Source organism: Peromyscus maniculatus, chromosome 1 (genome assembly GCF_049852395.1).
Source record: "Peromyscus maniculatus bairdii isolate BWxNUB_F1_BW_parent chromosome 1, HU_Pman_BW_mat_3.1, whole genome shotgun sequence".
NCBI lineage: Eukaryota > Metazoa > Chordata > Mammalia > Rodentia > Cricetidae > Peromyscus > Peromyscus maniculatus.
The window spans coordinates 114,290,901-114,362,989 of NC_134852.1; the positions used below are offsets into that span (position 1 = coordinate 114,290,901).

General features: G+C 35.9%; 5 protein-coding genes and 1 pseudogene across 5 annotated transcripts; 5 read left to right on the forward strand and 1 right to left on the reverse strand.

Annotated features, from left to right (window-relative positions):
* Positions 1 to 8,702: 8,702 nt before the first annotated feature.
* Positions 8,703 to 9,647, forward strand: LOC143272193 (olfactory receptor 52R1-like). The gene has a single exon (XM_076566078.1). It carries the CDS (start codon positions 8,703 to 8,705, stop codon positions 9,645 to 9,647), a length of 945 nt encoding a protein of 314 aa, XP_076422193.1.
* Positions 9,648 to 17,744: 8,097 nt separating this feature from the next.
* LOC143272195 (olfactory receptor 51F1-like) lies at positions 17,745 to 18,704 on the forward strand. Its single transcript, XM_076566082.1, has one exon. The coding sequence runs from the start codon at positions 17,745 to 17,747 to the stop codon at positions 18,702 to 18,704; it is 960 nt and encodes a 319-aa protein (XP_076422197.1).
* Positions 18,705 to 31,045: 12,341 nt separating this feature from the next.
* On the reverse strand, positions 31,046 to 32,171 carry LOC143272199 (olfactory receptor 51A4-like). The gene is made up of 2 exons (XM_076566084.1): positions 31,250 to 32,171; positions 31,046 to 31,071 (listed from the first exon to the last, which is right to left on the reverse strand). Exons 1-2 carry the CDS (start codon positions 32,169 to 32,171, stop codon positions 31,046 to 31,048), a joined length of 948 nt encoding a protein of 315 aa, XP_076422199.1.
* Positions 32,172 to 48,842: 16,671 nt separating this feature from the next.
* LOC102920414 (olfactory receptor 51L1) lies at positions 48,843 to 49,790 on the forward strand. The gene has a single exon (XM_006997806.1). The coding sequence runs from the start codon at positions 48,843 to 48,845 to the stop codon at positions 49,788 to 49,790; it is 948 nt and encodes a 315-aa protein (XP_006997868.1).
* Positions 49,791 to 56,111: 6,321 nt separating this feature from the next.
* On the forward strand, positions 56,112 to 57,053 carry LOC102920098 (olfactory receptor 51G2-like). Its single transcript, XM_006997805.1, has one exon. The coding sequence runs from the start codon at positions 56,112 to 56,114 to the stop codon at positions 57,051 to 57,053; it is 942 nt and encodes a 313-aa protein (XP_006997867.1).
* A 1,977-nt stretch (positions 57,054 to 59,030) lies between these two features.
* On the forward strand, positions 59,031 to 67,030 carry LOC102921622 (olfactory receptor 52J3-like; annotated as a pseudogene).
* The last annotated feature ends 5,059 nt before the right edge of the window (positions 67,031 to 72,089 follow it).

Consider the following 72,089-nt stretch of genomic DNA (forward strand, 5'->3'; position numbering starts at 1 on the left):
ATATCTATTTGAAAGTTTAAAAGGACTATTGGACCTCTTGTGGAATATCTACACCCCTCTCACCAGAACCACTAAGCACACAATGACAGACAATGTCAGAATGAAGAACATATATTCTCCACATGGTAATTGGAGGTGAAGCTTAGTAAGGACAGCATGGGTTCCATTGAAGAGTAGAGTAGATTTTGATTTAAGTTGGATATTGTATTCTGGAAGGTATCATATCATTCTTTCAGGAATCATGAAAGAATCAATGATTCTGCTTTAGCATCACATTCCATCACTCTGTCAGACCAGAGGCATCTAGGTCCCCATTGCTAAATTCTAGGACTCTGTCATGCTGCACAGCTACACGTGAGGACTAAAGAAAATGGCAATAGCAACGATTTCTGAACATTCAATAGTCAAATCATAATTTATAATAAAATTCAGAACGAACCTGTAGGCATTTCTGTAGTGATTACTGTGCTGCAACATGTGACTTCACTGTAGCCTTGATTCTGAACACTCAATGCTCACACTTTGCACTGGACATTCTGTTCTGCTGTACAATTCCAACAACACTGCAGGACCTCAGCTCAGATTTGAGCTCTATGTGTTTCTCCCTGTGTAAAGTTTTCTACTCTTAACGAAACACAGTGGTTTAATGATAGAAAATAAAGATTCTCATATTTTTCTAACGTTATTCTTCAGCATTATAAAGTGAGTATATATATATATGGATCACATTTTGTTAGACTAGAAAAATGCTGTTTGAATTTATGATGAGTTTCAAAATTTTCTCATTAATTTGGCTTTAGAGTAAGGCATAATTTTGAAATTTAAGAACCATTCCAAATATATTTCTTTTACTGTGTATGTAAAATATTATACTTAGCATTAATGATTATGAAATAAAGTACTCACCAACTATTAAAAATATTGAGTATTCTCCATGTCTTATAGCATCACTCATTCAAGAGTTAATTCTTTATATAAAATTAAATGAGCTCCTTGCATGTATATTTTCTTTCATTTTTAATACACAGTGAACTTGTATGTGTATATATATATATATATAATTAAAAATAAACTTTATGGTTTACTATTTAGTAAATTTTAATTTTTATATTTATTTTATATGCCTAGACACACAGCATCACATTAAAATTTCTCAGGTTAAATGAGGTTTCAAGTAGAATGTTTGAAGGCATTCTGTTCTAGGTAAGCAAGTTGGAAGCATCCATCCATTACACTTTCTTTGCTGAAACTTAGACACTTGGTCATATTTGATGCTGTGTGGAATACTATATTAGTTTCAGTTCTGCTTCATGGACAGATAGCTGAAAGTTAGGAATGAGTTACTTACAATTGCATAGCATATGTGAAACCCTTTCACTGCCTGGAGGGCAGCCTCCAGCAGTGCAGGGCTCAAAGGGAATCCACAGAGTTGGCATACTAAGACTTTTTATCTGAGAGGGTAAGGAAAAAGACACTCACACACTCTCTTGATGGTTTCCTTTTTTATTCTTTTGTATTCTCCCTTTGGTGTATTCTTCCTCTACAGCTTATACACCCCAACAAAATCTTTCAGGTGGTATATGAATACAATGTGGTTACATTCTGTTTTTCAAGTGAATGATTATAATGAATGTAGGTAAAAACATGTTTTTCATCTTCCTTACATAATTACAACAAAATCATCCCAAGAACCCATATACATTTACATCTAAGTAACTTGGTACAGATTAACAGAGTATGAGCAAGCAAGATATTCTTCTCAGCCATTTCTTTTGCTGGCAGGCTGCATATTATGGTTCCAAAGAAAGAACCAATCACTTACTATTTATCTTGAAAGGTAATCTTATAAGGAATCTTAAAGGGATCACAAACCTAAACTCTTATACATGAAAAATAATGAGTCAGCTATACTTGAAATCTTTAGGGTGCATATTCACTCATCAATAGTATTTTATATCAGGAGTCTGAGGGTAAAAATTGATACAAGGAATTAATTATCACCTTTGATCACCAGCCAATCCTAGCAAGGAAAGTAGGTCAGCTAGTAACAATTGAACTGCTTTGCAATTTTCACTCTAACCTAATGAATCTATAACTCAGCTATATGTTCTTGTGAACTTTAGATTGCTTTCTAGAGTTTTTCATCTCAAAGCTGTTATCAAACCATCTAATCTAACTTGAAGCTATTTTAAGGCTTTGTTTCAGCTATGATACATATCAAAACTAGTGAATCCATCTTTCAACATTTAGATTAAAAGAATTTGAGCCAGTCTCCTAGGACTTAATTGTTTTCCTTAGTTATTAACCTGAGTCACAGTCTATGTGGCTCCTCAATAGAAACTCATGTTTTCTGGCTGTGTGACACTTCCTTGTTTTACATTTTTTATCATCAAAACTCCATTTAAACTAACATTATTATTATCAACTAGACAGTACAGATTAGGAAGAAATCATCATAATAGTTCACAGGTAATAATGCCCAGTAGAATGGGATGTTTCCATGAGATAAACACAATGCATTATAGGGAGTGGGAATCTCCCCACACCCATTTACACAATACCAGATACCAGAGAAAGATGGCAGTGGCAAACATGTATAGGTACAGCAGAAGCAAAAGACATTCTGGAGTCTGTGGTCTTGGGGAACTGTCTATCTGAAATTTACCCATCAAGGATTTTTCTTTCTGGTGGACTGATACCTTGAATTTCAATAGCTACCTGCTGCTCCTCTGACATGTCCACTAGCAAAAGCTGATGTCTATTTGCAAATGCACACGCTCCCATTTCACCTCGGAGGCTAGAAATAGCTGATAACTAATCCCAGCTAATACCTTTATTGCCAGAGAGGTTGAATTGTAGGCATAGGTAAATGTTCAGGTAACACAAGTTTACTATGCTAAGATCAGGATGTCAGGAAGGAAAATCTGGGACTCAGATACATGAGAGAAAATCTTCTGTGGAAATATTTCATGTTCCCAAACTCATTAGTAGGAGTTAGTCCTTTTTTCCCTCAGTTCTGGGAAATGATACATGTTTCCCAGTGTATCAAGTCAGTATGTATTCTTCTTAGGGTTTCCTTCCTGAGGATTTCATGTTACAATTACTATAATTAGAAATAACTGTAGTGGTTAATAAAAAGACATGCAACTAGTCAAGGTATTGGGCATAAGTGTTTCTACAGTTCTTAGCCAAGAATAAGATGTCTTTCTCATGTATCCTCCCTCTGTGGGTTTAGAGAACACTGAAGAAGAGGAGGGCAGAAAGATTGTAAAAGACAGAAGTCTGGGAGGATGGGGTAAAGCTGAGTTTAAGACCTTTGTGCTCATGTGCTCATAAGAGCTGTGGTTGTCTGTCTAAGAAGATCTGTACCATAGGAATTCTGGCATGGAGGAAGAGGGGCTCATTAGCTTCCATTCCTAACCAAGGAGCTATTAACTTTTGATGGCTCATACAGATGAGCAGTCAGTTTTTTTCAGGGGTATGTCTCCTGTTATGTTGACAGCATTCCAAACCTGTGTGCATATAGGCAGCACTAATTAGACTTAATGTGTTATAAATAAAAATGACAAAACAAAACCAACATGAAGATGGAAGGGGACATGGGTAGATATGGGAGGATTTGGATGGGGGATGGCAAATGAATATGATCAAAATACATTATGGACATGAACAAAATTCTCAAGGTATATGTTTATAGAGAAAACGTATACAAAAAACCACTACTTGTATGGAAAAAGAAGATATCTTGATACCACTTTGGATAGTAAAATGTTCTGAGGGTACCAAATAAATACTAAAATGAATATACAAACATGTATTCCTGGACAATCAAGATTTAAATATAGGCAAGGTTATAAACTGAAAATCCAAATAGCTCTATGATGTTTACACTACCACCTTTAAATATATTTTTTTATAAATAGTTTGAAAACCAACAAAAAGGAAACCTGGCTTATGGATAATGATTAAATATCAAAGTTAGAATAAAGATATTTTAGATAGTTGTTTAATAAAGAAGCGACAAAAATATTGTAAAATATTGTGAGCTGGGGATACAAATGCCACTAAGTTATTTTGAGCTCAACGTGATTTAAAACAGAACAAGCAGGCTAGTGATACATTTGGTACTATCATTATCCTAGGACTCCTATGATAAAGACTCACAAACTTATTGGCTTAACCAGAGAAATCCCTCTGTCATATATCCAAGGGCCTCAGATCCATTATCAGTGTGTTAGTAGATGTAATTAATTTACTTGATATTGTGGGAAAATCTCTTGTGTCCTTCTAGCTTCTGATAATTTGATGGAAACGTGCATTTATAGGGGCAACACCTTGATCTCTGCCTCCTTGTTCATGGGCTCTCTCTCTCTCTCTCTCTCTCTCTCTCTCTCTCTCTCTCTCTCTCTCTCTCTCTCTCTCTATCTCTATCTCTATCTCTATCTCTATCTCTATCTCTATCTCAGTGTGTGTGTGTGTGTGTGTGTGTGTGTGTGTGTGTGTGTGTGCACTCATGTGCATGGTTTTGTGTTCAGATATGAACTTTAGTATTATTGGAGTAGGACTTTATCATTCTTTTCTAGGGTCTTACCTAATCACCATCATCATTTTGGCCCTAACTCAAAATACTGCCATATACTTAAGTCCATCATATGTATGCACCATTATATGCAATTTCACACTATTAGAAATGTAACCAGGCGTGTATTTTCACAAATTCTGTGCATTCTGTAACCATGAACACATAAAATGAGAGCATTCCATTAATTACACATATATTTAATACAAATAATTTTCAGCACTTTTACATGTATACATATATGCACACATACACCCAATGCCTTTAATGTTTATAGGCAACTTCTCACAGTCATACATAAGCAGATGTGAAATATCAATGAGCTGTCATGTTGTACATAATATGCTTTAAATGATAACTATAAATACTTTAACAGAAAATGTAAGCATAAGCATAAGCTCATTCACATAATCCCAACAACACACTTTCTGTGCATTCATTTAAAGTGTCTCTGTGTTCCTGTACACAGACAAGAGAATCAAGTTAGGGGTTAATGCTTCCACCTTTAGATTCTAGTCTCAGAGGGAGTCATTGTTAATATGAGGCAGTGGATATAGAAAGAGGGAAAGAACCAGCGCTTTGGGGAAGAGATAGACCACACAGCTCTTTAAATAGACACTGATCTGAGGTCTCTATCCAAAGCTGGATCCCAGGGGCTTGTCAGAACTTTTTAGTCACAGTAGGCTTGTTCAAAGATATAGCAGATCTCAGGAGGAGTTATTCTTTTTGCATCAGGCATCCATTCCTTCTCAAAAATCAGTGGGAAATGTGGACTTTTCAAGAATCTTGAAGGCAAAGTCATGTATTATATAGAAAGTCCTGACTTGTTGGGAACAACCCATCTAGAAACCCAAGTCCACTGAGCCACACCCTGAGATGGGGAGAAGAATCATGGCTTCCACTGTGTCAGACCTAGAAAGGTAGGAAGATGCCCTCCAGACAGAAGCTCTCCAGCAACAGACTGATTCTGAATCTCACATGCTCTACACTTAGGTTCAGATATTCCACAGTCAGAATCAAAATGCCATTACCCTTTCTGTAATGTTTGATAAGAAGTAACTTTATTTCACCTTCTATTGTGTAGTATTATATAGTATGCTAATACTAGTTACATCCTATAAAAATAAGCATAATACATGTTATAGATGAGTAGAAGAACATGGAGTATTGGTCAAGAGAGAAATTGTGTGTTCATTTCCTCTTGTCTAAGGACTGCACAGCTCCATCTTTCAAACCAAAGCAGCCAATAAAATGTTCTCTTCATAGTGAAATTCTTTCTCATGCATCAAAAAAAGAGTCAGCAAACTTCCTGTCCATTAAGCATAGCTTGTGCTCATAAATCTTCATGTGTTCAGTTGGTGAGAATGAAAGGGAAACAGAGGGGTATTTCTAAATGTGAGAACAATAGATTCCATAGAACATGAAGGAAAATTTCAGGGAGAAACAGACATCTGTTGAGGAACCCAGCTCCATCTCAAATGTAGCTCTCAGGTCATTTCTGTTATTCTGTTGTTTCTACACACAGTGAACACTGAGAATATAAAGTCAGGCCAAACAGAATAGAATGAGAAAGACCAAGACATGACTCTTATGAGTGTTCTGGGTCTGTAAAAAAAAATTCAGATAGAGGGGAAGAGGAAAACTGGATTTCCATTTAAACCATGCAAAATGGGGGGCGTTCTACTTCCTAACTGTGTAAAATAAGTGAGTCCTCTACTAAGACTTACAGGAAGAAACCAATAAGAATGTCATCTCAAGTTTTGCATGGTCGTATATTCCTAAACTCCCAATATTCTGGCATAGGAGGCAGCTATGCTATGTAGTATATATCAAGACCCTGCTAAGACAGACAGAAGGGAGAGTGGAGAGAGAGAGGAGATGAAGAGAAGGAAGAAAGGAAGGAAAGAAAGAAAGAAGGAAGGAAGGAAATGAAGGGCAGAAAGAATCTAGAGAAAGTAATACATTCCTAGAGACACTAAAAGCCCAACCTAGATCGTGCTCCAGAAAAATAGCAAGAATCCTGAGTCCCAGTTCTCTATTAAAGTATGTTGTCTAAGATCCCTGAATATCGTCCTGTCATAACAGGTCAATGATTTGCTTGACTCATCTGGAGCAGGATTCTCAATTACCAACAAAGACAGTACTGTGTGCCTCTAGAATCCCTGGTCCAAGAGTCATGTACTCTGACAATAATTTTACAATGTGACCATTGACAGATCATTTTGTTTAGTGACTCTGGGCTCTTATTGTTTGTCATGGTAAATAATGACACAGAAATTACATCAGTTAGAAAAAATAAATTTTAAGGGGTTTTAGTGAAAGGTCTCAAAATTCAATAATCTCTCCCCCACAGTTAATCAGAAGTAATTGTTCATGTTAGAAAGCTATGTCTTTAGCACCTAGTCCAGCATGTGGGGGTGAGAATAACAATTATATAAGAATGCTTCTTTAAATCACTCTTAATTTTGGTGACTGTCCACACAAAGCAAGAGTGACATACTGGGCAGGTAAGGCTGAAGCCTCTGGTTTAAACAGATTATATAATACTGTTTCAGGGGATTGAATCTGGTAAAAGGAAGCAAGTCAGAGGTCCTCAGTTCCAGACAATGTGAATATTTAAATTGTTACTGGAGATTTTATAGGAATATTAGTTTGGGCAATCTCATGATTATTGGCCAGGAAAGTTGGTACGCTTACTGGCATAGAGAAGACATCTAAAATCTGAGCACCACTGCTTTCAACCATTATACATGAATGGGACAAGGAATGTATGAGGTCCATCTGAAATTCTGAATAAACCTGTTTAGAATCCTAGAGACCTATAAAACGAAACATTTGTTAGTTTGCAAAGATTTGTTGAGGGAGCCTATAAGGATATTCTTTTCTCTTGAAGGTTTCTGTTATGAAAGAGATAAAAATTGAGGATCTCAAACCCAAGCACAAGGCAACAAAGACTTAGTGAAAAGATGTTTGCTAAGAACCAAGTCACCTGTCACACATCTCTTACAGTTTTGTTTTGTTTTTTATTGGAGTGGGGTGGGGCAAGTTACATTCTTCAGAGAGCTCAGACATCATAAAACAAGCAACATTAAAGCAAGTACAGATACGAGCTGCCACTCAGTAACATCCTCCATAACTTCTAGTATGAGAAATGACCATAACTCTAAGGAACATCCTTCAAGTAGGGTTTGGGGGATTCCATCAGGAAAGTTTCCAGTTGGGGATGTTGTTAGTCTGTTGTATCTGAATAATGGCCTTCACTAGATATTTCTTTCACCATACATTTACCCAGCTTCTCTTTATCAAGAACAGAGGAGCTAGTCTCAGTGTCAGATTCAAAGCCATCTTCATGAATAATTTACCATCCAGGACATCCCCAAATTAACTACAGTCTTACAACCAAACCCAGGTTGCAGTTTGTATTAGCAAGTCTGTGTTGGAATATAACTGCAGATGTGCACTAAGATGTGGCCTGTGCCTACTTTTACACTGTACCAGAGAAAGGCACTGATTTAAAGAGAGACTAAATCAATCACAAAGCATAAGCTATTCATGTTCTAAGATTTTCATTAAATATAATATGTATAATTGCAAACCCACAGATGGTTTATAGTTTTCTTTGGGCTAGAATCAAGAAAATAATTGTCTTCAATAACCAAATATAGTAGGAGAATAAATTACTATGTTCCTTTAATCCATGCTTCCTTCCTACTATGAGCTACTGCTGTTCAAATGATCTAATACAGAGATAAATGGACCTGTGTTAAAGGTAGACCAAGTAATTTGTTAAATAGAAAATGGCAAGGTTTAATGTAACTAATTTGTCACAGGAGTTTGCCCTTGGCATAGTCTACTTCCAAGAATATATTTTCTTTAGGAAGTAATTACCCCAGATCCTGACATGTTCTAATATCATTTTGAATGTTACAAATACTAATAAAATACTAAGTAACATCATTTTATATTACAAAATAATAGTTATTATAAAAGATGATTTTACAACAATTTATTATTGAATTCAATCATAATATTACACAGTGCAAATAATCATCCATGCCTTGTCTGTTATGATCCTCAGAAAGCCAATTAATTTCACTACACAGAAAATATAACCAATTCTTTCATGTTGGCTTCAAGGAACAGCTCTTCTCATTCTACGTTTTTCATCTTGCTTGGAATCCCAGGACTGGAGGATTATCAATTTTGGGTTGCCTTTCCATTCTGCATCATGTATATTGTGGCAGTGACTGGAAATATCATCATCCTACACATAATCCGGATTGACCACACACTGCATGAGCCAATGTACCTCTTTCTGGCTATGCTGGCTACCACTGACCTGGTCCTGTCCACCTCCACACAACCTAAAATGCTGGCCATACTCTGGTTTCACGATCACAAGATTGAATACCATGCCTGCCTCATCCAGGTGTTCTTTATACATGCCTTTTCTTCTGTGGAGTCTGGGGTGCTCATGGCTATGGCCTTGGACCGCTATGTGGCTATCTGCTTTCCACTCCGACATTCCAGCATCCTGACCACATCTGTAGTCATCAAACTTGGGGCAGCTGTGATGGTCAGAGGGCTGCTGTGGGTGAGCCCCTTCTGCTTCATGATCTCCAGGATGCCCTTCTGCCCCAACAAGGTCATTCCCCAGTCCTACTGTGAGCACATGGCTGTGCTCAAGTTGGTGTGTGCTGATACCAAGATCAATCGTGGATATGGGCTCTTTGTGGCTTTTTCTGTGGGTGGCTTTGATATAATTGTCATCAGTGTATCTTATGTGATGATTCTGAGAGCTGTGCTGAGGTTGCCCTCAGGTGAAGTCCGCCTCAAAGCTTTTGGTACATGTGCTTCTCATATTGGTGTCATTTTAGCCTTATATATTCCAGCCCTTTTCACCTTCCTCACCCACCGCTTTGGCCACCATGTGCCCCGTGTTGTACACATTATGTTTGCTAATGTCTATCTTCTAGTTCCTCCCATGCTCAACCCCATCATCTATGGAGTTAGAACCAAACAGATCAGGGACAGGGTTATCCAAGGATGTTGTGGAAAAGGCCCTTGAACCATGGATCACAGCATCCCATGCTTCAGTCACCCACACTGATGTATCCACACAGATGAGGAACAGTTCCCAGGCTCCTACCTACCATTGTAAAGTCATCACTATGACAAAAGCTAGCCTATAGGCTGGAAATCTTCCAGAACAAGGAAGAATGAATTTCATGGTATCCACAGCTAGAGATCTGAGAGATGTGGTGTATTATACAAAATTAGTTAATGTATATTCTTCATGAAAGAAAAAAAACTCTTTTTAAATGAAATTTATTTATTGGTGTCTTCAGTTCTGTTTTCAAGTTGATATTAAACCAAATATCTCAATGTTATTTGGAAAAGACAAAAGTCACTGTGGATTTTTACGGCAAAATTTAATTGTAGTTATTCTTATAATGATTTCTTTATCCAGATCTTCATTCATATAAAAACTTTTGCTTATTGAATTATGTTATTAACTTCAAAATCTAGAAAGTTTTCATCAGTAAATATTTTACTAGATTGTCGTGGATCAATTAGAAGAACCTAGACATTTCATCAGTCAAAAATATGCACCTTTTTCCATTTGGTAATTTCTTTATTAAAAATATCCTTTTAGAAACAGACATATGTTTAATTCCTGCCTGAATCCTGATATATAAAATAAATAGAAAACATACAACTCATCCTGTAGGAACTGAGTGAGGTGGTAAATGCCAATAATCACAGCATCAGGGAACCTGAGGCAGCAACATTGTGAGTTTGAGGCCAGTCTGGACTATACAGAAAAATTTTATCTCAATAAATTAAAACAGAAGAAGAGAGGAAGGTAAGGAAGGAGGAAAGGAGCAGGGGAGAAGAGAAGGAGGAAGTGGAAGAAAGGCAGACTGGGAAGGAAGGAGAGAAGAAAATGAGGGGAAGAGGGTAGGAAGGAGAGGGAAAAATAAATGAAGCCAAATGAAGAAATGTGATTGAATACTAGGTGATATTTTATTTGTAGTGAAGATGTGAAGAGTTATTGATATGCTATTAAGGTTTAGAGAAAATAACTTTAATTCCCATAATTCTCAATGCTAATTATAAAATGAATACACATGTATAGGAGCTTATTTAACAGACATCTAAATGCTAATAATACCCACTGTTGTTAATAAGGCTTAGGGCCTTCTTGTTTTCTTTTTCACAATAGTATTCAAAACTTACCTTTATTTGCTGGAGTTTAATTTTACTATTTAAATAATAATTAAGGTTTACATGACCCTGGTACATAGATATATAAAATAGGCATATAAAACAAACATTTCACTAAAAATCAATTACAAAAATATTTATTTTAAGACAGTTCTTTGGTACACATACAATTTTGCTACTGATTAAACAAAAGAGAATTTTGCAAACTAATGAAGAACACATGGTTTAAGGCTTTGGCAGTACTGGAAGGCAATGGAAACTGATGCGACCCACAAAAGAACACTATCTCATTGGGTGTAATATTTCAGGGGCATCAGGAATCCTAGTTCATTATTTCTCGTGGCCTTCAAGCTGGCATGAGGTAAACAGGCCTCCAGCAGACCCTCCTGCCATGATGAATTAGCTCAAAGCAACACAACCAAGTGAGCAGGACCTGAGCTCTGTATCCACTTGCCAAAGTAGGATATTCTTCCTTTTTAATTGTATCTCAGGTAACTTGTTACAATGATGAAAAACTAGGTGTGTATTATTTTTCTAATCCCCATTGCCTGAAGTCTAGGGGACAGGGATTCATTTACAAGTGGCTTGAAACACTTGAGTGACTATTCCAAAGCAAGGATATTATACCGAGCAGTGATAATGTATTGAACATCCATAGCCATGAGGGAATATAGACAATGCATTGGCTCAGATTTTATTTTCTAGTCAGGAGAAATAGATATGAAAAACAATACAAATGCAATACATGTGATCCAACTGATGTAGTGAGTGAATTTTTACCCCCTTGGACTCATCCCTCCTGTACCCATCCTTACCTGCCCCAGTCCACCTGCAAAATGTATTCTATTTCTTCTTTTAGGACAATGTATAGAAGAATGCACAATCTAGATTTTCCAATGACTGCATCAACATATTAAATTTAATATTTAATTGAATACGACAAAACTTAAAAGTACACTGCTATTTATTACTTTGAATCAATATACAAAAGACAGAAATATTAATTTGTATTAGAAAGAAAAAGCATTGCAAAGTTCATTTTGCTTCTGCATTTCACAGTGACGTTTACATCTGAGTGTCAGATAGTAAGCACACCACATAATTTCAATTGATACTACTAGTCAAGTAAGAAGATCTCACTTCAATACCGGTTTCTATAAAGTATGACATTTATAGCTGTATTAAAGAGTGATTGCAAAATTAAATGACATGATTTTTGTAAAAGTATGAATATAAGTAGTCCTATCCTGCATACTATCCCTACAAATTTTATGTTGGTTATCAGGAAGATTTATAATTTGAACATAGCTCTGTTTCATTTTGGAGAATTACTCCATTCCTGTTATTCTGTTCCTGAGGTGGCTAAGGCCAAAAGCACTAGGCCATGCCTTAAACAAACAAAGAGCTCTGACATGTACAGTAGTATCCTAACCTAGAGGACCCTGAAACTGGACAAGATGACCACTGCTGACATATGACCCAGAGCCAACCAGGAAACACCATGCAGCTGGAAGCAGAGCCTGCTAAAACCTACACACATAAATGCCTCAGTCCTTTGTTTAATAAACGAGATTACTTGAAGTCTAACAGAGCCTGTGCCATTGGTTCTGCGTCTATTCACCCACTGCCCCCAGGATTAGAGACAGCGGGATCCCAGCTGCAGGGCCAGCAACATATGCCATTGTTTCTACTGATATTAAAATAACACAATACACTAATTTTATAGTATTATAATGAAATGAAATACAAGTCAGTTGTCCCATAGCAGTCAGCAAGCAAATTTCCATAGGATAAACAACAACACAGATAATCTTCAAAATGATGCTTTTCTGTGCATAGTGAACTAAAAACCTAGAGTCCCAGCTTAGACAGTTAATGATCACCCATTCCAGATATGGTTTGAACATGAAATGTCTCCCATGGACTCATGGGTCCATGGCTTGTTCTCCATTAGTAGCACTACATTGGAGGCAGAACTGTTCTGGATGAAGTCAAGTCACTGGGATTGTGTCCTTGGAGCTAATGTCCTTCCATGATCCATTCCTGTCTTTCCCTGCTTGCTGCTCACCATTTGGTAAGATGCTATTCCCCACCAAATGCCACTTCCATATTTCAGCCTCACTCTAGGTCCTCAGCAATGGAACCAACTGAGCTTGAACCAAATAAATCCTTACTACCTTAAGGTGTTTTCTTTTCATAAAAACATTGTGTCACTGTTGTGGAAAATTAATGCTCATAGAGCTTGCTGGAATGTTAAACTACATTTCATTTTCATATGTTTCCTAATGCCCTGTGTTCTAGTGACAGGTAGACCACATTACTGAAGATTATTTTCTTATCATAACCATCTCTGACCACAAGGAGTGAGAGTGTTCATTTCTTCTTCATTCTTCCCTTAGGATAACAGATAAAATGTACAAATAGATCAGTTTCTATCCTCACCCCAAAATCAGTTAAGATTAGCCAACAAAGCATTGTAGAAACCAATTCTTCCTGGAAACTGACTGTGAAAATGTTTTAAAATAGTTTATCTTAATTATATGGCTGACAATTAATGAAGGACTAGAGGCTGAGCAGTAGGGTAGTGTTGTAACTTTATTACTCTTCCTTTCTTTATAACTTTATAACTATTTATAACTCTTCCCTTTTAACTCTTCCTATCTAAGAGAAAAACTGTCACTCCAGGACAAATTCCACAGTTATTTTTATTTGTTGTCTGTATTTTCTTTGTAAATTGTTTGTCTATGAAAACAAGATCCATTTGTGCTGTGGAATAATCCTTCTGGACACTGTGAATATGTATTGCTCTCACTGGTTAAAAAAAAAAAAAGCTGACAGGCCAGTTGCTGGGCAAGAAGCACAGGCTGGATAGCCAGACACAGAGGACTCTGGGAGTTGGAAGGGTGGAGTGAGGAGAGATGCCAGAAAACCACTGAGCAAGCAGGATGTGTGGAGAATGAGGTAACAACCCATAAGTCATTCAAGTCATGTGGCAAAGCATAGAGTTAGCCAGTTCTGATTTCCCATCCCATCCCCTCTATTGTACCCCTCACCCACAATTTACTGATTGATTTGGGGGAAAGGCTGAGGAGGGAGTGGGAGGAGGGAAAAGAGATGGATCTGAGGTTGGTATGTAAAATTAATAAAAAAAATTCTTAATAAAGAAAAAATAGCTAATAACAAGCCTGAGCTATTGGCTGAGTATAAATAATATTAAGACTCCATGTTGTAATGTGGAAGCAGTTGCTAGGGTGGGTAGTGGGTAGTCAAGGCAGGAAAACATCCAACTACACATTTGTATATAAGTATGTACACAGTTTAAAAAGCACAGGCATCTGAATGAATTCTCTGTAATGCTTTAGTCTCAGATTCAAGAGATTTCTTCCATTTTATTCTTATTCTTTAATCAAAAACACCAAATATCAAAATACATAGAAAAGCTTTTATACAGAGAAGTGATAAATGGCCAGGGCTATGCATGTACTAATTAGCCTGATCTGATAATGACACCTTGTATACCTGTGTTTAAGTATTACATTGTGCATCTTAGTTAAGTTTGGCCATAATCTATCATGCTCTATTGCTGAAGACACCACATATCTGAGTCATAAAACAGAGAGAAATCAATGTCATATTGATCTGAAAGCTTCATTACTTCTGGTTACCTTGATTGATGTAGAAGATGCTAGGCACAGCTTTACTCATCTTTGAACTCCATGAGCTACAACAGTAACTGTCTTGGCAAGAAATGCCTACTGGCACAATAGCAGCTCAAATGTTATGGGTGTAAGTGATCACTTTCTGATCAGATTTAAGATCCTCTCAACTAGATAGAACCCATACCTGGCAACATTATTGAAGACAAGAACTTGTGTCTAGATATGTCCTAGGCCCTAGGGGAGAACCCACTGTTATTTTGCTAAGTGGGTATAGTATTAAAATGACTTCTTATGCTTATTGATATACCTGTAGATTAGTGCAACCATCAGCTCACATCAGAGAAGTTTCTACCTGAATTAGATGGCAATTAATACAAAGACCCATAGCCGGTCAGCATTCCAAGAATAAGAAATTATGGAATACTAAGTCCTAAATGGGACAGCTAGAGAGCAGCCTTTCCCACAAGACTCAGGAATCAACAGAGAAGAGAGTGTGGGAACATTGCATGAGCCAGAGGTGGTAATGGATAACTACAAGAAAACAGTGGTGTTTTTTTCTTTTTCAGACACAACAGTGCACATGTGAACTCACAGTGAGTGTGACAGAATGCGCAAGAAACAGGGCACATCAATATGGAGAGTCAACTATTTATGAGTGCTTTGTGTATGATTCAATACTCCTGGGGATACCGCTGTTCATTTGAGATAGTAGCTTAAAACATTCTGGGAGTCAATGATGGTATCTTGAGTTTTTATACATGATGTTTCTTCTTTGTAAGGTTCTCTAGAGAGATACACATCTTACATATAATCTCACAGTTCAGTTCAAATTTACTAAGAAGTCCATAGGTCCCAGCATGATAGCCTGTTCTATGTCTGATAGCAAAGACATAGAAAGTTCCTGTTTCCACACGACCCTGGTAAGACAGATAAGAATGTTCACAGTGTTGTCTTTAATTTTATTTATTATCTTCACATAAATATTCAGTCTTACAGAAAATTCAGGTGATAGCATACACTACTCTACTCTTTGGGATCCATATAATATTATAAAGCAATCTGTAGATATATATTGTAATTATTCTTCTCAGATAGCTGAAACTCATGAAATTAGAGAATAAACAAAAAGAAAAACAGCATTAGAAGAATGATAAATTAAAAACACATTACAAGATATTTATTAGTGTAAAGCAAATTTCATGCTAAATTTGACTGAAAACCTTAACTAGGTAATAGTGCTATAATTTGATTTTTAGTGCTCCTATAAATGAATTATGTGATTTATAAATTTAAATGAACAGGGATCCATAACACTTATGCCTGTAGAATCATCTGCCTGTCTAATTCTATCTTCTACCTTGTCCTTAAGCTAATATCCATCACTCCATACTTTTGGGAAAGGAGATAATATAACCATCATAATTCCCTGAGAAAACACCCTGGAATGATTTTTCCATCAATCTATCTACTTGACACACCCTAGCAACGAAAATGCTAACCTCATCTTCCTGGAATCTAATTACTCTCTTGTACTGTGTTCATTCATATGATGCTTTCAGATTTTTATGTATCAACTGAATTTGCTCATTCTTTATGTAAAATGCATCATTGTCTATTGTATCTATAACCACAGTTTATAAATCAGTTTATAAATTTGTATGTTTATCTAAATTTTCCCTTTTTCATAACACATTCATATTCTTTTCAGCCTCCATTAGTAACAATCTGTTTCTGTCAATGCCTTAACTGTTACGTTTCTAAAAATGAAATTAACTGTATAAAGACATTTGTACACCCACTCTCTAAGCCACTGCTGTAGAGTGTCAGTTTCAGTTAGCAAGTGCACCTGCTTTTTTCAAGATCACTAGCATACTCTGAACTGCATTTGAATGTTTTAATACTCACTAAACTTGGCTGCTCAAACAGTTCATCTCTGTTATCATCATATACATGGGGAAACAGGGTCTCTTTGTTTTTATGGTTTTCATAAAGCATTCAGGCTTCCCATGGCTTAGGAGAGATAATCCTTCCCTTAAACTTCCACAACACTCTGTCTTCATCATTTTTCTTTTAGTAGCCCACTCTTTTTGCCTGCTCATCTATTCTGTGGGATTAAAATGATCTATTTCTAGAGATCTATTTCTGGAGTGTCACACATGCATTCCAAACATAAGAACATCTTTTTTTTTTCCTTTTATTTTATTTTACAACACCATTCAGTTCTACATATCAGCCACAGATTCCCTTGTTCTCCCCCCTCCTGCCCCCTCCCCTTCCCCCCAGTCCACCCCCCATTCCCACCTCCTCCATGGAAAAGCCTCACCCTAGGACTGAGATCGACCTGGTAGACTCAGTCCAGGCAGGTCCAGTCCCCTCCTTCCAGACTGAGCCAAGCATCCCTGCATAAGCCCCAGGTTTCAAACAGCCATCTCACGCAATGAGCACAGGACCCAGTACCACTGCCTAGATGCCTCCCAAACAGATCAAGCCAATCAACTGTCTCACCTATTCAGAGGTCCTGATCCAGTTGGGGGCCCCTCAGCCTTTGGTTCATAGTTCATGTGTTTCCATTCGTTTGGCTATTTGTCCCTGTGCTTTATCCAACCTTGGTCTCAACAATTCTCACTCATATAAACCCTCCTCTTTCTCGATAATTAGACTCCCGGAGCTCCACCCGGGGCTTAGCCGCGGATCTCTGCATCCATATTCCTCAGTCCTTGGATGGGGTTTCTGGCACTACTATTAGGGTGTTTGACCATCCCATCACCAGAGTAGGTCAGCTCCGGCTGTCTCTCGACCATTGCCAGCAGTCTATTGTGGGGGTATCTTGTGGATTTCTGTAGGTTTAAGTAAGTTTCTCTTGATCACTTTAAACAGAATATTCAAAGTCCAATGCATTTGTTTTACTGTGTTTTAGGAACTGAGTCTCCCACATTGAAACATTCCAATTTCCTACATTCCTAGAAGTGACTTTCTATGTACACAATCTGTTGGGACTTAAAATCTATGAACACAAAAATAAATATATAAATATTTAAAAATATAAATATATAAATAAAAATAAATGTGCAAAATTATGTGCACATATTTTCTTGACTTAAGGATAAAACATTATTGTTTTTTCTAAATACCTCTACAATTGTAGATTAATAAATTTTAGTTTTCTGGATAAAGCAATTTATTTCCTAGAGGAGTTATTTTTACCAGAATATTGTTTAAATACTTTTTTATGACAATACCATTTGTTGCTTCTTAGGATGTCAGCGTTGTAAAGGCAAATGCTACAAATGCAGGACAACACGGAATTCCCGAGCAACTTCACATTGAATTATCCAACCTTCTTGTTGACTGGTATCCCGGGTCTAGAGTCTGCTCATGCCTGGATCTCCATCCCCTTCTGTTGTCTTTATGCCACTGCCCTCTCTGGGAACAGCATGATCCTCTTTATCATTGTGACTCAGCATAGTCTGCATGAACCTATGTACTATTGCCTCTCCATGCTCTCAGCCACTGACCTGGGTTTGACTGTTTCTACAATGACAACCACCTTGAGGATCCTGTGGTTTCATGCAAATGAAATCAGTCTAGATTTGTGCATTGTTCAGATGTTTTTTCTTCATGGGTTCACTTGTATAGAATCTGGGGTGCTAGTGGCTATGGCTTTTGACCGTTATGTAGCAATTTGTAATCCTCTTAGATACACCACAATTCTTACTAATTCTAGAATCATTCAGATGGGTTTCCTAGTGATTATGCGCACTATAGTATTAATAATTCCCCTACTTTTGCTCCTTAAGCCTGTTTCTTTCTGTAAAGTGAATACCCTCTCCCATTCCTACTGTTATTATCCAGATGTGTTTAAGTTAGCATGTTCAGACATTCGGGCCAACAGCATAGGTGGATTAGTTGGTCTCATTCTGACCACAGGGGCAGATATTCCATGCATTGTCTTGTCTTATGTATTGATCATTCGCTCTGTCCTCACTATTGCCTCCTCTGTAGAACGGTACAAAGTCTTCAGCACCTGTGTGTCCCACATTGGAGCAGTTGCGATTTTCTACATCCCTATGTTTAGCTTGTCCCTAGTGCATCGCTATGGTCGGTCAGCCCCCAAAGTAGTCCATTCAATGATGGCCAACGTTTACCTTCTTTCACCCCCTGTGCTCAACCCCATCATCTATAGTGTAAAAACAAAACAAATCAGAAAGGCCATCCTTAGTTTGCTCCTTGCAAAATAAACAAAGATTACCCTTTACTTCTGAAAAACCTGGTGTGATTTTCTTGCTGCAAAAACAACTGTGGTTGGAGATTCCCCATTTTATATGTGAGTTTTCAAGATTTTAATTTATTTAGCAATGTTTAGTGAATATTTAGGTGTTTTATGTTTCAAATACAAGTTTTACTGTATTGCATTCACAGCAATATAAAATATAAATGAAGAGAATAAATAGTTCAGACAAGTCATTATCAAGTGACAGTCAAAAGAAAAGTTTGGGGAATTGGGGATACACAATTCTTTATTTGATAAATGAAATAGATATCAGTGTCTAGAAGAGAACATCAAGTAAAATGCAAGGAATCTTAGAGCAGATGTTGTTGCTTTGTTTCTCAATGATTTATTAAGAAATTTATATTATGAAAATTTATATAATAACAATAGTTCTTTAAAAAATTAGTTTAATTCATATTATCTGGATCATAAGAAAATCAAAGCAAAGTGAACATACTCATACTAAATTCAATAAAATTTCATGTTCTATGAATGTCATAAATGACTTATGTGACTTCCTTACCAACCAACAAGCTAAAGTCGAAGTTGATTCTCTGCTGATAAGTAATTTATACAAAGTCAGACACAACATATTTGTTTCCTGAAAACTGATTCAGGAAACTTTTTTGATTTAGGAGACAGCAAAAAGCCTAAACTCTCTGTTTTATGGAGGAAATTAGAGATGCAAACAACATAATTGACATACACGATGGATGTCACATGCATCTCACAAAACTTTGACACCAGTGTGATGGATCCAGTGCACATTAGCTTGCAAACCCATTTTGTATATCCAACTATGGACTGATTAAAAGATGACTTTCCCCCAAGATACTTGGAGCATCAGCACACATGTGGTAAAGGTATACTTTACTGTGTTAGCCCTTGCATGGAGTAACAGAAATTTAAGGATCAATAAGCATACACCTTTTGTTTAATAAGGTTTTTTAATATATGTAAAACATGAACATATGCAAGAAATTAAAATAATGCATTTAATGGTATTGTGGCTGATAACTCAAAAGTAGTATTCCACCCAGTTTGCCTTGCAATCTGAAATTTAAGGATTTCTAAGGATGGATCAGGAAGATATTTTGGAAGCAATTCTGTGTAAGAATGTAAGAAAGGTTATATGTTCACGGGAGAATATAAACTTTAAAATCATAGTCCTTACTGAAATAGGTCTTGTGATAAAGAAAACACAGACATTATTCTGAACTCAGTGAAATATGATTGTTTTTTAAATGTCCACTATTATTGTTTATGTCTTGCACTATTCTAAAATTGTAGCCTCAGAAAAAGTAGAAAGCTTTACTCTTACAAAACTAACAAGAGAAATAAGACGTTAAAAATGTAAGAGAAATATCTGGTACATGTAACACAGCAAAAACTAGTTGTTATATATATCCACATATAAAATGAAAAATTCCATTTTTTCTTAAAAATAATCAACTAAAAATTTAATATAAAATCTGAAATGTTGAAAGTGATAGAGAAAAATACAGAGAAAATACATCAAGATAAAGGCATCAACTGTTCTGAAAATAATCCACTGTAACAGTAAATATAAATATTAAGAAACATGATCACACAATGTTAATAAGCTTCTCCACAGTAAACTAAATGATTGCAAGAGTGATTAGACGTGAAAAATATTACAAACCACACAATCACACAGGGATTACTAACTATAATAAATGAAAAAGTGCAAATATTAAACATTCTCCCCAAATTATGAATGAGCTAATCAAGTAAACAGCTCTCAAAATAAGCACAAATGTCAAATAAATGTCTGGTAGTGTTCTGCATCCTTAGCCATCAGTGAGACACCAATTAAAACTGCCTTCAGATTCCATCTTAAGAGATTCAGATAGTGACCAATAAAAGAAGCAAACAAATCCTAGTTAAAATATGGGGAAGGATGAATTCATATGCAATACTGCGGCTAATGTGACATGGTACAGCTACTGTGGAAATCAGTGAGGATGTTCCTCAAAGAACTAAAACTTTCGGTACCATGTGATCCTTCTATGGCATCTCATTCATATCACCTGAAAACTCTTATTTAATATACTACAGGCATATTTCCATGTCCATATTTATTGCTGCAACATTCATAATAGCTAAAAATTAAGATAAGCTTAGATGTCAATCAACAAATTAATTGATAATTGTTAATTCAGAAATTAACTGATAAAATAATATTAAATACTTAATGATGAACCTAGTGTACAATATGCAAATTTTATGCACAAACATATAAAAATTGCTGAGAAAAATTGAATACTTTTAATACTTTGATGTCCATGTTTTTGTTTTGGAATATCTGATCTATATATGACATTTCTCCATATTTATATGTATTCTCAATAAAATTATCCATAAATCTTGATATGAATCACAAGCTATTTCTGGGATTTATAAAGACATAAAGAATGAGGAGTCAGAGAGGATAGAGGGTGTCATGAAAACATGGTCCACCAAATCAACTAAGCAGAGCTCACTCATATGGGCTCACATAAACTGCAATGGCAAGAATGTAGTCTGCATGGGTCTGCACCAGGTCCTCTGCATATATGTTATGGCTATTAACTTGGGGTTTGAGGAAATCCTAACAGTGGTAGCAGGTGTATTTCTGACTCTTTTACCTGCTCTTGAGACCCTTTTCCTCCTACTGGTTTGCCTCGTCCAGCCTCAATATGAGAGCTTTTGCCTTATCTTATTAAGAAAATAACCCCTAAAACAAACAACCAAACAAAAAACTTGGCATATAAAGGAAATGAAATGCTGTGCAGTGTAATACAATAGCTTCTATTGCATATAACATAATGACATGGACTGATCTCAAATGTATTACATTAAAAAAAGATAGTCATTGTAGGTGATTTAGGTGAAAATTGTAGAAATTTTTCACGAAAATAATGGTACATATTTTAAAGACTAATCAAAAAACAACTGAAATTAGGTAATTGTAAAATATATCCATTATCATGGTTCTAAAAGTTATGTATATTTTGATTAGATAAGTTGACAAAATCATCATACACATACACACAATCATGTTCAAAGATAAAAACTGTGTATCTAATAAAGTAGACATTTACCCATCAAATATATCTTCAATATCCTCTATATGTTTGTTGTAAGCAATAAATTTTATTTTGTGTTATTCTTTCTTTAATAAAACCATAGTTTTCAAAAGAAAAATTAGGATAAGAATGTATGAAGAACAAGAATGTGTTGAGAGCTTATGATCTGAAATAAGCATAGTAAAGGCCAAGGATCAGCCTTTGCCCCTTTATACTTGGCTTTTAAACACATGCTCAGCAAGGAGACCTAGCACCAGGCTTCACTACCATGATTTCAAAAAGAATTTTAAATGTTTTTGATTGAAATATGATTTTTTTCCTCCCTCTAGGTCCTCTGAAGTCCACCTTGAACCCCTCCCATGCCCCTTCCATTCTCAAACTGATAGCTTTTCTTTGATTATATTTGTTACACACTCTGTGTATGTGTGTACAGAAGTATATATAAATATAAATATAATCACCTGAGTCTGCTTTGATGTTTTGTGTATTTTGATTCTTTATCACAGCCAGAGGTCCAGGGAGATTATATTTTCCAAGATTATATCTGCAAGATTATATCTTCTAGATAAGATGAAAAGTTCTATTGAGAAATCTTAACAATATGTCTGCCCAAACAAGACAGAACAATGGTCAACACCAAATAACATGCCAGTGTAGACCCCTAGATGATGAGCTGTACCTATACCAAGACCCCTCCCTTAGACAAAGAGAAATATGCGAACAATTATTGCTGGTGAGGAATAGAGATAGAGGACTAACTAAAGACTCAAGTCTTCCAGAAACAAAGGGTATCTGTAATAAGTACAGACTGAACTCTATTCAGGTGAGGAATAAAAGCCAAAGAAAGTAAGAGCTAAATCAGAAATATTAGGAAAAATGAGGAGACAAAGGTAAAGAAGAAATGGAAACAGAATTACAATCTGAAAAGACATAAATCTAGATAAAGACCCGAATAGAAATAGCAATAGGAAACAGAACAGAGATGAATAAGACAGTCAAAATGTAAATGGAAAGAGATAACAGAAGAGGAAGACACATAGTTGAAACAGAAACAGAATATAACTTTATCTACAGTGGAAAGTTTAGTCAGAAAGAAACAAATGCAACTGTTAGTTATTTGGGAAATGGCCTAATGGTGGCTTACTAAAGTGTCCTGATGATGCAGTTGTCTTATTCATAAACCTCACTTAAATATTGATTCTCAACACAAAAAAGTGGATAGAATTTTATTATATTATCTATTAACATACACGTCAAGTGACAAAAAATCATTATAAAGCAACTAGTAAATGTATAATTTAGGCAGTCGTATTAATTTGTTCACAATGAGGGACACATTATAATGTCCCCAAATCTATTTTTCCAGCAATTTTTAGATAAACTTGCCATCGGGAACCAGATTTTGACGTCTATATCTAAGATGATGGCAAAACATCATCTTGTCCTTGGGAAATTTTCTTGACTTATGTGATGAGGTGGGTGTGTGGCATGAGTCTTTTCTCTTTCAGCTCTATCCTTAGCAGCAGTCGTTACTTGCAGTGCTTTGTTGATATTTCTCTCTTGATCTCCATGTTAAGAACTTATGCCTCAACCCTAAAATGAGCCAAAGCAATGACCTACGGTAGCATAAAAGACACCTAGAAAGAATAACAGTAGAGGGATCAAGGCACGAAAAATCGCATAACAATTGGTGTACTGAGAGATGGATGGATAAGTCAAAAGTATACATGCAAACATAATAGAACACCATCAATACAGATATTCAAAGATATGAAATGGGAAGAAATAGGTCAAAGGATGGAACTTGCATTAAAATAGAAATCTAATAGACAGAGTATGAATTTATGTAAATTTGGTGGGAGAGTATAACTTACATGCCTGAATCACATATATATACACCCATAGAATGCTATCTATAGAAGGTGATAGGTCAATTTTCTTGACTCTAATAATCATTTATATACTTGGTGTGCTATTTTGTATGCCTTAAATATATGTATCAGAAAAGAATCAAAAGTATACGGAAGAATGTTATTGTCATATCTTCAGTTCAGTTTATGGACAACCCTGCAAATAAAATTTTCCTAACACTGAAATTAACACAAAAGCAGCTCAGAGCAGGAGCAAGGCAAAATTATGATCCACCTTATTTCCAGAACTATCTGAGAATTGAAGGACATGTTTATTTGTATTCAAGTTGAAAGAATTTGAATAGAATAGTGTCTTGACATGGAATAAGAGAAATTTACTCAAGTATCTAGAACACTAGCCGTGTGTGTGTGTGTGTGCATATATGTGCCCATGTATGCCCACACGTATTTATATTTGTTGTATTGCTATGTATGTTGATGTTAATACCTAAATTGTGCTAATGAGCTTAATGGTAAAACAGGAAATACAACGAAACTTTCTGAGTGAGGAAAAGAATAAAGCCAGAGACTTCAGTAGACATTTTATTTGTTGATATTGAAAAGTAACTGTTCTTCTAGGCAGGTGAGCAGATTGCTTTACTTAAGCCCACAGGCCCGGTTAAAGGGCAGTTTCACTGCTCAGGGCTGTACTGGAGAAGCAGGGCTGATTCTAACAGAGAGGAAGAGGGAAAACTTGACTTTGGAGAAGCTAGAGAAATTTCCATCATGTGAGAGACTAGACTGTAACTTAAATTCTCTTTGGAGGTACAGGTTATATGACCTCAGTGTTTTGTTGTCACATGTTGACTGGAGAGGGAAAAACTAAAAATAAATATGAATTTTAGTGAAATATAATTAGGATAATAAAGCATCACTGCTGGACAGTGGGAGTCCTTTGGCAGAATGTTAAGGCATCAATGGGAACAGTTTTCCCTTTAGGTCAGGGCTGAGTCTGCAGTTAGATTCAGAGAGGCAGAATCTGTCAGGGATTCTGAGGGAGGGAGAAGCTATACACTTTCATACTTCTGGGGTTCCTGTGTGTTCACAGTAGGTGTAAATGTACCACTTAATATTTGTATTTACTGTCCTGTTAAAAATTATAAGCAAAGAGAAAACAGTGAGTCAAGAAATCTTAAGTGCTGGAGAGTGTAGTTCATGGTAGGCTGCTTGCTTAGCATATGCAGCATCCCAGGTTTGACCTTTAGAGGCTATGACTGTCTTTCTGACTCTGTCTATCTCTCTGTGTCTTTCTCACACTTATTTATTTATGAATGATTTTATGTACACATAAAATATAGGTTATACAAACTAGAAAGACATTTCTATGTTCACACCTTTTATGAATTTTAAAAGATTTATTTTTGTATGTATGTGCTTTGGCTGCATTTATGTACATTTACTACATGTGTGTCTGGTGTCTGTGAAGGCCATAAGAGGACACCGGCTTCTCAGGAAGCAGAGCTACAGACATTTGTGAGCCACCATGTAGGTGCTGGAACTGAACCTGGGTCTTTTTCAGGAGCAGCAAGAGCTTTTAACTGCTGAGCTATCCCTCCAGCCTCCCCTTTATAATTATCTGATCTCATTGGATTTGCCTGATTATTTAAGAGAAGAAGGGGTGGTGTTGACTCTGGAGGAATTTCTGCATTTGTTTTCTAGAATTTCAGCGGAATCATCAAATTTGATTTTTCAGTAGCTTTTCAAGGCTGGGATCCAAACCATGAGTTCCTCCTTAATTTTCACTTGTGACACCTACAGATTTGAGTAGTCCCTCTCTGCTGTGTTTCCCTAAAATAGTCTGAGTTTTTTAGACCTTCTAGAAAGAGATCTTCTTATTCACCTTCAAACCAACAGTTAATTTTAATCAAGTCAATCACTGAAATAGAGAGGCAACTTGACAGCCCCGAACATTTCTAAGTTTCCTTTTGACACATCTAATGTATTTAAAAAACTCCCTTCAAAGTTTTACTTTCTTATTCTGCAACAATCAAAAAGCATTATAATTTAAAATAAAATTTCCTTTCTTGGTGTTCTCTGAACAAAACCACATCTTTGATATTTAATAGTTTTCATTTTCAAAACACACTACACTCTCCTTTTATGCTATTTTTTTTACTTTAAAAATGTTTTTACAATAAAATTAAAATTCTTCCTCCTTTTCCTTTCCTCCCTCCAGATCCTCACAGATATCATCCCTTGAATTCCTTCCATAGCCTGCCCCCAGCTCATTCCTGTTGGCTTTTGTGGCAGGGTCTCCTGTATCCACTCATGCTGTCCTTGAACTTGCTATATGGAGAAGGATCACTCTTTTCTCCTGATCTTCCCACTCTCCCTCCTGAGTGGGAGTACTGGGACTCCAGGTGTACACCACCACTCCAGGTTAATGTGGTACAGGGGATCAAAATCAAGGCTTCTTATAGGTTACACAAGAACAATACTAAGTGAGTTACATGCACAGACCCCCTTGTTTACCTTTGATACAGAATTATTATGTTACTATTTTTTCTAGTTCCCTTTCTATATATTGATTGCAGTTCTTAATAATCAAAAACCACTCTTTTACAGAGAAACACAGGAAGAAGACAATTAAAAATTGTTCTGAATCAGCATCTTATAATGTCTTAGAAAACTCATTATTGATCATTATACAATTGATAGAGGCATCTGAATCTTCATCTCACAATTTTCAAGTGAGATACAGACATATTTTGCTTATTTAGTTCTGTCTACCATGTATAAAAGTAAGTTTGCTAAAAGAACTTAAAATTAAAGTAACACAGGGTGGTAGGTGTTCTTATCTAGATTTAGTAAATATCTGTTTAGTAAATGTTTAGTAAATATCTGTTTACTTGACAGCATAATCTGAATGCTGTAAGACACCTAAAAGCATTTGGAAACTATTTTCATCATGTAAATTATAACACTAAACCTAAGCTATGATCTTGGAAAATTCCTATTAACTGTTTTTATAGTGTATACATGTTAGACATGCATTACAAAACAAAAGTAGTTAAATGCCTAGCTCTTTGTTTTGATATAAAGCTTGATGAGCATGTTTAGTATTAAGCAATAAACAGTATTAAGCAATCATTTTTTACTGTTTTATATTCATAAATTAGTCCTTATTTTGGTGTACTAGTCTTTATAGTCTTAAGCATTCACTTGATACATTATGCCTTATAACTATTAAACCAAAGAAACACAAATAGAAAAAAACTATATTTCTATTATAATTATTGCAGACAGCTAAGGGGACACACCAGTTATTCTAATCAATCGTATTAAACTAGTAGGACCCCAAGAAAGACACGGGGATCACCCAATGACGGAGAAATGGATGAGATCTACATGAACAGCCTGGACATGAGTGGGGGTAATGAAGGGCAAGGGTCCAGGGAAAGAGAGCTTGGGGGAGTGGGAGATCCCAGCTGGATCAAGAACAGAGAGGGAGAAAAAGAAATAGGAGACCATGGTAAATGAAGACCACATGAGAACTGGAAGAAGCAAAGTGCCAGAGAGGCCCACAGAAATCCACAAAGATATCCCCACAATAGACTGCTGGCAATGGTCAAGAGACAGCCCGAACTGACCTACTCTGGTGATGGGATGGCTAAACACCTTAATTGTCGTGCTAGAAACCCCGTCCAATGACTGAGAGAACTGGATGCAGAGATCCATGGCTAGGACCATTAGCGAGAAAGAGGAGGGTTTATATGAGCAGGAATTGTTGGAACCAAGGTTGGATAAAGCACAGGGACAAATAGCCAAACGAATGGAAACACATGAACTATGAACCAAAAGCTAAGGGGCCCCCAACTGGATCAGGCCCTCTGAATAGGTGAGACAGTTGATTGGCTTGATCTGTTTGGGAGGCATCTAGGCAGTGGTACTGGGTCCTGTGCTCATTGCATGAGTTGGCTGTTTGAAACCTGGGGCTTATGCAGGGTCGCTTGGCTCAATCTGGGAGGAGGGAACTGGACCTGCCTGGACTGAGTCTACCAGGTTGATCTAAGTTCTTGGGGGAGGCTTTGGCCCTGGGGGAGGTGGGAATGGGGGGTGGGCTGGGGGGAAAGGGGAGGGGGAAGAACAAGGGAATCTGTGGCTGATATGTAGAACTGAATTGTATTGTAAAATAAAATAAAATTAAATTAAAAAAGAAAAAACTAGTATCACCTACTAAATATTTATTTAAAACATTTAAATTAGTTTCTGTATCTTAGTGAATTACAGAATGTACAATTTGTGTAGAAATTTCATTTATTTTGAAGTCAATAGGAATAGAATTCATTTATGGTATTTAAATTAATTTTCTATGCTGGCCAGAGGTAAAAAATATCACTTATGCATAACATAAATACATACATACATACATAAATATATATAGATACAAAGAGAAATTTTATATCATTAAAATTTCAGTCCTGAGCTAAAAAAAATGGTAATTCAAAACTTACTAGTTTATATAAAACTTACACCTCATATTTACTCTACTTACACTTTTTTCTGACAAAAATGAGAGGAACTGAACATTAATGACTTACAAAAGAATAAATATAGGTTATATATGTATGTATATAAATGTTTTTGAGACAGATTTTCATGTAGCAAAGGCTGGCTTTTAAGACACTATGTAGCGAGGATGCCCTTAGACTCTCATCCTCCTGCTTCTTCCTCCTGAGTGGTGAGATTATAGGTGTGAACCATCATTTGTAGCTTTATTTTTTAATCAAGCTTTTGGAGAACACTTTTAGGAAACATTTTAGTCTTTAATGCATAATCAAATGGAGACTTTGCACTACCGTTTAGGTGATATTTGAGGAGACATGCAAAGCTGTCTGGTTGCTTCCAAAGCCAGTGTTTTGTTAGATATTAGTTTCAATTAATCTATTTCTTTCTTGATCAGGTGGACACTTTCATTTTGGTTGTAAGGAGGCACAAGTCTCCTGAGGGTTCTGATATTTTAGAATTCTGATATCCTGGTAGTGGCAGGGGGTTTATGGGCCAAGGTGGGGAGGAAAATGTGTCAGAGGTGGACAAAGGGGAGGATGGTGTCAGAATCAAGAGCAGCGGTAGAAGGACAAAAGGGAATTGGAGGGGAAATTGAAAGCTAAAGGAGGAAGGAAGAGCAGACACAGTGGGAAGGAGTGTGTGTTTGGGATCTTAGCACAACTTATGTACTGTACTCAAATCTCAAGAACAAAGAGTTGTCATTCCTGTGATTCAACTGATTTCCCCTCAGTACAATGGTTCAGAAATCTGACTTATCAGTGGATCTCTAGACAAGAGTGACAACAGGGGCTCAAAAATGTGACATAGAGTCATTGGTAGGTGATTATCAGCCCAATTATCATTTAGTTGCTAAGCTACAGCATCATGAAACTTATAAAAGAACTGCAAAATGACTTTATCTACAGGAGCTCTCATGGTGGTATAGGGCACTCATGGGTCTTTGTAGTAGGGGAGAGCGATTAGGCTCAAGTCATAATAACTGAATAAAAGTAGAATTGATGAACTGAGAATGTATGAACAAGTTGGTTGATGGATGAGAAATGTCTAATAGTAAACATCAAGCTACAGGATGGTTTGGATTTGCCGATGTTGCTTGCTGAATGTAGGTCAAGATGATCAATTATCAAACAAGCAATTGTAGAATATTTGGAATCCACTTATTATTTTGGGATAATCTAATATAAACAGTGAAGCATTTGGGTTAAACAAACTTAAAAAAACTCTTACCAAAATTGTACAATGTAAAGATGAGCATGGGAATGGAAAGTTGAGGCTTAGTTGAGAAGATAGTTGTAAGTAAAACTGAGCAATATGCTCCAGGATCTTTTTTTGGTTTATTTGTTTATTTATTTTAAGCCCCAATACTATTTTATCCCCCCCTCTTCCCAGTTCCTCTCCACCCCCCATCCACTTCTCCTCCACTGTTTCTCTTCAGATACAGGCAAGCCTCCTATAGATATCAGCCAGGCATGGTTTATCAAGTTTCAGTGAGACTAGTCTTACTGCTCAAGAATCTTTATCATTGTGTATAATTGTTATGGAGATGTGAAAGACAGACAGCTGTCTATATATTGCATGAACTAGATGATTTGTTTGAAGGGTCAATATGGACGTGTTTACGAAAGTAAAATAAATAAATAAAAGTATTTATCTAACAAAAACTTTATCCTCATTATTTGTTTTAATGGTTTCTTGTGTAAAATTGTCATTGTACATATCAATTTGGGTATATGAGCTGCAGGAGTGTATTTATAGTTGCCAAGACACTGTGTTGAATGGGAATAGTTTAAATGATGAGACTACCTTTGGTCACATTTTCTCAATAACCCAGTTTTCATATGAATGTATATTTTCAGTTTTCAAATAAACATATTGAATATTCCTTTAAGGACTATAAAAGGTTGTAATACCATAATCTTAAGACTGAACTTGCCTAAATTCTAATAACTTTGATGCAGGAAGGTATTCTACAGGCTACCAAAAGAGAAACATAAACACCAACCCAGATACAAAACTTTTGACCTACAGTCTGTCCTGTCTGCAAGATATGCTAGGACAATGTCAACACAGAGCTTGTGGGAGCAGCCAACAGATGTCTGATTTGATTTAAGGCCCAGTCCACGAGAAGGGACCTATACCCAGAATGGCAAGGGTGACCAAGAACCAGAGACTGGATAGCCCAGAGCCTAGAGTAAAACAAATACTACAGGTCTAAAAATATATCAATAAAATGACTCCTAATGATATTCTGATATACTCAAAGATCATTGCCTTATTCAATTATCATCAGAGAACCTTCCTCCTGCAGCAGATGAGAACAGATGCAGACAACCAAAGACAGACATCCCAAGTGCACACACACACACACACACACACACACACACACACACAGAGAGAGAGAGAGAGAGAGAGAGAGAGAGAGAGAGAGAGAGAGAGAGAGAACAAGAATGAGAGAGAGAGAGGGAGAGAGAGAGAGGGAGAGAGAGAGAGAGAGAGAGAGAGAGAGAGAGAGAGAGAGAGAGAGAGAGAGAGAGAGAGAGAGAATTCCTTGGAAACATCGTTCAAAATGGGATGGATGCCTCTATCAAGCACCTCCCGTCAGAACTCTGGGAACCCTACAGAAGAGGAGGTAGAACTAAGTCAAGAAATTTGCAAGGCTTATTCTTTGTTCATGGTGAATATATACAAAAATGATATTGAAGAGTTAACATACAGTATGGGTATTTATTGATTCATTCAGTTTCATTTTAATCAGACAATTTTTATCACAAATTGGATTTTCTTTAGATTAAACATCTTTGTCAGCTTTGTTTTTGACACAGTTTCTCTAGTATCACATTTCTTTTTTTTTTTTTTTTTTTTTTTGGTTTTTCGAGACAGGGTTTCTCTGTGTAGCTTTGCGCCTTTCCTGGAACTCACTTGGTAGCCCAGGCTGGCCTCGAACTCACAAAGATCCGCCTGGCTCTGCCTCCCGAGTGCTGGGATTAAAGGCGTGCGCCACCAACGCCCGGCAAGTATCACATTTCTTATCTGTTGACTCTTCACACAGTATATAATGGGATTCATCACTGGAGGCACAAGCAGAAAAATGTCAGCCATGAGGATCTTAGATATAGGAGAACTATGGCTGGCAAAGCGGTAGATAACAGCTAGGGAGATAACAGGAACATAGAAGATGAGCACAGCACAGATGTGGGAGACACAGGTACTGAGGACCTTGAGCCTTTCCCTTTGGGATGCAATGCCCAACACTGCTCTCAGGATCAGTGCATAGGACAAGAAAATAAACGCTATGTCCAGGATGCCTGTGAGAGCCACAAATAAACCATAGATGACATTGAACTTGTTGTCTGAGCAGGCCAGCTTCATGACATCCTGGTGGAGACAGTAGGAATGTGACAATAGATTCTTCTTGCAGTATCTTAGATGTTTCAGAGTTGTAGGGAAAGGTAGGATCAAGAACACATTCTTGAGAGCAAAAGCAAGCCCAATTTGAAGGACCCTGGCACTGGTAAGGATGGAGGTGTATCTTAGAGGGTTACAGATGGCAATAAAGCGATCAAAGGACATAATGAGAAGTACAGATGACTCCAGAGCTGAGAATTCATGAATGAAAAACTCCTGGACAAAACATGCATTAGGAGAAATTTCTGGAGAATTGAACAAGAAAACCTTGAGCATGGTAGGGAGAGAAGAAATGGATAGTCCTAGGTCAGAGAGAGCCAACATGGAGAGGAAATAATACATGGGCTCATGCAGAGAAGGCTCTGATTTTATAAAAAAGAGGATAGTGCAGTTGCCCAGGATGGCAACAGTGTACAGGAGACATATGGGGATGGAGATCCAAATGTGGGCAGATTCCATCCCTGGAAATCCAACCAAATAGAAAGTAGAAATTTCAGTAATGGAGATGTTGAGAATGGACATACCAGCATGTGTGGGCCTCAAGATGAATGGCTCCAAAGAGGTGTGTTGTGGTGCTGAGCATAGAATAGCTTAAATGCCTGACTTTGTCCTATTGAAACTCTCAAGGTGCTGTCAAACCAAGAGATACAGGAATTATTCTTAGAAATACAACCAACATGGAAGAAAATAGATTAGAAATAACCATACTAGTGCATATTAATACCCAATCATCCATTAAAAATCATCACAGGTCACATAAAAGAGAACTCTGAATTCTTTTCTTCTTGGAATCTATTATTTCCTGTTTTTCATTTCTGTTTTACATCAGGACTTCATAAGCGAGATCTTTGAGTGATTCTATGCTTCCTGTTGTCTACTTTACTTCATGCAGTTTTAAAAACAATCTCCCTATACACGAGTTTCAGTTGAGTCATTGTGGACCTGTGTTCCTTTGCTGTTATGTTTTACTAGTACCCCAAATTAGCATATTCTCTTTACCATTGATTCTATGCACTTCATTATGCAGTACTTAGGTGGAGATGTACAACCAATTTGACATTTTGATGTTTGACATTTCTTGCGAACAGTCTTGCGTTCAAATTTTTGATGCTGTCAATCATTATCATATTAAATACTTTGTTTTGAAATGTCTATTTAGTTGAATTTTCTTAGACATTTTAATTTAACACCCAGTTACAGTGCTTTGTATATATATTTCTTTTTAAGGAGTAATTATTTGTGTATATCAATTGTATAAAACAACTAGTTTCATTTACAGTGCATATCTGCAGGGTAACAGCTCATTCATTCATGTGTAATTTTTGCTGCATTTTAAAATTCATTTGAAAATTTTTGGCATTATAATATAGTTAACTACATAGACCCTTTCCCTTTCATCTCTCTACACCCTCATATGTTCCCCTCCTTGCTGTTTTTCAAAGTAGTAACTTCTTTTTTTATAAATTGTTCTTACATATATACGGGTGTTTATACATTTTGGTAATTTTTCATATTTAATAATTGTTTAGAAATTTGTATTTGGTTTCTAATTTATCTAAACTATTAAGCATTTTGACCTTTACTCTTTTTTCTTCTAAAAGTAAATTATTTTAAATTACCATGCATTTCTACTTACATTTACAAGTCACTTTAATATTTTCTGTTCAATTTATTGAGATGCTTTCATACTATTAACTTATTGTAATTTTAATTGCTAAATTAATAGGTGTAAATATTTATAAAACAATGTGCTATGTTTTTGTACATATACATGGGAAATGATTGATATTGTTTCTTCAAATAAATTACATAAAGGCAAATCTCAGGTGTTGTGACTAATGCTATGTGATTAATACCTTAATCAAGAATCCAGATCCATTATCTTAGTTCCAAATAAAGAAACGTCTGTCGTGGCTGGTGTACTTCAACTCCCAAGCTGAGCTTCTGATACTTACCTGAAAAAATATGAATGCTCAATGGAAAACTGAAGATGTAGTACAACAGGATGTTTTACAAAAAGATGTAGTGCAAGAGATGTTTTCTGCTTACTTGGTCCATATGGCTAAGGAGAGTTACCTGAAATTTTGGTTTGCTATTGTTGTTTTGACTTGTTTGGTTTCTGCAGAACAGAGCCCTTCAAGGTTGTTAAATGCTAATTTTGTTGAGTAAATGAAATATTAGGAGAGATGTAGTGTGTTTGCTGCTTAGAGTCCCTCTCCTGCCAAACTCATCTACAGACAGGCCAGGCCTCACTCCTGCAGCCTCTCCCCCCACCCATTAACTGTACTCATCTTTCCTGCAGAAAAAGCAATCTTGTTCCTTCTTAGTACCTTTCAGGTACTAAGTTTTCTAGAAAACTGTACTCCCAAAGTTAATAGCTGGCTTAGTTACATATTGATATTCTTTGGGGCATGTAGTAACTGACTTTCAAGGTCTTAATCTTTTAACCTTTAAATCTTCTAATACTGTTTAAGGTTTGGCTTTAAATACTTCTACACCAAACCCAACTAGTACCTTTTAGTTTATGTTAGCTCTCTTAATGCAATAAAACTGCATGTTAATAATCAATCTAGAAAAATAGAGTAAGATTGTTTATACTTGTCATTATCAACCCACTTATTCTAAATGACCAAACCCATGTTTAGCACAATAAAAAAATTCTGAATTTCATTAGACTATTTTTTATGTTGCTGTGAAAAGTATAATTTTAGAGAAATTGAAGGAAGCTAGAGTGCAAGATGATTTTCTAGTTCTATCTGTAGTTCAGAGAGCTTTCAAAATTCATCTCTCTAGTTTGTGGAACTGTAAGGAAAACAGTTACAGTAGAGACACAGAAGGTTTTCAAAGAGTGGAGTTAGCATGAAGTTCAGTATTAAATTGAAGTTAAACATGACATCATTTATCATATTCTTTATACTAATAGTGGAATGATTTTTAATGAGGTCAATTCTGTATTATGAGGAATCTTTTCAAGTCTTATGTATACTTGCTTCCATATGAAAGCAAAGATTAAACAGTAAAAATCATAGTTGGTTAAGGGTAACCTGCTCCCCATAGTGCTCCTGACTGATGAGGTCTACAAAAGAAACATTAGGGTTTTCAGGCATTTATCAAGGTGTGCACTTCAGTGATATGAGATAAACCTACCCCAGCATTGACTGTTGGTCTCATTCTGAAAGGCTGATCCTAGTTCTTCCTGTCTGAAACCATTTTAGTAGATTAAAGGGATGATGTCACACTATACTCAGAGGGCCTAAAATGCCCTTCAGTATTTCATGTAGGTGAAAGCCCACTGAAGAATTGTTCAGCTCAATTCCCAGTGTGCATATCATTTGGATGTTTATTATTAAATGTCTGTGAAGCCACCCCTGTTGCATCTAACAATAAATGAATTTACTGTTTGTCTGCACTTTCAGATTCTTCTTGAGAGCTGGCCACATTATATTTTCCTAGATAGTTTTGTTTATGTGACTATAATAGAGCTAATTTATTTTTCTTTCTTTCTGATTAATGAATCTGTCTCTATAAAATACTAAATGCTTTCTTGGCTTTTTTTTTAACCCACAAGGACCCTTGAATTTATTTTGCAGACCAGCCTATATATGCTATTGTCAATTTTATTTTATATGTTTGTGGGAGTGTTTTTTTTAATTGCATGTGGCTGTGCACTCCTGTGTGTGTGTGTGTGTGTGTGTGTGTGTGTGTGTGTGTGTGTGTATGTTTTTACTCAGGCCAGAAGAGGCAGTCATATCCTCTGTATCTGTAATTTACTGGTGGGTTTGTGAGCTTCTCATGTGGATGCTATGAACCAAACTCTGGTCCTCTGCTAAAACAGCAACTGCTCTTAATCACTGAGCCATCTTTCTAGCCTTCCTTCTAAAAGGCTTTTTAAATTTTATTTTCTGTTTGTTGAAGTATTTTACAGATTGAATAAATTAACACTTTATTGTGATTTAAGCAGCAAAGAAGTTTTCCTGTGTTACCTTGATAATGATATACTCAATTCCCTGTGAATTGAGAAGGGGAATTACTGAGTGCAGAAGTTGATTGGGAGTGTTCTTTTAAGCTAACATGCCATGTAATTAAGAAGGAAATAGAGATACCTGACAAACTGAACTTATTCAGTTACAACAAAGAATACATTCAACACTGCAGAGAACTTTGGTGCTAATAATAACCTCCTTCAGCATAGTCTGGAACTGAAGAAAATCCCTAGGGTTTTTTGTTGTTGTTGTTGTTGGGTTTTTTTCTGTTTTTTTTTTTTGTTTGTTTGTTTTGGTTTGTTTTTTTTTGTTTTTTTGGTTTTTTTTTTTGGTTTTTTGAGACAGGGTTTCTCTGCGTAGCCCTGGCTGTCCTGGATCTCACTCTGAAGACCAGGCTGGCCTCAAACTCACAGAGATCCACCTGGCTCTGCCTCCCAGCTTCCCTAGGAATGTTTAATGACCATTGACAGGTCATTGGATTTGGTTTTCCCTCAGAAAAGGTGTATGATCTTGGATTTGGTGGTTCAATGTGGACAAAAGAAGCCCTCATCAATATTTTGATTAAGACTTGTGTCCTATACTGGAGAAGTGACTCAAACCTGGCATGGCAGGGAGACAGATGTAGGTGATACACTAATTATTATGTAATAACTAGTATGTGCTTTGGTGATAAATTATAGAAGTGGTTTCTCTAGGAGTCACATAAAATCTCCCAGCAGTGAAGGTGAAAGAGGACTGTTAGTACCGCCATCTACAGTACCCTGTGCTTCAGTTGTCCTGAGGCTTTATCACATACCACCTGAGTCTTCTCATCGCTTTGAACAGCGCTTAAACAGCAGTTCACATTGGCCATCACACACTTTACAAACTGAAACTTTGTCTTTGTCCATTTGCTGCCAATGCTGAGTAAGGGCACTGGATAAATAAGACTTATGTAATTATATATAATTATCCTGACTTGTCCACATTGTCACAATTATTATCAGTGGCTCTAACCACATTTAAGTTTAGAGACATTTGATTTAATACTTTTATTCATTTGTTGGTCCATTGTACAGACACAATTAGATCTCCACCTCAAAGTTTAAAAGGACTATTTGACCTCTGGTGAAATTTTTACACCCTTCTCACCAGAACCACTAAACACACAATGGCAGACAAAGTTGGAATGAAGAGTATATATTCTCCACATGGTAACTGAAGGTGAAGCTTAGTAAGGACAGCATGGGTTCCATTACAGAGTGCAGTGGATTTTGATTTATGTTGGATATTGTATTCTGGAAGACACAAATTCCAAATTTAAAAGTTGTCTTAACCATACCTCTCCTATTCTTTTTTACTGTTTGTTTATATAAAATGGTATATTCAGCATTAATGATTATGGAATAAAATACTCTAATGCAGAAAGTCCACAGATAACTGACAAAGGAACTGTTTATCAAAGGATTATATTGAGAAGAACAATTCACTAACACAGGATAAGGCAAATCTGTCACAGTGTCCTGGAAGGCTGAAAGCTGGTCCCAATCTGCTTCCAATCTGCTACCACCTGAGTCAATCTCCACCATTGATTGAATGAGAAAGAAGAGGCCCTTGTAAGTGCTCCTCAGGTCTTTAAGCTAGCTAAGAGGCCACACCCTAGGAGCTGGTACTCCAAGGTCATAGGTGGAATGAAGACCCACTACATCTTCCCTTTTTATCTAAATAAGAAAGTCTAAACCTAATATAAAACTGTATATAATAAGAATGATTATCAAGTATTTCCAGGAGAAAGGAAAGGTAATCACATAAATAAAAATGGAAATAGAACCAACAGGAATAGCATCAAACAACAAATATATGCTAAATATCCAGACCATAGGTAAATTGCAAACTACAGAGATTACTCCAATAGCTGTCCTATCCTGAAGAATCTAACTCTGGTATCTCATATGTTCTTAGCTAAGATATGAGAGGATTATAACTGTAACTATCTAGTTTTCAACCCCATCAAAGACCTGAGAAGGAAAATAATATTACCCGAGTAAAGAAGAAATGTAAGCAAGCAACTTCTGAAAAATTGCAAGAATTGACAGAGACAGCTAGCAGCCTGGACAGTCACCCAGTGTTTCTCAGCACTGCTGGGGAATCCACTTTTGGTTATAGGCCTAGAATATCTCACAGACCATTTTCAGATGCAGGAATTTTGAAAGACCATCTTACCCTGTCTTGGCAAGGTTCAGCAGTCATTTTTCCTTGTGTCCTGTTTGTCTAGAAAGGACAGTGTGCATACTGTCAGCAGTCAAGGTAAGGGCAGTTCTTTGCCCAATAGGCCATTTTTTGCCAAGAAAAAGACAAACTTCCATATGGAGTGTCTTTAATGCCCAACATTCTCTCAAGAGTACATCAGTGCTGCCAGGAGCAATCGTGTCTCATGTCAACAGAATTCTAAGTTATTAAAACATTTAAATGCTATATTCTCTAGGTCTAAGAAGTGTTTGAAGATAACCTATCCACCCGACAGATATTTCTATATATCCAGAAAATTTAACATAATTATAAATATGACAAGCATGGGTGATTATTAGTCTGTAAATCTTATCTACCTAAATAACTTAATGACTAAGGCTTCATATTAAGAGTAAACAATCTGTAGACAAATGTACAGTATAATAAAAATGACCTCAAATTATGACAATATACAAAATATCTTAATCAGAGATAAAAATGTATAGTGCAATATGACAACAGTATCTTTTATATGTATCAATATACAAAATATCCCAAACAGACTTAGAACATACCTATAGTATGATAAGTATAATTATACATTTGTATCAATCTACAAAATATTTCAAACATGAGTAGGAACATATGTACAATATGACAAATATAGTTTTGTGTTTGTCAATACACAAATTATCTTAAACAGAAACAGAAAATAATTTTATAATTGTATCAATGTTCAAGAATCCATACCAAAGCAAATTATCTAAAGCTGATAGTTACTGGTTTATTTTACAAGTAGATACAATAATCTACCTTATTATCCTATCCTATCTATTCCCCTTTTTTATCTTCCAAAAGAGAATACTGAGTCTAAACTTTATTGTTCTACTGCCAACCCTGCTCACCAACCCTGAAAAGTATTAAGTATTCTCCATGCCTTACAGCATCAAATACTCATTCAAGAATTAATTCTTTATATAAAAACAAACAAGCATATTGAGCTCATCACATGCAAAGTTGCCTTCATCTTTGATATAAAATGAGCTTGTATATATATAGTTTTTGAAACAAGTTACTTTTTTATTTACTCTTCAGTAAATGTTTAATATTTATACTTATTTTATATGCCTATAGACACTGTATCACATTAAACTTTCTCAGGTTAAATGAAGTTTCAAGTAGAAAATTGAAGGCATTCTGTTCTAGGCAAGCAAGACAACACTGGAAGTATCCATCCATTACATTTTCTTTGTTCAAACTTAGATCCTTTGATCAGCTTTGATGCTGTGTGGAATACTATGTGAGTTTCAGTCATGCTTCACGGAAAGAAAACTGTGGTGGTATTGTGTTCCCCAAAATATTGTGCACCCTAATAAACTTATCTGGGGTCAGAGACAGAACAGCCACTAGATACAAAGGCTAGAAAATGGTGGCACTCACACCTTTAATCCTAGCATTCCAGAGGCAGAAATCCACATGTTCAAGGATACAGCCAAGCATGGTGACTCACACCTTTAATCCCAGGGAGTGAGGCAGAAAGCAGAAAGATATATAAGGTGTGAGGACCAAAAACTAGAAGCATTTGGCTGGTTAAGCTTTTAGCTGGTTAAGCTCCAGGCTTTCAAGCAGCAGTTCAGCTGAGAGCCATTGGGATGAGGACAGAGAGGCATCCAGTCTGAGGAAACAGGATCACCTGAGGAATTGGCTAGGTGAGGAAGCTGTGGCTTGTTCTGTCTCTCTGATTTTCCAGCATTTTACCCCAATAACTGGTCTCAGGTTTGATTTTATTAATAAAAACTTTTAAGATTCATGCTTCAGATAACTGAAAATTTGGGATGATTAACAACTCAATTGCACAGCATATGTAAAAGCCAGTATACATAGTTTAAAACATCCAAGATCCCATTTATCTCAGAAGGTAGAAATAACTAATTCTGGCAAATAACTTTTTTTTGCCAGTGAAATGTAAATATAGGCAAATGTCCAGATAAGACAAGTTTACTAGGCTAAGATAAAAGTCTCAGGAAGGACAATCTGTAGCTTTGAAACACAAGAGTAAATCTTCTGTAGAAGGATTATCACTTTCCCAAACTGGTTACTAGAAGTTAGCACTTACTCTCTTCCTCGTTAATGGGAAATGATGTGGGGATCTGAGCATATCAAATCAATGCATGTCCTTCTCAGGACTTCTGTCCTAAAGATTTCATGCCACAACCACTACATTTAGAAATAACTGTAGTGATATTTACAGAGGCCAGAGGCATACAAGCAGTCAAAATACTGAGAATACATGTCCATAGAGTGATCAGTCATGAATAAAGTCATCCTTATCCCAAACTCTCCTCTCTGTAAGTTCAGAGAACATCAAGGAAGATGAGGGTAGAAATACTGTAAGAGCCAGAGGTCTGGGAGGATTGTGGTATAACTGTCTTCTGAACATAATAGGACCTTTGCTCGCATGGTAACTGTGGGTGCCTCCACAAAATCTGTGCAAGATTAAGGTGGTCAACCTTCTAGCATTCAGGAGGAGGGGCTCATGTGCTGCCACACCTAGTTGAGGAGCTATTAACATTTGATGGCTTCTAGAGATGAGGCAGCCAGTTTTCCTTAGGGGTATGGCCCCTAGTAGGTTAACAGTGCTCCGTTGTATAGCCCCATCCCTGTGTGCATATAGGCTTCACTAATTAGACTTAAAAGTATTTGGGAACCAGATTCTTATTTCCAAACACTTCCTGCACCACCTCATCATCTAAGAAGCTGAACCTGGGATTCCACAGGTCCCAAACTCCACGTAGATTTCATGGCCCCATCAAAGACACCATACTCTTCCTCCAAGATAAAAAAAATGACAAACCTCGGGTGGTGAAGACCTGCCTTGTTGGCCCAACCAACCTAAATGGAAGTTAAGGGATGGCAGCAAGGGCCATTGTGAAGGTTAGTTTAATTGTCAGCACAATCTAGGATCACCTGACAAGAGAGTCTCAGTGGAGGATTGTCTAGATCAGGCTGGCCTGTGGGCATATCTGTGCGAGACTGTCTTGATGATGTCCTGTAGCTAGAGTTTTCCTGCCTGGCCCACAGCCAGGACAAATCTCTGTCACCCGCCAGTCCTACAGCCACTCAGACCCAACCAAGTAAACACAGAGACTTATATTGCTTACAAACTGTATGGCCGTGGCAGGCTTCTTGCTAACTGTTCTTATAGCTTAAATTAATCCATTCCCATAAATCTATACCTTGCCCACGTGTCTTATGGCATCTTCACATGCTGCTTGTCATGGCGGCGGCTGGCAGTGTCCTTCCGCCTTCCTGTTCTCTCTAATTCTCCTCTCTGTTAGTCCCACCTATACTTCCTGCCTGGCCACTGGCCAATCAGTGTTTTATTTATTGACCAATCAGAGCAACAGATTTGACATACAGACCATCCCACAGCAATGTTCATTGATGTGTGAAGATCAGCTGAAAAGTGGGTAGCTACCCCCACTTTTGGGCTCTGAAGTGTATAAAAGGGAGCTGAGCTGAGTAAGCATGCGGCCTTTCATTTCGCTCTTCTCTTGACTGTGGATGTGATGTGCTTAATTTCCTGCTGCCTTGACTACCCTTCTATGTAACCTGGAACTGTGAACTAAAATAAACAATCTCTCTCCATTAAAACAAACAAACAGACAGATAGATAAAAACATTCATGGAGCTAAAAGAGACATAGGAGGATCTGGGAGGGGTTAAAGGGGAAAATGGAAGTGAATATAATCAAAATACATTGTGCACATGAATGAAATTACCAAAGAAATGTAGATTATATATCAAAAACAGAGTATGTGTATAAAACCACTACTTGTTATGGAAAAAGAAGACACCTTGATACTACTTTGGATAGTAAAATGTCCTGAAGGTGCCAAATAAATACTAAAATGGATATACAGACATGTATTCCTGGAAAACTAGGATTTAAAAATAGGCAAGTCTATAAACTGAAAATCCAAATATCTCTATGATGTTTACACTACAATCTTTAAATATATATTTTTATAAATAGTTTGAAAACCAACAAAAAGGAAACCTGGCTTATGTATAATGATTAAATATGAAACTTAGAATGAAAATATTTTAGATAGTTGTTTAATAAAGAAGTCACAAAAATATGTGTAAAATGTTGTGAACTGGGGGTAGAAATGCCTTTCCTAAGTTATTTTGAGCTCAACATGATTTAAAACAGAACATAGCAAACTAGTGGCACATTTTGAGTATAAAATGCTCCCTGTGGTTCACGTGTTTAAACATTTTATCTCTAGCTGATAATGTTGTTTGGAAGAATTGTAGAACCATTAGGGTGTGGAGTCTTGCTAAGGGAAGTAGGTCACTGAGGGGTGAACCTTGAGGTTTTACAGTTTGGCTCCACTTTCCCCTCACTCTCTGTTTCCTGACTATGTATGAGACATGCCTAGCCCCCGACCTCTCCTGTCAATATGTTTCTTCTGTCAAGATGGACTGTAGCACTTTTTAACCTGTGAGCCAAAGGGAATTCTTCTTTCATCAAGTTAGTTTGTCAGATACATGGTCACAGCAATGAGACAAGTGACCAATACACAGGGTAAATAAAGAAACATATCAGGCCATTCTCTTACTCACTGAGCTATCTCTCCAGCCCTTAAGGAATGCATTCAGGCCATTCTCACTGAAAAATGGTGATGCAAACATTTCCAAGAAAAATATCAAAAGATCAAATCTTACCACTAGTCACACTAACTGAATAACAAAGAGAATCATGATGATCATAAAATTATGAATCTCAACAGTTACAAAGTAAGGTTATGGAATTTGGTATCTGGTCTTGATAGATAACTTTATTATGAACAGAGGAAGGTGAGCCTATTCTCTAATAGAGGAAGTTGTGAAAAGTCTAGGGAACATATTTCATAGTAAAATATCGGAAACTTTTCCTATATTCAGAAAGAGGACAATATTTTATATAATTTTACTCTACTAAAGAGCTCAGCTAATTAAATAAAGCAATAAATATAATGAAAGATCAATACTGGATAAAGGAAAGAAGGAAGCTCACATTACTTTTGGAGGTTTAATTAGATACCCACTAATGCCTGAAGAATCTCTCAATCACTTAATAGAGGAACACACCAATTGGTTCTCCAGTTCAAATGATCAGCCTTGAAAATTTCAACACAAATAATAATATATGTGTGAGTAGGTTATATTAATATCTATGTGCATATACACACACAAATACACCTATACATATATGCATGCAATAACCATAAAATAAAAGGCTATAATTTGAAGGAGAAGCAAATGAGCAGTTCTGAAGGGAAGGAGGAGAGGCAGAATTGTCTTAATTCTATAATCTCAAAAATAAAATGAAAAATAAACATAAATATAGGTTTTCTTCCAAAATAGAACTGCTATTATGTACTGCATTTATTTTTACACTTATATAGTAAAGACTTGGAAAAATATAATTTATAAGGTGTAGATAAATTTCTAAATGGTCTTATTAAATAAAAAACATGGAGCCAGATATAGGGGTGAAAGCCTGGGAGAGATCAGGGAAATAGGGAAAGCCACAGCTAACCTTATCTCACCAACTCTGCAGCTTCCAAATGTGAGTTACTTCCTGTCTACCCACTCCTATATGCCTTGCTGTTCTGCCATCTGATTTGCTTTCTCTGTCCAGCTACATCATTTCCTTTTGCTGCCAAGCTTTGTCATTTCTTGTCTGTCTATACAGACCTCCAGACCTTCATGGTTAACTAGTGTTGGAATTTAAGGTGTGTACCACCACATGTGGTTCTGCTTCCAGTGTGGCCTTGAACATACAGAGATCTTGCTTGCCAAGTGATAGGATTAAAGGCATATGCTGACATTGCATGACTTCTGTGTTGTGGCTGGCTTTTTCCTCTGATCTCCAAGCAAGCTTTATTTATTAAAGCACAAATAAAATATCGCCACATTTCAGCACAAATAAATTATGACCACATTTCCTCTTTTTTGGTCTATTAAAAAATAATAATAAAGTTATAACAAATATAAGAAAAACTATGTACAATAAGTACAATAACTATATATAATATATACAAGCAATAAATACATCAACAATGTCTAGTCCATTTGTATTTGACAAATTCAGCAAAAATATTCCATTATCTATCCTATTTTGGTGAGTCCATAATGTACCCAATTCACTTTCTATCCTATCTTGTATTACCAACAGAAAACTATCTTATGATGTCTTTCAAACTTATAACTTAACATCTCTTAATGAGTTTCTTTTCTGAATTTCTTAACAAGAAAAACTATAACTACAACTATTCTAATCTTCAACTCTTTTAGAGACCCAAGAAGGAAATAATATTACCTAGTAAAACAGGAATTGCAAACAAGCAACTTCTAAAAACTGAGAGTTATGACAGAAACAGTCAGCTTCCTGAACATTCACACAAGGTTTCTCTGCAACACTGGGGCTAGGGCATCATCTTCGGCCTACAGGCTTAGCATATCTGACAGACTCGTTTATGAAGCAGGATGTATGCAAGCTTGACCTCACATTTAGTGCAATATATGTATCAGATATACTTGAATTCTGCCAGAGTCATATCATGATTCAGGATTTTAAATTCTGGAAATTGCTGTTATTTATAATTAATATAAGTTTTTGAAAGATTATATTATGAGCAGCTGAGGAACCACGTGGCTGGGTGGGACACAGAAAAACTTCCAGCTGCAATAAGGTTATTTATATTATTAAAAATTACTGTCAAATACGTAAGGATGAACCCAATGTAAGATATGAAGTTTTTATGCACAAACATGTAAAATGCCTGAGAAAAATTGAGTAACTTAATACACTGAAGTATATGTTCTTATATTAGAATATCTGATATAAATATGGCATTTCTCCATATTTAAATATATTCTTAATAAAATTATACACTTCAAATCTAGGTATGAATCCTAAGATATTTCTGGGATTTATAAAGACATAAAGAATTAGGACAAGTATGTATGAAAATCAAGAATGTGCTGACAGGTCATGACCTGAAATACACACTGTGAAGATGAAGATGAACTTTTGTCCCCTGAACATGTTGTCAGCAAGGAAGCTTAGCACTGGATTTCTCTACTATGATTCTTCTTAAAAAAAAATCTTAAAGTTTTTAACTGAAATAGAATTATCTCCCTCCCCTCCCCCAACCCCTCCCAAACACTGTTGAACCCCTCTCATATCCTTACCACTCTCATGTTGATAGCCTTTTTCTTTGATTATATTTGTTACAAACACACACACACACACACACACACACACACACACACACACACACACATACACATACACACAATGTATGTGTATATACAAGTATATATAAGTATATCATAATAGATTGTTTTGTTATGTGTATCTTCATTCTTTATCACAGCTTGAGGTCCAAGAATTCTTCTACAAGGTTTTATCTTCTGGATATGATGTGAAGCTACATTGTGAAATATCAAAAATATGTCTGCTTGAATAAGACCTGAATAGTGATCAACACCAGTTGACATGCCAATGTATCTGGAGGTGATCTCATAAGACCCCATCTCCAGATAAAGAGTGATAGGTAATGATGACTGCTGAGTTTGGGAGAAATAGTCTTCCTCAAGGATGACCTTCCTAATTCTTTATCTAACACCAAGTGGTCATCCCTAAAAACGTATAAAAATGCACATACAAGATAGACTAAATGAACTCCAAAGGGTGTATTCATTCATTCATTTTTTTGCATACAAATATATATCAGTAATAAAGGAAAGAGACAAAAATTGTGAAAGAATGAGGGCATGGGAAGGGTTAGAGGACGGAAGAAGCTGGAAGAGGAAAATGATGTTATTATATTTTAATTAAAAGAAAAATTTAAAAATATAATTTAAAAGTTAAAAAGTAAACATATGGAACTCACTTTCTTAAGCTTATTTGAAAAATAGAAAAGAAAACTATTGCATGTGAAGGAAGGATTTGGGACCATAGATGGCAGTAGGGATACATTCAAGGACTGCAGTTCTGTGCTTTAACCAAACTGATGAACAAATGCTGCATGCATCATTTCCCTTCTGGGGATCTAGCAGATTTAAAAAAATAATCCCTAGTGTTCTACCCCAGGAGAGATGAGGAGTATTTATAGAGATAGAGAAATAACTAAAGCCTCAACTCTTCCAGAATTAAAGGGCATCTGTAATTGGTACAGACTGAACTCTTCTCAGGTGGGGGATAAAAACCAAAGAAAGCAAGAGCTAAAATAGAAATAAAATAATAATAATGAGGAGACAAAGGCAAAGAAGAAATGGAAACATAGACTTACAAGCTGAAAAGACATAAATCTAGATAAATACCCAAATAGAAATAGCAATAGGAAACAGAACAGAGACGATTAGGACAGTCAAAGTGTAAATGAAAAGGGACAATAGAAAAGGCAGACACAGAAATAGAAACATAAAGTCTATATAACTATCTACATTGCAAAGTTTAGTCAGAAAGAAATAAATGCAATGGTTAGTTATTTGGGAAATGGGCTAATGGTGGCTTACTAACATGTCCTAATGATGCAGTTGTCTTATTCACAAACCTCAGGTAAGTTTTTATTTTTCATTGCAAATAAATAGTAGATGGATTTTTAGTATTTTATATATTAACATATACTTCTAGAGACAAAGATAATTATAAAGTAAATGTATAATTTAGGCAGTATTGTCAATTTGCGGACAGTTGTGGAATGAGGGACACATCATAATGTCCCTCTCTATTTATTTCAGCAATTTTAGACAGACTTGCCATTGAAAAATGATTATCAAAGATTACAGCTATGATAACTGGAAGACTAAAAAAATCATCTGTCCTCAGTAGTTTTCCTTGGTTATGCAATGAGGTTAGTATGTGATATGAGTCTTTTCCCTTTGCCTCTATCACGAACAGTGGTCATTATTCCTAATGGCTTGTTATTATTTCTCAATTTCAATGTAATTAAATTGTACCCATACTCCAAAATGAACCAAAGCAATGACTTACAAATAGAATAAAATGATTCTACAAAGGGCAACCATAGAGGGATCAAGGCACTAATGAAAGGCATGATGGATGGATGGGTAATAAATCAAAACTATATACATGGAGTACAACACCATCAATACAGATAGCCAAGGATATTAAATGGGAAGAAATAAGTCAAAGGGTAAAACTTTTATAATAGAAATCTAATAGACATCATAAGAACTATAACAAATAATGTACATATTTGTACCAATTTGGTGGGAGAATAGATCTTAGATGTTCTTATCATTCACATATACACCCAAAAGTAATCATCTGTGCAAGGTTATAGGATAATTTTCTTAACTCTACTAATCATTTATATATATATTGCATTGTGCTTCATGCTTTGCATACATACCCCAGAAAAATTAAAAGTATAAAGAAGGATATTACTGTCTGTTATATTCTTCAGTTCAGTATATGGACATATCCAAAACCAAAATTTTCAAACATTGAAATTAGCAAAAAGGTGACTCAGAGCAGGAGCAAGACAACTACAAAATTATAATCTACCTTATTTCCAGAAATGTCTGAAAGTTAAAGAAAATATAATTTTTATTCAGATTGAAAGAATTTGCATAGAATTGTGTTTTGGCGTGGAATCATAGAAATTTCCCCATTGTGTCTAACACACTAGCTGTATGAGTGTGTGTGTGTGTGTGTGTGTGTGTACATGTATATCTGTGTGTGCAAGCACGTTTGTATATTTGTTGTTGTGTGCTACATATGTTGATGCTTATGTCTAGGTTGTTTTCATGAATCCAGCTGTAAAACAGGAAAGACAAAACTTTCTGAGTGAGGAAAAGAATAAAGTCAGAGATTTCAGTAGACATTTCTTTGTAGATATTGAAAAGTAACTGTTCTTCTAGGCAGGTGAGCAGATTGCTTTATTTGAGCCCACAGGCCCGGCTAAAGGGCAACTTCACTGCTCAGGGCTGGACTGGAGAAGCAGGGCTGATTCTAACACAGAGGAAGAGGGAAAATTTGACTTTGGAGAAGCTAGAGAAATTCTCGTCATGTGAGAATCTGGCTAGATTGTAACTTAAATCCTTTTTTGAGGTACAAGTTACATGACCTCAGTCTTTTGTTGTCACATGATAGATTATAGAGGAGAAATTAAAAATAAATATGAACTTTTAATGAAATGTAGTCAGGTAAACTTATAATGAAATATAACCAGGATAATGAAGCATCACTGCTGGACAGTTGGAGTTCCATTGTAGAATGAGAAAGCTTCATTTGGAACAGTTTTCCCATTATGCCAGGCTGATTTACCAGACTCAGAGGTAGGATCTGTGAGGAGAAATGACAAAGGAGCTGAGCTGCTGCGGCATTTCTGGGCTCCCTGTGTGTTCACAGTAGGTGCAAATGCACCACTTAATATTTGTATTGACTGTTCTGTTAAAAGTTATAAGCAGTATTCTAAAAGATAAAACAGTACATCAAGAAATCCTAAGAGCTGGACAGTATAGTTTATGGTAGGCTGCTTTCCTAGCACATGCAAATTCCCAGGTTTGATCTTTACAGACTCTCTCCTTCTCTCTGACTCTTTTTTCTTTCTCTCAGTCTTGCTGTTCCCCCTCTTTTGTCTCCCCTCCCCCCACTCTCAATGAATAACTAGAGTAAAACTTTCTTTCCATATTTTTATGTGTCATATATATTTTTCCAATGTTCTCAATGAAGATCTGTCAAGTTATTTGTCAGAGGTGATTCTACTTATGGGGCACACACTATTGATGTTTTATAATTTCAGTAAATATTTTATTACATAATATCCACCTGCAATTTCTTCTTTTTTCCAAAGTGAACATAGAGAATATATATATATTTTTTCCTGGTGGCATGGTTTGTACTGATAAAAATTTGACTGAGTGATAAAGAAGAATATGAGAAGACATTTGGCTTTCAAGTCTCTTGATGTTCACTATGCTTGCCTGGAATAGCAGTGATGTTACCGAGCCCATGTTTATCCTGAAGGGTTTTCCTGGACTGGAGTATGCCCATTCTTGGCTCTCAGTGCCTTTTTGCCTTGCATATTTGGTAGCATTCATTGGTAATGTAACCATTCTTTCTGTTATTTGGATAGAGCCCTCACTCCATCAGCCCATGTATTACTTCTTGTCCATCTTGGCTCTCACAGACCTAGGTATGTCCATGTCTACCCTTCCTACAATGCTAACTGTGCTGTGGTTGGATGTTCGAGAGATCCATGCAAGTGCTTGTTATGCTCAGTTATTCTTCATCCACACATTCACGTTTCTGGAGTCCTCAGTGCTTCTGGCGATGGCCTTTGACCGTTTTGTTGCAATCTGCCGTCCATTGCACTATTCTACCATCCTCACCAACAGTGTGATTGGCAAGATTGGTATGGCCTGCTTGCTACGAAGCATGGGAGTTGTTCTGCCCACACCTTTGCTACTGAGACGCTATCACTATTGCCGCATCAATGCCCTCTCCCATGCCTTCTGCTTACACCAAGATGTTCTAAGGTTGTCCTGTTCCAATGCCAGAATCAACAGCGTCTATGGACTGTGTGTAGTTATTGCTACACTAGGTGTGGATTCAGTCTTCATACTCATTTCTTATGCTCTTATTCTGAATGCAGTACTGAGTATTGCATCCCGTGAAGAGCGACTAAAGGCACTGAACACCTGTGTTTCCCATATCTGTGTGGTGCTCATCTTCTTTGTACCAGTTATTGGGGTGTCAATGGTCCATCGCTTTGGAAAACATCTCTCTCCCATAGTACACATTCTCATGGCTGACATCTACTTGCTTCTTCCCCCAGTGCTCAACCCAGTTGTCTACAGTGTGAGGACAAAACAGATTCGTCTAGGAATTCTCCACAAGTTTAGATTAAGTAGAAGGTTTTAAGTAACCTGTATCCTCTGATTTCTGCCCTGGGATTTATTAGGAAAGGTGTTTGTTTTATTACATAGAAAGTATATGCTATAGTTCTTGGGTCATAATCTGGCTAAATTACTAATTATTTTACTTCCTAAATATGCAGTCTCAATTAATTTGAAATCAATATATCATTTAGGTTTTCACAGCCAAAGTGTGAAAACTATGTCCTTTTCTGTACCTAAGGTCATTATGAGATTAATAATAGAAAACACAATGTAATGGGAATTCAGATTTTAAAAAACTATATACATTTTTTAAATGATAAAATTATTATAATACCTTTCCTTATGAAAAATAGCTGTTTATAATACTTAACAATGATAAAAAATATTGAGAAATCAATAACATTTGACAATAATCTTTTTTTCTTTTTACAAGTCTGTACGGGTCTTTAGTGTGTTTTCAAATACTTTATTACAGATACTTGATTCCTTTTCCATCTTCCCTAGGATAACTTTCATGGACAATATTTGATTATTTCACATATACTTACTTTTTTATCAGTTGAATTGTGCCAATTTTGGTCATGGAACATAACCACCCATTAACAGAACATTATGTGTTTGGTCTATCCCAATTCATAATCACAAATGTAAATTTTAGCTCTAATTTCACAATCCAAGTCAAATATATGGGGACAAATGAAATATGTATTGTGGTAGCTATTGCTTTAAATACTGTGGCTATGTAAACAACATTATACATGACCTGAAGGGTAGAGGAGAACTAGGGCTGTAAAGTGTTTGCTGTGTGAGCATAAGGAATTGAGTTCAGATCCTTGGCATGGCCACACATGCCTATAACTCCATCACAGCAGGGGAAAGATAGGTAGAATGAGGTTGGGATTATGGGTCAAACAGACAGTCGGAAATAAAAATAATAAATAAATAAGTGTAATAACATTTTCTAAATTCTTAATTTTATATATATATATATATATATATATATATATATAATGTTTTATTTTAGTGCACTTTAAGAAATATCTGCCTTATTATGTCATTTGGAGACAGCAACTACACAGTAATTTTTGTAGAGTTAGGAAATATTTTATGTATCTTAACCATTAACCTTTCAGATATTATGTGTAAGGAAGATAAAGGTAAATCTAAATAGTAAATTAGCTTTAAAGGAGAATGACTATCCAAAGAAGAATAAATTATAGCTTAGATTCCATTGAAGTATGAATAGTTTCTGCCCATTCCACACAACAAAACCAAAAACAAACAAACAAAAAACCAGTCCTGTAGGAAATAAATGATCCACCTTTTATAACTCAGAACTGCCTTTAGGACCTGACCCCTTTTATAGTGGGGGGATGGATAGGGAAAGACACAACGTTGACTAGTAAGCCATAGATGTGCCCTCTAGTGTGCAGAGCAAATACAGTTGAGAAACCCAGTACGATAGTGAAAGCCAGAGTCAAAAGACCTGAGCCAGAAGCCTAAGGTTGAAATTGAGGGAGGAGCGACCCTGAGCATCTGCCACACCTGTGTCTGGTCTCTGTCTAGTAGAAGCAAGACTAGGGCAGAAGTCCGGAAGGTTTCTCCTACTCCATCTCGTCAGCATTCTCTATTGGCCAAGCTTTGCATCATGACGCTGGGAAAGGAAAAATTGTTCACTGGATTCTGTGTGGGCAGTAGAAGATATGCTTGAAATAGATAAGTGGGAAGCTTGTATGCTTAATTTTGCAGGTGTTCATACTCTTTATGTGGTTTTTGAAAATTTTATGGCCTACTTTTCATATTTGGATATAAAAAATGTGTAAAATGTACTTTTGTGCATGGTGAGATAAGATCAAGGCTTAGTTTATATAACTGGATAGTTCACTAAGAACCAACTATTTAATTAAGCATTAATCTAGAAGCTCAGTGATGTGTCATGCAATGTAAGTATACCTCCGTATTTTGGTCTAATATTGGTCTCTCTGTACTGCTTCAATGTATGTTTTTCTTTATTTACTTAACATTGCTATAGGTAGTACCAACCTATCAATTCAACACTATTTCAACTTCAAATATTTGTAACTATTTATTTTGTATTTGTGTTTTCCATGAGTTTTTTCTATAAATTTTGAACTTGGAGTGATTAACTGTTCTTATAATATTACAATATCTAATCTGTAAACATAATATGTCTCTTGATTCTATAAATAGTCTTATATTTATGTCAATAAAATTTAAAATTATAAGTGTAAATGTCTGGCTAATCCTATATCAATTTCTCTTTCCTCCTTACTTTTGATGCTAGAATACACAATGTAGCCGAGGCTTCATTTTTTCTTACCGCCACTAAGAAATGAATTTAGATATAAAACTTGTATGTTCTTAATACTGATGTATTAATGTACTAGTTTTCCTGACTTTTCATTAAGATTTTTCATTTACAAATAGTTCATTAATATTCCCTATGAATAATAATAAAGTTATTTTTCTTTTGATTTCTGTGTTTTTCTTTCTATTATATTTCTTTTTCTCATCTATTTATATTGAAAATATAAAATAATAACACTGCACATATTTTAGGGCTGAACATAGCTAATATTATCATCTTCTTTTTATCTATGGGGAAGATTGTCTTACTATTATATTTTCCAAGTAAGATTAATGTTTATTATAGCTTTTTTTTGTACTAGAGAAAAATTATCTTGAATTTTGAGTTTAATATATTAACATTAAATTTAGCAAAATATCTTTCTCAATTTATATTATAAAATGATCCTCTCCTTTTAAGGTAATAGTAAGTTTCTTTGAATTTAAGGTAGAAACAGTTTTGATGACTGAATCAAATACAAAAGAAGCAGGAGCAGTGTGTGTGTGTGTGTGTGTGTTTAACAGATTATATTCATAATGATTAGGTTTAAATTTAATAATAATTTCATGGAGTCTAATGTTATTACAAGTTTATTTTTTGTGTGTTATGCTCTTCTAGCTTTGGATTTCAGGTTATGATTGTTTCACAGAAATCACTGAGAAATAATCTCATTTTATATGCCTCAGTCGAGTATTTGAAATATTGAATTAAACATGACATTTAGGACTAGAATTTTTTCACAATATTATTAAATAGGGTTTCAAGAAAGGCATTATGAAGCCCATTGTTTTTCCCCATCAAACAATCTGTCACGCACTCCTTAATTGTTTCTAAATCTAAAAGACTAGGTTAACATGCCCACCATCTGCCCTTGAGGAGGATAAATAGCTTTGGTATCAATTATTTTCCCCAGAGCTTTTATTCAGAAAAAAAAGTGCTAGAGGGAGTGTACTAGTCAGGAGGGACAAGAATGTCAGTGTCCTTAATACACAAGTGACTGACTAGATATAGCCAAATATGTCCAAGGCATGAAATACCTCGTGTAGGCTCTAGAGTCACAGAAGGCATTGAACCTTGCCTCGAGGCACCTGCATTTCCACAAAGATCTGTATGCCTTAGAACACACTGTGTGTCTTATTCTTCTCTTATTCCAATCTTTAGTAGCTTTCAATACCTACAGAGAATCCCTCAGACTGACAGACTAGAAACTCAGACAGTCTGAGTCAAGGTGAATGCCTGTTTGACTTAAGGACTCAGGTGTGCCTGGGCAAAGACTTTGAGGTAAGAATAGTGGGTACAAAATTGATACATTATATATGTACAGGTTTCAGTACATGGAAAGGAAGTTGAGGATTTCTGTTGACCTTAGATTATGTGAAATCACTGCTCTGGAACAGGTGAAAGGGATAAAATAGCTACTATCGTACCCTGCTAGACTGTTATCCTTGAAAACTACTAAAAAACAACCGCAAGGCAAGAGAATGTAGTTTCTATGATTGGAATTCAGTACTGACATCACTGTTTTCCAAAAATATTGCTGTCTAAAACTAAGTAAAGATTAAAATGTCAAAATGGGTGAAGTGGGTGGTACAGATGATGCTTTGAATACCTCTTCTATCTCATTCCACATAAAGCATGAGTACTTAATTCTACTTGACCCTGCCTGGAGCTACTGGTCACAGTATCTTTGAGTCAGTGTCTGTGGCTGCCACATTTAAGATTAACATTTATCCCTCATCTTGATCAATATTTTTCTTTACTTGAGATCAAACTATCCAAATATCAGATGCTCTGTGGCCATTTTTTATATTTTGCTCAAACATCTTAAATGTTAACAAAGTGGTATATCTACTACTTTATTTTTATGTTCAAAGATGGTTAGTCATCTGTCTAAAATTGTTTGAAGTAGTAGATTACAGTTGCCATATGACATTTTCTGACTTTAGAAGAGCAGCCACTGAAAGCAGGTGCTCATGTCTATAACCAATAGTGAGACAATACTGAATCCAATAAATCAAAAACATTTCTAAGGATTAAGAGAGTCACCCAAGAGATGAACCTCAGCATGCCTCCCTGAGAAAGAGACAAAAGACAACTGGAACTATTGAGGGTGGATACAAGTAAGAAAGAAAATAATTATGGGTGCCAAAGGGATTTTTCTTATCACTCAGTGATGGAGATCAGAATTTTATGACATCAAACCAAGGGAAGTGAAGGAATGTGTAAAAATCAGTATCTCCCAATATGTGATATTATTATAGCATATACATCACTTTATAAATATAATATGGAGATAAATTATTCTATTTTCTTTATATTTCTATCTTATAAGGATATTACAATAACTGTGAAAAATTCCTGTTACCTCTGTAGAGCATTATCTAATCAGTTATGTTATAATTAAACTAGCCAGAGAAAATTGCAACATGATTGCATTTCTGGAGGAGGATGGCTTAGTAAATGGGGCATAGGAATTTTGAAAAGTTTGACCATGCTTGGGCCTAGCACGTCCAGTTTGTGGATGACAGCTTAGTGCTCAGGCAGCTCTCAACTCTCCTTGCAACTGGACATTGCCTTCCTATGTTGCTTTCTCCTCCTGTTCATCCATGACATGTTTTTCCATCCTTTCTTTACAAGGCATTACAAAGTTGTCACAGTATAGCAAATTCCTCTCAACACATACATCTCATGCTTATCAGAACTTAACTGGATTTATCTTACTCACTTGTTTACCCAGTTTCTATGCAGGTCTTTTATTCTGTTTTAACAAATGGCCAATTTCAATAAAATAAGTCAGTTGTTCTATATTTCTAAACATCAAGATGATCTGTATCATCCATTTTCATTTTCTCTGTCTGTAACTTTACAACTCTATATCCCTCACAATACTCACTAATAGAATTTACTTTCACCCACAGTTTCATAACAATAACTTACTAAAGGCTTCTTCTGCCTTTTTCCTGAAAATTTTTAGATTATTTTTAACACTGACTCTATGTTGATAGCCATATAAATCCAGCTGATTACTCCCTTATCAAGTCCTATAAGAGTTAGTAAGAGTAACCTCGCAAGTTGTGTTTTTTATTTCTTATCCATTTTGTTTAAATTCAGCTACATCACCCATCTGAAGATCCACTCTGTACCTATAGCATTTGCTTACACAATTAACACAATATTCTCCCCTTATCCACAGTTCTGACTTCTGCCATTTTGTTATTTTCCATCAACCTTTGCCTAAAAATATTAAATGAAAAATTTTAGAAAATTGTAATTTACATTAAATAACATTTATCACAAGTTTTTAAAGTGTTCTATTTAATTGTTAGTCATTATTAATCTATTATGCCTAATTTATGAATTACATTTAACAATAGTGGTATATGTGTAGGAAAAAAACAGTACACATAATGGTGGGTCCTTCCATAGTGTTTGGCATGCCTACTAGCCTAGAAAGATACTTCCTGGGCATAAGGAGATTTATGCTCCATTAGTTCCTCTTTAACATACATGGGTACCAATGAGTTCAAGAAATATTTAATAGCCCTTTGATTCCATGTAACATATCTATCATTTGGGATCTAATTCAAGAATCACCTTCAATAAATTTTTTGTGAGCTCCTCGGTTAAGCTTAGTACTCTCTCTGTTTAGATAGCACCTTGTGCTTTAAAAATTATGTTTGAAGAGTTAAGCTAACATTTAATTTAGCTCCTATTCACAAGCTTGTAAGTATATAAGACATTTATTATAGACTCTTCTATTTTAGCACTAAACAATTTCCTTTATTATGTTCTTAATAAATATACAATGAAATAAAAGAATTAATTGGTTAATTAACAAATACAGGTGGCAATTAAATATAATGAGCAGAAGGTAAATTAAATTTAAGCTTTGTTCATTATTACAGAATTGACATTGACTTTAATTTTTCCATGTTCTTAATTCCCATTTCAGATTTAGGGGCCGTAATCAGCACAATGTCTGTCATCAATGACTCTACTCTGTACCCTCGATTCCTTTTGACTGGTTTCCCAGGCCTTGAAAACAGATATGGCTTGATTTCCATCCCTATATTCTTGGTGTATGCCACTTCTATAGCAGGAAACTTTACCATCTTGTTCATTATCAGAACTGAGTCTTCCCTCCATCAGCCAATGTACTACTTTTTATCTATGCTGGCACTCACCGACCTGGGCCTCTCTACTACAACCTTACCTACCATGTTCAGTGTGTTTTGGTTCCAAGCCCGGGAAATCCCTTTCAATGCTTGTCTCATCCAAATGTACTTCATTCATGTTTTCTCAATTATTGAGTCAGCTGTGCTGTTGGCCATGGCCTTTGACCGCTTTGTAGCAATACGAGAACCTCTGCGCTATGCAGCTATTCTAACCAACAGTGTCATTGTTGGAATTGGCTTGGCAATTGCTGGAAGAGCCTTAGCCCTGGTCTTTCCAGCCTCCTTCCTCTTGAAAAGGCTTCAATATCGGGTTATCAATATACTCTCCTACCCCTTCTGCCTGCACCAGGACCTCATAAAGACAACTGTATCCAGCCGCTGGGTCAGCAGCATCTATGGCCTCATGGTGGTCATCTTCTCCATGGGACTGGATTCTTTGCTTCTCCTCCTTTCCTATATTCTCATCCTGGGCACTGTGTTGAGTATAGCCTCGAAAGCAGAGAGGATAAAAGCCCTCAACACTTGCATTTCCCACATCTGTGCTGTACTCACTTTCTATACACCAATGATTGGGCTGTCTATGATCCGTCGCTATGGGCAGAATGCTTCCCCAATTGTCCATGTGCTCATGGCCAATGTATACCTGTTGGTTCCCCCTCTCATGAACCCTATTGTCTACAGTGTGAAGACCAAGCAGATTCGTGACAGAATCCTGAGGAAATTAAAGAAACATAAAGTTTAGGAAAAGGGACTAGAAAACATTTTTTTTGGTATTCCATTTATTATACATAGTATTTCTTATTTATGCAAATGTTTAAATGTAAATGTTGTTAATAATATTTCACCCTTAAGATACTGCATCCAAACCTCAATGACAAAAAAATCTTTGTCTTTTTAACATAGAGAATTAAAATTTGGCTTCATTTACTTTTAAAATGAAAGTCCTCAAAATTTCTGAAGATATCCAGATTTCAAAACAACTCTTAACATAAGCCCTAAAACTTAGATCATCAACTTTGGTCCCTATTACTTTCCTTAGTATAAAAATACTGTGCATATAGATTTTGGTTCTGTTAAATCTAGAAAAAAATATTTTCAATAGGAAGTGGATGTTACTAAAAGAAAATGATGAGTTAGTGAAATGTAGCACATTTTCTGAAGTATAAGGGTAAGGAACTTTGAGACAAATCAGTGGACCTGATTTGGGTGATTCTCAAATTATCTAGGAATACTGATGTTTCTAAATCTATTAACTTAAAGCTGTTTTTCTGTTTGGACTATGATCACTACAAGATCCAGATTTTTTTTCCATGTTTCTCACAATATTTCTCAGCTATATGCAACAGGCATTGGTTATTCTGCCTTAAAAATGTGTTCTCTAAGACTTAAGCAGGGAGAGATAAATTTTTTTAGTAGCCACATATTTCTGCCTTAATTGTCCTAACCTCTTTCTGGTTTTCTATTGGTGCACTAACCTAGAATGCTTAATATATTTTAATTTCAATATTTGAGAATATCATGTATGCATATGTCTCAGGTACATTTTCTTCAACTTTACTTATGGGATTTATGGACATACAAATTTTAAACAATAAGAATTTCTACAGTATGGTACTAAAAAGGCTTTTTTTGGAATTGATATGAACAATTGAAGTTTCTATTTTCTATTTACTTACTCATTTTAATAAAAATAGATTCTTCTCTCATACGATGCATCCCAAACCTGTTCCCCCCTCCACTCTTTCTAGCTCTGCACACCTCACCTCTCCTCCAGAATCACCCCCCCCCCATTTTCTCTTCAGAAATGAGCATGCCCCCCCAGAGACAGCAGCCAAGCAGGACAAAATATATACAATAAGGCAAGGTGAACGTCCTCATATTGATACTGAACAAGGCAACCCAATAGGGAAAAAAAGAGTCTTAAGAGCAAGCAAAAATGTCAGATATATACCCACTGTTAGAAGTCTCACAAAAACACCAAGCTAACAGCCAAAATATATTCTCAGAGGACCTGGTGCAGACATATGCAGGTCCCATGCTTTAAACCACATACTATATAAAATATCTTTAAAGAATTATGCTTACTTGGTTGTTCATTTTCTTCATCTTCCATTATAAAGTTATTTTTGTCACCTTATTTACATACATCTCCAAGATTCCATTGAAATTGGTCTCTATGGTATTTATTGTCATCTATTTGTTACTAAGTCACAGATTGACTCAACTTCTATTTCCATAGATATTAACTACACACCATGAATACATGTACAGAACACTGCCTCACCTAAGAATCAGGGAACCTTGTGGAAGAAGGGTAGAAAAAGTGTAAGAGCCAGAAGATCATAGAGTATGCTGTCATACTGTGTTTCCTAGTAATACCAGAAGTTACACTCATAAAATCTCACAAAAATGACTACCCAATCATGACCTGAACAAAGATGATACCAATGAACATGTTAAAGTGGATGAGGCAAAGTCCATGAAGCTTCAACTCTACACAAAGTACTACAGGCAACTGAAAAAAGCTGGGAGTTGGGGGCAAGGGGAGTTATTCCTCTCCAGAGATAGCACATCAAGTGGTTGTTCAGTGCCAAATGGTCAGCTCTGAAAACATACATGAAAGTAACAATATATGGACTCAACAGGCTATATTTAGGAATACATAAGTATATGCAAAAGCAAATATATGCACGCAGTAACAGTTAATGAAAAAGAGGCCATGGATTTGAAGGAGTTGAAAAAGGTATATGGGAGGGTATAGGGGGAGGAAAGGGAGGGGAGAAACATAATTAAATTATAATCTCAAACAAACCAAAAACCCCCAAATAATAGAAAAAGCCCCTAAATAAAACAAAAAACCCTAACTTTATCTTTAGACTTACAGAAAAAAATAAATTCTATACAGTTCCCAGATATATAGCACCCAGTTACTCCTATTATTAATATCTTGCATTAGTATGGTATGTTTGTTACTATTTAGTGAACTATTATTACTATTTATTGATACTTCATTAACCAAGCTATGCATTCTTTTCCTATTTTCTTAGATCCTATCATTTTCTGTTCCTCCCAGATATCAGGCAGAGTATCACAGGACATCAGTCAGAGTTGCTCTTAGGCTCCTTTGAATCATACAGTTTTCTTGGGACCCTTTTCCTTCTACTGGTTTGCCTCACCCAGCCTTGATACGAGAGTTTGTGCCTAGTCTTATTGTACCTTATTATACCATGTTAGATTGATATCTCTACGAGGCCTGCTTTTTTTCTGAAGAGAAACAAAGGAGAAGAGGAGGGGGTGGATTGCAGTCAGGATATATTGCATGAGAGAAGAATGAATAAAGAAAAGAATTTCACTGTTAAAGTCTTGACAGTTTGTAAAATATTCTTCTAATAGAATTTTTCTAATAATTTTTACATGGTTAGAAAAGAACTGTGTTTAGGAGAGGAAGACCATGATGGCAGAATTCTACTTTCAATGTGTAGTGTTGACAAAATATATTCGAAGCTTTAATTACCACAGTTGATGCTCAATTTGTTCATGTGACTTGGGTAGCATTTCTCATATTCCTCCTCTAGAAAGGTTCTCCTTCCCTTCCTTATGCTCCCCTCCCCTCTCTTTCCCTTCTCTCCTGTCTCTTCTCTTGTTTTACTTTCTTTTAAAGTCTTTCTTTCCAAAATGTAAGAAACTCTGAGGTATAGTGCTTACCTAACATGTGGGAGGCCTTGAGTTTGACTAAGCCCCATAAATAAAATGAAATAATAATATCCCCTTTTCTTCATTGTGTTTTTGTATTATGAAGTCATTATGCACAGTTTACATGGAAGGAGTGGGTAGCTACCTGTCCCCTCATTGACAGCAGAAAGCTTTCTACATAGTCTGTTAAAACCTTGCATCTGAACTATGTCTCTTTCCCTTTCATTTATTCAGTAACCTATTGATGTTTATATATTTAGAGATTTTTATATCTTTTTTGGTAAATTATATTTCTGTGCATATCAGGATGATCTCAAACTCATGATTTTCCTACCTCAGGCTTTCTTGCTTGGGACTATAGGTATGGGCTAACATGCCAACTTTTTTCATATTTGAAAGTATAGTCAGATACATTTGACTTGACTCTTTCAATTTTTTTCTTGATTTTACCAAAAAAAACTCTTCTTAGATAATAATTGTATTTTTGATATTTCCCCATAAGTGTGGAGATTTATTTGTTGGTTTATTTATGCATTTATACTTTTAAGTACAGTCTGTTTTTAATTATTTCTTTACTAATCTATGTATTTATGTTTTATATTTATATTTATGGTTTCTAAAACTACAAAATGGTCCAGTACCATTTGGTATACTTTGTCAAAATCCTCAAATCATTCTGTTCTCCAAAGCACACTTACTGTTTTCATATTTAACAACATTATTTGAATGCTGCACTTACTTCTTCCTAATAGACTATTCTTATTTATGCTCTTTGATTGACAAAGAAAAAGATTATAGTATGTCTACTAACCTACTCATATACAAATAACACATGCATATTTCCGTAGGACAAAAAAATCTTTATCAACAGAAAGAAAATATGAGTAAATGCTTATGTTTCCAACTATAACTATTTGCCATCTGTCTAATTTTATTTTCTACCTTCTTAAGTATAAACTCTTACTCCAGTAATGAAAAACGATTTTTATTACTATTAGCTATAAGATTGTTCAAGTCCAATATATAAATTTATAGCAATGTCACAATTATATATTGGATATGCCTTTTGTCCTTTGCATGATCTTCAAATAGTTTCCTTTAGTGTGTGCATTAACTTTCAATCTTGGAAGTGCCTCACAGAAAACAAGGTTTTAAATTTTTCCTTTTATTAAAAATAATTTTTTTCTCACACAATATATATTCTGATTATGGTTTCTCCTCCCTCTACTCCTCTGAGTTCTTTCCCCACTTCCTCTCCCGCCCTGGTACAGCCCTTTTCTATCTCTCATTAGAGAACTAACAGGCTTTAAGAAATAGTAACAAAACAATGTAAAATATAATAAGATAAAGCAAAAATTAATACATCAGAATAGAACAAAACAAACAGAAGGAAAAGAGACCAAGAGAAATCACAGTAAAGATACCTACTGTTCATATGCTCAGGAATCCCACAAAAACACTAAACTGGAAGTCTTAATATGTGTGCAAAGGACCTGAGGGGTAAATGAGAGAAGAAAAAAATTAAAATAAAATACTAAAATAGAGTATTTAAAAATAGAAAAGCTTTGACATGATATTATGAGACAAGGAACCTCCAAAGACGCTGTTGAGCTCATTTGTTTTTTCTGATGGTCATCTGCTGCTGGGCATGCAGTCTATCCTTAAGGGTAGTTTGCTTCTCCAGTGAGACTCCCTTGGAAGAAATTAAATTTTCATTTATAAGTCATTATCAATTGGATTTTGCTTCTGGTTTAGGGATTGGGGCATGTGTCTACTTCTCCTTTCAGCTCTAGAACCCCAACTGGGGCAGACCCATGCAGGCCCTGGAAATGCTGCCTCAGGCTCTTTGAGTTCATACGTGCATCTGCCTTGTTGATTAAGGGGCCTTGTTTCCTTGGTATCCTCCAAACCTTCTGGATCTAATACTCATTTAGCCTCCTCTTCTGAGCTATCCCCTCAGCCCTGAAGATAAGGATTTGATGGAGACATCCAAATGTCCAATGTCTCTCATTCTCTGTGTAAAGTATGGCTGTAGGTTCCTGTATTTGTTCAAATCTGGTAGAGGAAGAAGCTTCTCTGATGATGGCTAAGCAATGCACTGATCTACAAGTATAGCAGAATGTCATTCAAAGCCATTTTATTGCTATGTTTTTTGTTTTGTTTTTGATTTTTTTTCAGAACAGTAGTGTTTGGTTTTATCCACAGTGCCTGGGCTGCCTAGTCTCAGGTCCTTCGTTGCCTAAGCAGTGTCAGATATGTGTTCCATCTTGTAGAGTCAAATCAGATATTGGCTGGCTACCTCCACAAATTCTGTGCCACCATTGCAGACAGGGCATAATAGGAGATAAAAGGATCTGTGACTTGGTTTCTATTTATGTTTTTGTGTGTTTGTATTTTGTAGCATGCAGAATACTTCCAAAGACTCTAGCATGTAAGAGTAAAGGCTCTATGTAGACACCAGATCTACTTCCCCATGTTCAATGAGTTGTATAGGAGTTGTCTTCAGCATGGGGGCCTTGTCATCAGTTTGTGGAGGACAGCATATAGTTTTGGCAACAGACTAGGTGGTTTGGGGATTCCAATGGGACCCTTTGACCAACTAATCAATTACATGTAACCTAATCCTCATACTGGAGGCTTCATTTGGTGAACATAGATGGCCAGCTTGGGTTTGCCTCCTGTGGTTTTTTTTTTTTTTTTTTTTTTTTTTTTTTTTGTGTGTGTGTGTGTGTGTGTGATTTCATGTAGATTGTCTTCCTATATGTACATATTTTGCAAAACTTCTACTATATTAGGCTTTCATAATTTCTCTCAAATGACTCTTAATTTTAACTGTCTTTCTACATGTTCCTCTCTCCTTCTCCCTCCTTATTTGATTCTCTCTTTACAGCTCCCTCCCATCCATCTATAACTACTTATTGTTTGCCTTACATAGGAAGATTTATCTGTCTTCTTTTAGTTCTTTGCTCTGTACCTAACCTCCCTGGTTAAAATGAATTGTAGCTTGGTTATCTTTGACTAATATCTACATATGTGCAAATACATATCATATTCATCTCTCTGGGTCTGGATTACTTCATTAAGGTTGATTTTTTTCTAGTTCTACCCATTTACCTGTGGATTTCATTATTTTAACCATTGAGTAATATTCCATTGTGCAAGTGTACCACAGTTACTTTATCCATTTTTTATGTTGAGAGACATCTAGGTTGTTTCCAGTTTCTGGCTATTATGAATAGAGCACTGATGAACATGGTTCAGTAAGTTTCTTTGTGGGAGGATGAAACATTCTTTGGTTATTTGCCCAAGGGTGGTATAGCAAGATCTTGAAGGAGATCGACTTCCATCTTCTTGAGGAACCACCACACTTTTTTCCATAGTGGCTGTGTAAGTTTGCACTCCCACCAGTAATGGATGGGTGTTCCCTTTACTCCACATCCTTGCCAGCATGAGCTGTCACTTTTTTTTATTGGTCTTAGATATTCTGAAAGCTGTAAAATGAAATATCAAAGTAGTTTTGATTTGCTTTTCCCCATGACTAAGGATGTTCAGCATCTGTTTAGGTGCTTCTTAGCTATTTAAGGTAGGAAGGTTTTGATTTTAATCAAGTTGAATTTATCCATATTTTCTCTTAAATTATTTTTTCTATCTTGCTAAACTCAAGACCTATGATTTTTTTTCTTGAAAGGTTTACAGTGCTTTAATTTACATTTTAATCTATAAATTTTGTGTTCAATTTAATGAAAGCTTCAATGTGTTGATTCTCCTTTTTTCTCACTCATAGAAAATCATTACATCTGCAAACAATTTTTTTATCACTTTCTTTCATAATTGAATGTCTTTTGGTTTTCTTTTTTCTTTTTTTGGTGAATCAGCTATATTTTTATGTTGTATTTTTTATTTTATAATATAATTTAATTTTACATATCAGCCACGGATACCCTTGTCCTCCCCCCCTCCTACCTCCTCTCCACCCCCACCCCACCCCGCCTTCTCCCCAGCCCACCCCCCCATTTCCATTCCTCCTGGGCAAAGACTCCCCTTGGGATTGACTTCAGCCTGGTAGATTTGGTTCAGACAGATCCAGTCCCCTCCTCCCAGGCTGAGCTCAGTGTCCCTGCATAAGCTCCAGGTTCCAAACAGCCAGCTCATGCACTGAGAACAGGTCCAGGTCCCACTGCCTGGATGCCTCCCAAACAGTTCAAGCTAATCAACTGTCTCACTTATCCAGGGGGCCTGATCCAGTTGGGGGCTCCTCAGCTATTGGTTCATAGTTCATGTGTTTACCATTCGTTTGGCTATTTGTCCCTGTGCTTTTTCCAATCTTGGTCTCAACAATTCTCGCTCATACAAACCCTCCTCTTTCTCGCCAATTGGACTCCTGGAGCTCCACCTGGGGCCTAGCCATGGATCTCTGCATCCAGTTCCCTCAGTCACTGGATGAGATTTCTAGCATGACAATTAGAGTGTTTGGCCATTCTATCACCAGAGTAGGTCAGTTCGGGCTGTCTCTCACCCATTGCCAGTAGTCAATTGTGGGGGTATCTTTGTGGATTTCTGTGGACTTCTCTAGCACTTTGCTTCTTCCTATTCTCATGTGGTCTTCATTTATCATGGGCTCTTATTCCTTGTTTTCCCTCTCTGTTCTTGATCCAGCTGGGTTCTCCCGCTCCCCTAAGCTCTCTTTCCCTCGAACCTTGCCCTTCATTACTCCCACTCACATCCAGGTTGTTCATGTAGATCTCATCCATTTCTCTGTCATTGGGCAATCCCTGTGTCTTTCTTAGGGTCCTGTTTTCTACATAGCCTCTCTGGATTTGTGAGTAGCAGTCTAGTCATCTTTGTTTTACGTCTAGCATCCTCCTATGAGTGAGTACATACCATGTTTGTCTTTCTGAGTCTCGGTTACCTCACTCAGGATGATTTTTACTAGATAGTGCTCCAGCAAGATGCTGACTAGGAAGAACAGGAATTCAAATCCTTTGGGTTTTTTTCTTTTCATGGTCTAGGGTGAAAATATTGTCACTGTATGTGGTCTCAGCTATAGGCTTTTGCAAATGTCCTTTGCATTGGGGAGGGTATGCCTCCATATTCTTAGTTTGCTTGATGTTTTTTTTTTCCTTTAAGATTTTATTATTTATTTACTTACTTATTTATTTTTACTTTTATTTGTTTCTGTGTGTTTGTGTGTGGGTGTGGGTGTACAATGTATGCACAGTGAATGGAAACCAGAAGAGGGCATTGGATATCTCTCTCAGATCTGAAATCATAGATGTTTGTGAGAAATTCTGCTTGTTACCTGAGTTCTACAATCAACACACTAGTCTTCATGATTGTTCAACAAACACTCTTAACCACAGAGTCATCTTTTTAGCATCCATGATGATTATTTTTATTATGAATATGTGTTAGATTTCAGAAATGCTTTTATGAATCATATAGTATTTTCTCTCTGGATAATTGATAAGCTTGAATACATTAGTACATTGAATATATTAATACAATAATAGGTTTTCAAATATCTAACCAAATCTAATACTAATACTCCCCCAGTAGCTTCAGTTTCTCTTTAAATAGTTTCAATTCTTTGTAATCAACTGTCTCAGAAAATAGTATATAGAAAACTGTGGAAATTTCTCTTTAAATAGTTTCAATTCTTTGTAATCAACTGTCTCGGAAAATAGTATATAGAAAATTCTGCCTATATTTTAAATTGCACACAGTAAACAGTATGTTGTTCATCCCACTTAGGATGTAAATTATTTTTCCAGCATACTCACACTATATGAGTTACTTGCCTATTATTCATTTTGGAGGTTGTGAAGCAAAGCTTGTATACATAACCCTAAACACCTAAAGGTCTTAATACTGAAATCCCCAAGATTCAAATTACCAAAAAAAAAAGGATTGTGAAAAGAAATTATTCAAAAGATACTTATATTTAAAAGGTATTCAATTTAGAAATATATGAAAAATATATAATCACAAAAAAATAGGAAATATTAACATTTTCCATACATTGTGGGCATAAACACTTAGACAAGACAGTGTTGACCTGTTCTTATCCTCCCATTTTTTCCCTAACAGGAGGATGAAGTTCATTTCTTCCAGAGAGTGCAGGATGGCATGCTATCACAATAGGAGTGCTATTCACCCAGCCACATTTTTCCTTGTTAGAATGTCTGATCCGGAAGACATCTGTTCCTGGATCTCTCTGCCTGTCTGCACTTTTACCTTGTGTCATTAATTGGCAATACTACAATTCTGCTAGTCATCAAGACGTAACTTTCTAGGAGCCCATGTTCTTTCTGGCTATTCTTTTCATCAGCTGCCTTGGCCCTTCCTACAACCTGTGTTCCCTACATGCTGAGTATCAAGTGGTTTCCTGTCCATGAAATTAATGTTGGTGACTGTGTGGTTTAGGTGTTTTTGACTTATTTCTTGACTGGCATGGAGGCTGAACTGTTGATGATGGCCATGACATTTGATAGTTCTGCAGCCGTTTGTGCTCCACTCCTCTACACATAACAATATTGACATCTTGGGTGTTGGTAGGCATCAGTGTATGTGTTATAACCTTCCCGTCCTTGTTTCTATGACCAATGATCTATTTCACTTACTACCTACCCTTTTGTAAGGTCATATAAATTCCTACTGTGAACACATGGGCATTGCTAAATTGTCGCATGGAAACATTTATATCAATGCTGTGTATGGCCTTTTTGTGATCTCTTTTTTTCTTCTTAACCTGGTCCTTATTAGTATCTCATATGGGTACATTCTCCTAGCTGTGTTCTTCCTCACATCTCAGGACGCATGGTTAAAAGCTCTCAGACATGTGGTTCCTGTGTTGCTGTTCTCTGTGTTTTCTACATCTCAACAGTCTTCTCAATTCTCATTCATTGGTTTCAACACAACATAACACACTACATTCACATTCTTATTTCAAATCTCTAGTGTGTTATTCCCCCCTCCTTTGATCACATCCTTTATGATGTGAGGACAAAGCAGATGAGAAAACAGTGACTGCTCTATTTGTTTACCAATATATAAGATACTTCTGGTTTTATTCTCTGGATTTTGTTTCTCCTAAGAAGACCAATATTTCCTTGACTTATTGAATATGTTCTGTTAACTGTCATATACTTCTGTTTTCAATGCAAGCTGGTTTGTTTCTGACTGTGGACTAATAGAATCAGAGAATAGCTAAAAATTCAAAATGTCTTAAGTTCAAAAACAGGTAGGCTATCTTGGAAGGAGTATTTTGGAAGTGATTTAGTCTCTGCTTGTATGTATTCAAACAAGAAAGTTTATAGCTTACTTTCTGGCAAGAGAACAATATTATATTAATATCTTCTGCTAAGCTGACTGGAATAAATTGCCCTGGAAATTTGAATTTCTTCTTCTCTCCCTCACTCTCTCTCTCCTTCTGCCCCTCGCTCCCTCTCTCCATCCCTCTCTCCCTCCCCCTTCCTTCCTTCTTCCATTTTTCCTTTTCCACCTTCTCTTGCTTTCTTCCCTAATTCCTTAGGTTCATTTTATGCATAACTGATTTGTCATGTTATTTGCATTCATTTTGTCTCCTTTTGTACATTTTGAGTCATTCTAACTATAGAGGAAAAATCCTGAAAAAGACTTCATCCCAATATCTACTTCTATGGGATTGGTATTCTGTAAAGCTAAACTCCTAGATTCAAAACAGTTCTTGCCAAATCTATAATAACTACCTTATTTCAAAACAGCACTATATTTGGCTGCTGAGATAAATAGTTAATGTGTATGCTACCAAATCTGATAAACTGAGTTCAAAGTTTGGGACTCTGGTGGTGGAAGGAGAGAGTCCACACCAGTAACCTGTGTTCTGACTTCCACATGTTAGTCAGGTGTACACAGAAGCATGTGAATGCCTACCCCATTAAATAAATGTAAACAGAGATATTATTTATCTTTTATCTTTTCTGTTTTCCCCTTGTATCTACCTTTTCATTGGTTCTTGTATGGGATCTTGATTGCAAATTTTATTTTAAAAATGTACTAACTGACAATGTTTATTTGATGGCATATATCATAATAGTTCATGTTTAGAAAAATCTGAATATGCTCAAAATACATTTTATACATATATGAGCTCCTGCAGTACCTCTGTTACCTTGCCCCAACTGCTGCCAGTCAAACTCCCATGTTTGTGGTATAATTTCAAGTCTATTTTTATGTCTAAATAGATCTTTATTTTTTCAAAATATGTAATTAATAGAACAAGAATTTGTAGGAACATATTTTGAATAATGTTGTGCTTATAGTATTGCTAGATTTTGTTCTATTTTTAATCCCACAAATTAATGCTACTATAATTAAAACTCATGATTTATTTAAAATTTTTAAGACAAAAATTCTCTATTATGTAGATAGCATAATTTTAATATTCTGAATGTTCATTATATTGAGTGTAGATGAATTTCTAAATGGTCTTATTAAATAAAAATCACAGAGCCAGATATAGGGGTGAAAGCCTGAGAGAGAATAGGGAAATAGGGAAAGTCACAGCTAACCTTACCTCATCAACTCGGTAGCTTCCAAATGTGAGAGACTTCCTATCTACTGATGCCTATATGCCTTGCTGTTCTGCCATCTGATTTTCTCTATCTGTCCAGCTACATTACTTCTTCTTCCTTCCCAGCTCTGTCACTTCCTGTCTGTCTGTACAGACCTCCATGGTTAACTAGTGTTGGAATTTAAGGCGTGTGCCACCACACCTAGCTCTGTTCCCAGTGTGGCCTTGAACTCACAGAGATCCAGATAGATCCCTGCCTGTCAAGTGATAGGATTAAAGGCATGTGCTATAGTTGCCTGACTTCTTTGTTTACCCGCAATGGCTTTTCCTATTCCTCTGAATCCAGGCAAGCACAAATAAAATATCACCACATTTTAGCACAAATAAAATATCACCACAATTGAGTCAAGATTTAACTTTTTAAAGCAATGTTTTCTATTCAGTAAGTTTTAAGCTCAAAAATATTATCTACTAATCCTAAGAGCTTTATAAATAATTTCTTTTTGTTCAATATTTAAGAATAAAGGTTGCCAAATAGAACTGAACCTGAGAGAGAGGTTTGTGGGAAGAAGAAATATGGATGGAGTGATAGGATGTTAGATGTGAGAATGGACAGTATGCAAGGCATATGTATGCGGAATTGTGAAAAATAAATTAAATAAATAAGAAAGAAAGAGACGAATTAAAAACATAGAATACATTTTTGAAACCAAAGTTCAGTTCTTTTCATAAGACCTAGCTCTTTTTCCTTTGGATGTAATTTTTTGTCTCTCTGTGATGTGTCTGTCTGTTTCTTCCAGACATTTACATACAGAATTTTGTCTTTAAAGTTACTGAATACTGACTAACTGCTTTTTGAGGATTGGAGTCTTTAGAGCAAATATTTTGAGATAGATATTTGCTAGTAGTAAATTACCCAGAAGAGGCTTCTCAGGACCCTGCTGGAAGGAATACAGACTTGACAATACCTGATTCATCTCAGTAGGAAAACAACTGTTAGCTGGAAGTGTACAGTGCCATGGCAATGTGTTCTTCCCCTCCCTGCCTTAGAAATCTCAAGCATTTGAGATTGAAATGTCAAACAGACATTTACATCTCTTTCTGTGTTTGTCATTTGACTGCCCCTAGCATTCCCAGACTTGAGTGCTTGACCTTTTCCTTTAATAATTACATATGCAGAGATTTTTCCTATTTATGATAGGGTCGTATTTAATTAAAATATCACACCTTGACAATATGAACACTGGAAATACACTTAGTACCCCAATGTACTGAATGTCATGGTGGTAAAAGAGTTTTTAAAATCTATTTTACCCCACTGCTTTGTCACCCTTGATGACTTAATTGACCAGGAACTGCACTCCCTGTGATTGGCCAACATTAGAAGAAAACTTCCTAATTGTATATTGCTCTCTCAAGAGAAGGTCACAATTCAACCAAAATACTAGAGACCAAAACATCTGGGAAAAAAACATAAAACTAAACTCCTAGAATATTGGAACGGGACAAATTTTTTCTCTCTTAGTAGGTATAAAATCAAAGACACAAGTAATAAAATAAAATAACCAATAAACTTTACATTTTCTATAGGTAAAAATTTTATGTTTAAAATTATACCATTCAGACATTGAAAAGATAGCCCATATGATTGCAAATACATGTGCTCCTTATGAAAAAAAGCCATGAGAAATCCTTTAAAATGTCAGCAACCTTATTTCTTGTTATATGTATATACAACTCTTGATATAATCATTTCATTGATATTTATATTTATTTCAATGTTGTTCACAATAGGAAGGACATGAGATTAATCTCAGTTTCCAGCAACAAATGAGTGTATTATAAATTTGGTACTCACACCATCCTGAATTGAGAAAAGAAAACCCTCTCATTTGAAAGCATGTGAATAAATCTGATGGCACTATAAGTGAAATTAGTCACTCTTAGATGAAGATCGCATCTTCTAAATTATGTTTAGAATATAAACAATGTGAGTTCACAGATGTAAAGAACAGAACAGTGGTTACCAGACTCACTGTGTTGGGAATAGGGAGAGGAAACAATGTTTGTCAAGATATTTATTTATTTTTTGAGATAAGGTGTTATATAGCTCTCACTGGCACTGAACTTGCTAATATAGGCAAGGATTATCCCAGGCTATCAAATTCTCCTGGCTCCAACTCCTTAATTGTGGAATTATAAGCATATGCCACCATGGTCAGCTTTATGTAGTTGTTGGGACTAAATCCAGGACTATGTATGTCCTAAACAAGCATTATACCAACTAAACTACACCCCAATGACTGCAAAGTAAAATGCTTTATTTAGATTTGATGACTAAATTCTGGGTGTCTCCTGTACAATGTAGTGAATATGATTAAAAATGTATTATAAACTAAGAAATTACCAAGTTTATGCTTACATGTTTTCACAAAGAAAATAATTTTAAAAAGTAAATTATAAGTTTATTAGCTTCAGTTAACTTTTTCACAATTTATTCTTTTATCAACATTACATTGTATAACATACACATTTTGTCAACTATATTTTAATAATAATAGGAACTAAATCCCATTGCTGTAGTAAAATAAGTGAAACTGGAAGACATAACATTAAGCAAAATAAGTCAAACAAAAAGATACAAGAATCACAAATTTGGTTTCATCTAGAAATCAACAAACAAGTGAAATATGACTATAATAAAACCTCAGTGTTTCAAAGAAAAAATATAAATGCTACCAGAAACAAGATAAGTCATCTTTAAAATAGCAATGCTAAGACTTACAAGTTGTCATCTCAATCAATATGTGGAGGAAAAATAGAACAGAATAATTTTTCCAAAGCTCTGAAACAAAGATAATCTATATTTGGAATTTTCTATCATCAAAATAATACTAAATGAACATGAAATTAAATTATTTAGGGAAATACAGAAAAATTACCATATATGAAATTGTATAAAAGAAAACAGAATCTTGGGGTACAGGGAAGAAGAGACATTAAAATAGTACATATTTGGAAACACTTAGGTGAATGTTGAGCATATATGACAGTAAGCTAATGAACATAAAGTTGAACATGTATGAAAAATAGCTATAAAAGGATGATACATAAATCAGCTAATAAGTAGGTACACTAATTTTTTCAAAGACTATTAAAAGAAATAGATAAGGCTGCTAATTTATGTTATAGTTTCTAGTTGCATAAATACCACCAGGACAATGGCTATAGTTATGGTAGCCATGTATGCAATCATACTAAAATTATAATTGCAAAGCAGAAATTATTCTGAAGGACCAACTGTTTGAGTTGAATTAAATATATGTGTATACACACACACACACACACACACACACACACACACACACACACGATAATGAGCTGAATGGAAGGGATAGTAAAAGTAATAGTATAATAAGACTGATAAACTGTGGCAATAGAAATGTATGGCCTTTGGAAGAGTATAGTGACGTAAAGTATCATGATATACAAGGGTGTAAAGGAAAGGATGGCACTTTGTAAGCTGAGTGTGTT

Excerpts from the sequence above, each read along its gene's own strand:
- LOC143272193 (XM_076566078.1), top strand. The coding sequence starts at position 8,703 with ATGTTGGCTTCAAGGAACAGCTCTTCTCATTCTACGTTTTTCATCTTG.
- LOC143272195 (XM_076566082.1), top strand. The coding sequence starts at position 17,745 with ATGCTACAAATGCAGGACAACACGGAATTCCCGAGCAACTTCACATTG.
- LOC143272199 (XM_076566084.1), bottom strand. The coding sequence starts at position 32,171 with ATGTCCATTCTCAACATCTCCATTACTGAAATTTCTACTTTCTATTTG. Across the intron at positions 31,072-31,249 it reads AAATGTGATACTTGCCGGGC|AGAAACTGTGTCAAAAACAA; the intron begins GTTGGTGGCGCA and ends ATGTGATACTAG.
- LOC102920414 (XM_006997806.1), top strand. The coding sequence starts at position 48,843 with ATGCTTGCCTGGAATAGCAGTGATGTTACCGAGCCCATGTTTATCCTG.
- LOC102920098 (XM_006997805.1), top strand. The coding sequence starts at position 56,112 with ATGTCTGTCATCAATGACTCTACTCTGTACCCTCGATTCCTTTTGACT.